Consider the following 72,089-nt stretch of genomic DNA (forward strand, 5'->3'; position numbering starts at 1 on the left):
TCTCACACTATAAATAGGGGTCGAAAAGCCATTGTAAGGGGGGACGAATAATTATATATTGTTACTCTGCCGGAATAACTAGAGAACAGTCGTGAACCAGGCATCATTCCGACCGAACCACATAAAAATTTCTTGTGTGTAGCTTGTCATTTGTTTTGTTCGTTTCTTTCATTTGTATTTGTGTTTATTCTCTTAGTATGGGTTGACGAAACACGGTCGGCCGATTTCGAACGTCAACAGTACCTGAACTTGAGAACCATTGTGGTTAGCCCCCAAGGCCTAAAGACACTTTCCCAAAACCCAAAGATATCCCCATGCAAGACTCTTTCGCGCCCTCTCTTTAGGGTAGCCTTATTCTAGTCGAATTCTATTTTTCTCCAAGGCGGTCCTTTGGGGCCCCGAAGAGCATCCTTGGACCCTTATGGGTGACAACTTCCCTAAGCAAGTCCTTTGGTCGTCCAGTCAACGCATGGGTCATCCTGAGCAATCCTCATCCCTCACGAAATGTGAAGAGCTAAGAAGGAATTATGGCGCGATGAAGTGTTGACAGGAGGAGAGTTTAAAGATACCCCTTCGCATGGTTCTTCCAAAGATATACACAAGTTTGCATGTGAAGGAGAACAGGGATGGCAATTTCTGATGATGCTTCTCAACTAGAGAAAATTGTTGAGAAAACCCCCAAACAAGTCCTTGGGAAGGTAACGCCAGCTCAAGGCCAACCTAATGAAGCCGTTGCTCTCTTGAGACAGGGACTCCCATAGTCGAAGAGGTTACCCCTGCTTCATCTAAAGGGATATCCAATATTCTATCAGCCCTTTCATTTTTTATGGTGCAAGTGCAGCGCTCCTGCTTATTCAATGCTCGTCGAAGAGTCTAATAATGCACTGAGGTGGCATGCAGTTGGCTTCAGGCGTAAAATAAAGTGTGTAATACCCGGGAATAATTTGAGGATAAAAATGATATTTGATAAAGGGCATAAATGGAATTTTGAAAAAATAAGACTATAGGGTACACTAACACAGTTTTAGACGATCGAATTAGTCAGAGAGAGGACCCCGAACCCTAGATAGCCAAGAAAAATGGTGTAGTATCGACGAGTGATTTAAATTATGATTTTTAGTGATAAAAGAAATGAGATCAAGAACAGTTTTCGGTACAGCAAAAATATAGCTGTCAATTAGGTCGTATTACCGAATTGTTATAGACGATGTCTGAGAAATCAACGGAGTGTGTCTAGAACTAATATTTAATGTATAGAACAACCCTTAAGTGGTTTCAGGTTGAATCGAGTGGATTTGAGGTCAAAACAATCAATCGGGCTTAAGTGCAATTTTCTGAATTTGCCCGAGAGAGGTCAAAACGATAATTTTTCGAAAGTTTCAAGGGAGAAATGAGAAGTACTAATATTTTGGGTCTTAGTGGTATAGTTGGATAATTAAGGGGCTTGAGGATAAGGGCCAAAATGCAAAAGAAAGTTTCTGAGGGGCTAAAGTACAATTTTTGAAAATATGCTCTGGCAGATCTGGCCGCGATTTTGGGCCAAAAAATTCGGAGATTTGTAGTGTTCTTCGACAGGGCATGGCCAAGGTCGCGTAAGGGCGAAGCTATGGCCTCTGATTGGTCGGAAAAATGGACAAATTTGGCTATAAATAGCCGAGTTTTGGTGAGGGTTTGTATCACAAATTTTACTTCGAATTTCTCACTTTTGGGAGCGAATTAGAGGTCGGGGATAAGGGGCTTTTGTTTCCCAGGTTGTGAGGAGCAATTCTGGAGATTTTGAGAATTTTTGGAGTAGTGTAGGGAGTATTTTGGCATATATATATATACATTCGGTCGTATATATATATATATACATATTGCGTGAAGTATCAAATCGGGTTGTAAAGTGATCGATCGAATGATCTATTAAGGGGCTTTTGGTCGCAAGGTTATGGGTAGAAAATATGAAAAGTTTCGTGTCAATCGGAGTTCGAATCGAAGGCCAATTTGATTCGCCGGAGTTCGGTGGCGGGATAGCTTCGGCCGACTATTTTTAGCCAAATCGGAAGGCTTCCGGTGGTTTTTTCCGAACAAGATAGGTACCATTGGGATCGACTAAGGGAGAGGAACAACTTGGTGTCGTCGATTCAATTTGCCGGTGTGCCGTCGCCAGAGAAGATGACCGGAGGTATTTTTTATATTTTTTTAAATACTGAAAATATAGAAAATTCGATAAAAAATAGAATTAAAGGAATTAAAATTATGGAAAAATATCCAGAAATTCAAGGAAAAGGAATAGTTTATTTTGATGAATTTTTATCTTGGAAATTTCTTGAGGAGATAATTAATTTGGATTTTTGAAAGGAAAGGTAAATAGAAAATAAATAGGAGGAATTTTTATAAAATTATGAGAAAGTTACAGAAGGATAAAAAATTTATTTTATGAATTTTGATGATTTTTCTTGAAGTATATTCAAAGGAAATCAATGAGAAATAAATTTTCTCAAGGAAAAGTAATTATGAAATTTGAGAAAGTAGGAGAAAAATCTGGAAAATTTCCAGAAAATTCTATAGGCTTATAAATATTTTTTTATGAATTTTTGTGGAGAAAAATTTAGAAAAAATGCTTGAAGTATAGGAAGAAATTAGAGAAAAATAATGAGAAAATTGGGAAAATAAATATTAATTTCCCTTTGAATGCATGTGATGTCTAGGGTATCGTTGAGGCTCGAATTTGAACTATAGAGCGCCTGGCACGAGAATCGAGGTCGATCGGGCACGCATTTTTCGAGGAATCTTGAATTTAGCCCAAGGTGAGTGGTTCTACCCGAAAAGACTTATAGTAACATGTGAATGGCTTACTATGAGTGTTCATCCCTATGGCTTGGTTTATTGTGATGGTCTGTCCAAACGGTTACTTACACATGCATTGAATTTTGTACGATTGCATACATTGAACTGTTGATTTTAAGTTATGCATGTTATGATTTTTCAGCATTGGCATGTTGCGTTGTCCATGTGGGACGTGGGTTGTTAACCTATGACGTAGCTCTCGAGTGTCAGCACTTGGAATGCGTGCCAAGGGTTAATGCTATGTGACCCACTTGGGACGGGGTTGAGACGGACTTCACCCTGATTGTTGGCTCAAGTGGCGGGGCTGAGAGTGGACACCACCCCAGATTCCTTTGAGCAATAGCATCAAGGCTGAGGTGTCGTGGATTTCAGGGATAGTGCTGATGTGACACTCTTGGGGCTAGGGTTGCGTTGGATTTTGGAATGCTTTTGAGTAGGAGCGTAAAGCCTAACAATGACAATGGGGTGATTCTCGGGTTCATATGTCGAGGTTGTCTCTCTTAAGCAGGATTGGTTTGCCAATGGGTCGGTGTGGTCGTGTCGCCTTTAGAGAGATTGCATTTTTCCCCGGTTAGGGCTAAGTGCTATGTGGGATTCTCTTAGGCTGGGGCGTTCGGTTTTATATATGATTTTGCATATCTGCATGAAAATATTTTTGAACTCTTACTTAGATGACTCAGCATCTAATTTAGACTATGTTCCTGGAATATTCAAACGTTCAGGTGAAAACAGTGGCGCCAAGGGAAAGAATGTCACCGAGATGTAGCTGTTATGTTCAGTTTTCGTAGGTTTTGTCTATGATTACGATGTTCAGAGATGATGTAATATTTTGATATTTTCATGTGAAATATCGATTTAGTTATTGTAAAAGGAATTGTCAGTTATATATATTATTGAGGTTTTGATCTTGCTTCCGCTGATGTGATTGATAATACCTGTCTTAGTCTATTAAATTTTGATATGCTGAGAAGGTACGATCGAGATTGTCAGGAAATGACTATGATGAGGGTATGTATGTCGAGAGGCTTATGTTGTATGATATTGAAAAAAAAAAATCCGAAATCTCGAGGTAATGCTCGTTCTGAGAAAATGGAACGTTACAAAGTGCAAAAAATCACAGCAACTATCACCAATCATTGATTTAAGTGCATAATTGCAGCCTGCTAGGTTGACAGCAACTATCACCAATATAAATTCAAATATGACAGGAATTTTTTTTTTTTTTTAACCTAAGCATTGTGAGATTATAAGAAATCATCCATTCCAAATAGGTTGCATCAGTTGATTCAGTTCTGTTTTATGAAACATGTTATTATTAACAACAAGATTGAAGAGAGCCATAGCTCCAATTTCCTGATAAGAGAAACACGACTCAAGAACCAAGAACAAGAAATTACCTTTAGCTGGGATGAAGCGTCGACAAGACCCCAAACCTCTCGAGATCTGCCACCGTGGAAGGTGTCTCCGGTGAAGCCTCGACGAGAGATGACAGCACGGAGGCAAAGGTAGTCGAAGAGATCTGGTCAGCTCGGAGATAGTCCAAGACGACAACTTCGAGGCCTCACTAGTCACTGGTGATCTCCTTGGACCGCTTGGACCCTACAAGATGACAACTTCAAGAGGAGGAATGGATGTCGGTCTAGTGTGATCGGGGTTGGGTAGTGGATAGAGAGGAAGAATGGAAGATTAGGTTAGGATTTTTATGTTTTATAGTTTATAATTTATTTTTTTATTATTATTCTACTCAAGCAGTTCGATTTTTTACTGAACTGCTTTTGTTCAAGCCGCAAATTACACAATTTGAGGCTTTCTCAAATTGTGCCAAATCACACCCCTAAAAATATTGTACGATGCAATGTAATCGATTTTCATGATTTGATGATTTTTTTGAACACCCTTAATACTCCAACATCTCCTCAATGAGGGGAACTTGCACAGGACATTCTCTCAAGCATCTATATGTGGGATTCTTATGGAATTTTGGTCGCGGACGTAATATAAATAAGGTTGAATTGTAAAAAGAAAATTATAACATTTATGATATCTTCGTTGTGGATGTAGGAGAAACCAATTTGAATTGCGTAAACAAAATTCTAATATTATATTATGAAAATAGACACGACACGTCAAAGTAAAGAAAACTCTTAACATTTTTCTTACCATCGGGCTTTTCTTTGTTGAAGATGATTCGCTCTTCTCGATGACACCTCATGGATCCAACATCGAAACCAAAAGCGACATTATATATAATTGGGCTCTCGTTCACCAAAGATGATCTACTCTCCTCGGTGGCGCTATGTGGATCCAACCGCTAAACCAGAAGAGACATCATTATTGGGCTCTCATGCACTGGAGATGATCTGCTCCACTTAGTGACACCTTGCACATCCCAACTGCGAAATCAAAAGCGTGAACAAAACAAAAGCAAAATACTTTTTACGGGCAAATCCCCACGAGTGGACTGCATCTAAATGCATGCCAAATAAAAAGAGGCTCTTCCACCTAGTCAGGGACTGATCCAGGCAAGTGGGTTGGGCTGGGCTAGAAAAAATTGGGGGTGGGTTAGACTATTATTAAAAAATTAAAAAATTTACCTTACAAATTTAAATTTTCTTGTGGGTTGCCCTCAACTTCAGCTAAAGATAGCTCACTAATAAATCTACCTTTGCACCCAATGATGGTACACCCACCTAGTGCCGCACAACAATTCACTCTAGATTAAGATAAGACTCCCTGTTAATATAGGTAATCCCTAACTGCGATACCAAAAGTCCAAATGTAGGCTGGCTTTGCTAAGTCGGGTTACAAAAACTGCCCCCCATGGATATAGAGTTGGGGTTTTGAACCGTGTAATAAAATCATTCCCCCGCAAATGTAGGGTTTATTTGAATCGCATACTAAAATTATGGATGTAGGGTTTATCTGAAAGGATTTTTCTAAACTGCACCACCAAAATCACGGATGTAGGTGATGATCAAATCGCGTAAACAAAAGAATTTCTTGATTAATCTTGAGCACTCGATTATATATCTCTCTACTTTTTTATGGATTAATATAACTCTTATATTGTCTAAACTAAGCTTTGAACCAAACTAAACTATTGGTTTGGAATATATTCAAACAGTAGTTCGTTGTATTCTTTCAAACTGGATTGTGCACATCGCAAGTTAATATTCCATCGAAAGATGTGTATTCCCTTGGCTAATCATTTTGCAGATATTGTTTCTTACTTTCTTAGCATATGAACTCAACCTAGATAATCTTAGTTTTGTTTCTTTTGGCCTTTTGAATTAAGGCTTCATCCCCTTTTCCTTTTTGTACCCATTTTTTGAATTCCTTTTCTTCCATATTGCTGTAGGGTGGTATGACGTGACAGTTCTTCCAGCAAAAGAATGCAAATGGGCATTCAAGGATAGTGATGTTGCAGTTCTTTCTACCCCCGGGCCTGGAAAAGGTTTATCCTAACTTTTAATTGGACTACTTGGCTTGTTTACTCTGCATGTGAATAGCATCTTTTTACAGCTTAAATATCCTAATTAGCTTGAGTTGCATTAAGCTGTAGGATCCAAAGGAAGCAACACTTCTTACAAGGATGATGATGGTGAGCCTGAAGTCAGTGGACGTGTGGCTGGAACTATGAGGAGATACGTGCCTATTGGAACTCGTGATCCCCTTTGGGTGATCATTTTTATGTTGGGGACTCTTATGATCTGAACAGGTTGATTAGAAATTCCTCAAAATTGTTTGATCTTAGTTTCAATTTTTGTACTAAATAAATCCTTGTCTTTATTTTAATAAACTCATGATTTTCTGTTGATGATTATTCCTTTCTTGTTTGCTTATCCTTTTAAACAATGAATTGTCAGCAAGGTAGATAATGATCATATTCTTGAAGGTTATAGGATAAATTTGAGAAGTGTAATGAACAAGAAATATAACTAGAGAGCAGTTCAATTTCCTCTGCTTTTTAGCAAAAACAACGTTTGGCTTATATAGCCATTACAAGAGAAGTCTAAAAGACAAGTAAATAAAGCATTACATTCTCAAGATAATTTAATTCAATTAAAAGACTTTTGGATCTTCCAGAATGTTGAACTTGGGCTTGACGAAATCTTTAAGCAATTTTGGTTTTAGAGTTCCAACAATGCCTCCCCTAAACCAAACTTGCTCTTCATTCCTAGACTTGCTGCAACTTTTGAGAAAGCTGGCCCTCAAAGTGGTTTAGTGAAAATGTTAGCCTTTTGTTCACTGGTCCTGCAATACTTAACAACAACAACACCTTCATTCACAAGCTCCCTCAAGAAATGGTACCAAATCCGAATATGTTTTGTTTTTCCATGAAGAACTGGATCTTTCGAAATTGAAATAGATGAACTGTTGTCATAGAACAAGGTTGTTGGACCTTTTTGACCATGCTTGAGATTCTCCAAAATACCACGTAACCAGAGTAGATGACATCCTGCGAAAGAAGCAGCAATATATTCTGCTTCTGTGATAGAGAGTGCAACCATTGGTTGTTTCTTTGAACACCATGCTATTGCTCCACTCCCTAGATCAAAAACATAACCTGAAGTGCTTTTGCTATCATCAATACTTCCTGCTAAGTCACTGTCAGTATAGCCAACAAGGTTAACAGGCACATTTGCTTGATAGAAAATACCATAGTTAAGAGGTTTTTTTCACATATCTCAGGATTCTTTTTGCTGCCTCCCAATGATTAGAGAATGGTTTCTCCATAAACCTGCTAACCAAACTTACAGCATACATAATATCGAGCCTTGTAGCTGTTAAGTACATCAAGTTCCCAACCAAACTTCGAAACATAGTTGAATTAACCAGCTTTCCCTTACCATATTTGCTCAATTTCAATCCTGTGATACAAGGAGTTGAAATAGGATTTGCATTTTCCATTCTGAATTTTTTTAAAACCTCTTTTGCATAACTCTCTTGGGTGATAAAAATTCCATGTTTGGATATATGAACTTCAATTCCAAGGAAATGATGTAATTCACCTAGATCAATCATTTCAAATTCATTCTTCATTGAGAGCTTAAAATCATTCAGCAGCTTTAAATCATTACCAGTGAAAATAAGGTCGTCAACATAAAGACTTACAAATATGAAGCCTCCATATGGACTGATTTTGATATAGAGAGTGTGTTCCAATGGACATTTTTGAAAACCATTCTTCTCGAAGTAAGAATTGATGCAGCTGTACCAAGCTCTTGGTGACTGCTTCAGCCTGTATAATGCTTTTCTCAACTTGTAGACTTTATCTTCTTCTCCTTTTTTTACAAAACCAGGAGGCTGTTCAAGGTAGACTTCTTCCTTTAGCACACCATTTAGGAATGCTGATTTTACGTCCATTTATAAAATCCTCCAATTGTTTTGAGTTGCAAGGGAGATCATTAATCGAACTATATCAAGCCTTGACATAGGAGCAAAAACTTCTGTAAAATCTTCTCCTTCTTTTTTGCTTGTATCCCTTTGCTACAAGCCTTGCTTTATGTTTGTTGATGGAGCCATCTGCATTCATTTTTGTTTTGTATAGCCATTTAACACCAATGGGTTTTTTATGTGGAGGAAGATTTGTAAGCTCCCAAGTTTCATTTTTTTCAATAGCTGTTATTTTCTCCTTTATGGCTCTTTTCCATACTTCTTCCTTATTTGCATTATCAAAAGAGATTGGATCTTCTCCTGCATAGAAAGCAAAAAATACAGAATTATCATATTCAACAGGCTCTGTTGAATCTAAAAGTTCTTGTACACTTCTCATTCTTCTTGGAGGACTTGGAGAAGATGTATGTGAAGATTCTGATGAAAATTTTGATGGAGTCCTTGGTGAATAAGAAGGATTTTCTTCTTCTGAATCTTTTTCTGTGGTTGAAGGAATGTCCAGCTCAATTGCTTTATCTTTTGTATCTTCAAAGCTTGAATTTTCATCAATACGAACATCACAACTTATCACAACCTTTTTGGTCTTTGGATTATACAGCTTGTATGCTTTGCTTCTCTCACTGTATCCAATGAATATGCATTTTTCAGACTTATCATCAAACTTGTTTCTTTTTGCCTGTGGAATGAGTGAGCAACACTTCCAAACACCTTTAAATGTTGAATATCAGGCTTTCTTCCATACCAGGCCTCATGTGGTGTGCAATCTTTCAAATACTTTGTTGGAGACCGATTAATAAGATAACCTGCACAAGAAACAGCCTCTGCCCAAAATTTATTTGGTAAGTTTTTTCTTTTAAGCATACATCTCATACTTTCAACAATAGTTCTATTTTTTCTTTCACTTACACCATTCTACTGTGGTGTAAAGATGGCTGTCAACTCATGCCTTATTCCTTGTTCTCTGAAATATTTTTCTGCTTCATTTGAAATATACTCGCCACCACGGTCCGTTCTCAAGGTTTTGATACGAAGGCCAGTATAGTTCTCAACTTCTGTTTTAAAATCTTTAAAAACTTGAAATGCCTGTGACTTTTCTTTGAGAAAGTAAATCCACACCTTTCTTGTAAGTCATCAATAAAAGTGATGAAGAAATTGCTGCCACCAAGAGATTCAGTTGGCATTTTTCCACAAAGGTCAGAATGGACAAGTTCTAAAGGCCTTTTAGCTCTCCAACTTGATTGTTGTGGGAATGGATCTCCGTGTTGCTTTCCAAGTTGACATGCTTCACAAATCTCTTCAACTTGGTCAATTTTAGGCAGCCCTCTAACCATCTCCTTTGTTGATAATAGCTTCAAACTTCCATAATTCAAGTGCCCAAACCTTTCATGCCATAGCTTGGGAACATTTTTTCCAGCAGCAGCAAAACAAGATAAATTTGTGGTCTCAAGTTTGAGAGGAAACAAGTTATTTGAGGCCACAACAATTTTTGCAATAACTTGATTTCCTTTTAATATAGTGCAAGCATTATCATGCATATGCAAATTATATCCTTTCTTCATAAGATGACCGGCACTAAGCAAGTTACTTTTCAAACCTGAAACAAAATAAACCTCAAACATTTTCTCAACATTTCCAAATTTTGTTTTAAAAGAAATCTCACCAACAGCTACAATTTTATGAGTACTAGCATCACCAATCATTACTTCACCGTGATCAATTTTAGATAAACTAGAAAATAATTTTTTGTTACCTGTCATATGTTTGCTAGCACCACTGTCAAGGTACCACACTTCATCCGTGCCGTCATGAGAAGCAAGCAACAGAGTCTCTTCATTCTTGCTTTGATGAAAGAAACATGTTTCATGTTTCTTGTCATTAGCTTGTTTATGCCAGCAATCTGTAATTTTATGTCCAGGCTTGTGGCAGTAATCACATTCAACATAGTGACTTTTCTTGTCATCTACTTGTTTGTGCCAGCAATCGACAACTTTGTGTCCAGGTTTATGACAATAGTTACACTCAATATATCCGCGTCCTCGGCCTCTTTGATAACCACGATCTCCCCTTCCTCTTTGTTGAAATTTTTCATTATTGTCATTCTGATTACTATCATTATGCTGATTATTTCTTCCTCGTCCACGAGAACTCAAATCACCACGTCCTCTGAAATTTTTGCCTTTGTCTCGATTTGATGATTCACGACCTCTTGTAGTTGTAACGTGAGATTTAAGAGCTTGGTCGGTTGTTTCGATGGGGGATACAACAAGTTAATCTTTACTTCATGGGCTTTCAAGACTCCTTGCAAATCTTCCAAAGTTAAGCTTTTGAGATCTCTTGTCTGTTCAATGACAGTAACCAAGCTAAAATATTTTTCTGGAAGAGAACGAAGAACCTTTTGAATAATCCTGAGATCATCCAAAACTTCACCATTTGAGGCCATTTGATTCACAATAGAACCAACTATTGTAAAATACTCTGCAACACTTTCATTTTCTTTCATCTCTAGTTTTTCAAACTCTGATCTCAAAATCTGAAGCCGTACATTTTTTACTTGTTCATCGCCTTTGTAAGCCTTTTGCAGATCTCCCAAGCCTGTTTTGATGTTTTTGCTTTGCAAATTCTCTCGTACACCATTTTTTCTATTGCGAGATTAATTTGATTCAGAGCATTTGTATCCTTCTTTCGGTACTCCATCAAAACTTTCTTTTCAGCATCACTCAGTACTTCTTCATTCTCAGGTTCAACAAAACCTTTATCAACTATATTCCACAAGTCAAATGCTTTCAGCCAAACTTCAAATCTGTCGCTCCAATAGTCATAATCTTCTCCATTGAAGTTATGTGGAAATGGAGTGGCTATATTTCTTGTTGCCATTTTTTTTTTGAAAGCTTTGATACCAATTGAAGGTTATAGGATAAATTTGAGAAGTGTAATGAACAAGAAATATAACTAGAGAGCAGTTCAATTTCCTCTGCTTTTTAGCAAAAACAACGTTTGGCTTATATAGCCATTACAAGAGAAGTCTAAAAGACAAGTAAATAAAGCATTACATTCTCAAGATAATTTAATTCAATTAAAAAACTTTTGGATCTTCCAGAATGTTGAACTTGGGCTTGACGAAATCTTTAAGCAATTTTGGTTTTAGAGTTCCAACAATTCTGAGGAAAGTTCAGGCCAGAGGTATCTGGTTTCTAACTGTACTTGGTTCTCTTGCAACTATTCAAAGGGAATATGTTGCTCTGCATGCATTTCAACGCCTCAATCTCCAGGTTGGAGCTGGAATTGAGTTTTTGAGGTATGGTCCCCATTAAATTTCTGTAGCATGTAATTAATAAACCATGGACATTCTGTTACAGACGAAAACAGCTATCCTGCAGCCTAGTCCAGTAGTCCTGAGCACTTCCCAAAATATGATGAACAGCATCCTGCTACACCTGAAAGTTTTACACCGAACTTTGTTGATTATCTAAGTAGGACCTTCAACATACCCCAGTTAGCAGCAATCCAGTAGGCTGCTATGCATACTGCTGCTGGTACAAGTAGTGTTACGAAAAAAAAGGAAGATCCTTGGTCATTTACTCTAGTTCAAGGGCCTCCAGGCACAGGTAAGACACACACAGTATGGGGAATGCTAAATATCATCCATCTTGTTCAATATCAGCACTATTATTCATCACTGCTTAAGAAACTAGCTCTTGATAGCTATAAGAAAACAAGTGAGAGCAACTTCAACAATGTCGCCACTGGATCCATTGATGAAGTTCTACAGAGCATGGATCAAAATCTTCTTTGCACCCTTCCAAAACAGAGTCCAAAACCTAGAATGCTGGTTTGTGCTCCTTCAAATGCTGCAGCAGATGAATTGCTTACGCGTGTTCTTGACCGCGGGTTTATTGACGGTGAAATGAAAGTTTATAGGCCTGATGTGGCCCGAGTTGGTGTTGATTCACAAACACGTGCTGCTCAGGCTGTTTCTGTTGAGTGTAGAACTGAACAGCTTTTAGTCAAGAGTCTGTGATGAAATTTATGGATGGATGCACCAGTTAAGAGCCCGTGAAGCTCAGTTATCTCAGCAGATGGCTTGTCTACGAAGAGAACTCAATCTTGCTGCTGCTGCTGCTTGTTGTGCCCAGGGTCAGTTGGGGTTGACCCAGGCAACCTTGTGACTCGGGACCAGAACCGAGATAGCTTGTTGCAAAAGCTGGCAGCTGTTGTTGAGAACAGGGATAAAATTTTGGTGGAAATATCCTGTCTTCCCATTTTAGAAGGTAAGTTTCGAGTAGGTGGAAACTTTAATTTGAATGAATCTCGTGCTAATCTGGAAGCAAGTTTTGCCAACGAGGCTGAAATTGTCTTCACCACTGTGTCAAGCAGTGGACGCAAGCTGTTCTCTCCTCTTACTCATGGTTTTGACTTGGTTGTAATTGATGAGGCAGTACAAGCCAGTGAAGTAGCCATTCTTCCTCCTCTCTGTCTTGGTGTAAGGACGGTGCGTTCTTGTAGGGGATCCCCAGCAACTTCCTGCAACTGTTATCAGCAAGGCAGCTGGAACATTATTATACAACAGAAGCCTTTTTGAGAGGTTCCAGCAAGCCGGCTGCCCTACGATCCTGTTATCCGTTCAGTATAGGATGCATCCTCAAATCAGGGATTTCCCTTCTAGGTATTTCTACCAGGGCCGCCTAACTGACAGCGAAAGTGTCGCTCGGTTACCGGACGAAATATGTTATATGGACCCTTTATGGCGGCCTTACGTGTTCTATGACATTACCCATGGTCGAGAGTCCCGACGAGGTGGATCTGTTTCGTATCAGAACGTACATGAGGCTGGGTTCTGTCTTCGTTTGTGGGAACATCTTCAGAAAACTTTGAAATCACTGGGTATGGGAAAAGTCTCTGTTGGCATAATCACCCCATACAAACTGCAACTGAAATGCCTTCAACGCGAGTTTGAGGACGTTTTAAATTCAGAAGGGAAATATATTTATATCAATACGGTGGATACTTTCCAAGGCCAAGAACGAGATGTCATCATAATGTCTTGTGTCCGTGCTTCAAATCATGGCGTGGGCTTTGTGGCCGATATCCGCCGCATGAATGTTGCTCTCACTCGTGCTAGACGAGCTCTTTGGGTAAGTGGATTTTCTGTGTTTAGTCATTGTTCGTAGAAGAGAGCCTCCTCATATAATACTCATCTTGCACATAATTTTTTTCATGGACTTGTTTTCCTGTGGCCAAACAGGTTGTGGGGAATGCCAACACTCTGGTGCAATCTGATGATTGGTCTGCACTGATTGCTGATGCCAAATCAAGAAACTGCTACAAGAATATGGTTTCTCTACCGAAGGATTTCCTGATTCCTAGGACTCGTGCTCATGCGCAATTGCCTGGTAAAGTCTCCTCTAATCCGAGGGGTTTTAGATCTGGTGTAAGACACAGATCATTCGATATGCAGACGGAACCCAGATCCCGAACACCTTCAGAAGATGATGAGAAGCCAAATGCATCAGTAATATGCAAGAATGGAAAGTACCGTCACTGAAAGCCACCAATGTGTAATTCCTTGGATTATTTTAATCAGTTGGGCAACAAATCCCGAGTTGCCTGGTAATTTGCAAGGTGGAGAGAGACTTATAGCAACTGGTTGATAACTAAAATTTATCTTCTGCGCCTTGGATGAGTTCCCGGAATATCACCGGAGTTGAGTTGAGCTCCTCATTCCAAACCTGAACTTTTGTGCAGTCAATGTGGTTGAAAATCATTCCTAGGTCTGGAAGCTTGTGGAACTTCTTTATCTTCTCATTGTGATCACTGTAGTGTAAAACAATAAACTCGGACGACTTTCCTGCTGAAGTCGGGCAGAATATATATCCCAGCAGATTGGAAGAGATCGGGAAAACCATGGGGGTTCCTAATGCAAATAACCCAAGAATTAATGTGTAGACTCCACAAGAATTAATCTGGTGCTGCATTTCCTGCCCGGACAAGATCATAGTGTCTGATGCTTGGCCAAAAGCTTCGACTGATGTTTTTGATTCTCTCTTCCCAAAATATACAGCTGTTGACTGATTTGAAGCTGTCCTGCTCAAAAAGTATAGTATGTATATGTATATTACAGCCACAACCAGCCACCACCGGCCACCTCCCACCACCACCGGCGACAATGTCGGACCTAGGTAAACTTGCTTCCTTTTTTCCCACTATAATCCTCCATTTTATGTTCTGTTTGTTTCACGTATGAACGTGGCCATCCTCCTCCTTCATGTTGCTTCACTGTTCCGACGTCGCCTTTGCCCCTTCAGAAATCCTTCTTAAGCGTTTAAGTAGTGCCCCTTGGGAAATCCACAGAATACCTATGCAAACACATGGATTTGCTGCAGCCTCACCAACCCTGGTCAAGATTATAAATTTTTTTTCAAGAATATATATAGATAAAAATTAGCAGAAATAAGAAAGATGATACATACACCTTTGATACTGAGAGAAGCTCCAAGCTCTGCAATAGGGTTCAATATCAGTTTGGACAGAGCATTAATAAATCTGAAAATTATCGGTGAAATACATCAAATTTATTCCTCTTTCCCCTCATGAAGAAGACGATGGCAATCTTTCCAATCTAGAGATTCATTGGTCCCATGAAAGATTTATTAATTTTTTTTGTCCTTCTCCCTGCATTCCCAGAGTCCAAGCATAAACCTAAACATTTATGAATAAGAAATAAACCAGGAAAAAAGTTCACACTTATAGCCCAATTAATATTTAACAATATATTAGCCAAAAGAAGATGAAAGTATGATAGATAGCAACCACCTATTACCAACTGACCATTCTTCTCATTCAATTAGTCCGCATTCATTCTTAGCAAAAAAAAAAAATGTCAGCATTCATAGAGATGAGAAAACTTAACTTGTATTCAATGTTATTTAGGGCTTAGGATGTTCTCTGTTTTTTGGTTTGGGCCTTATTGAGTGCATGTATATACGGTAATGATGGTGCAAGATGTGCAAATTAGGTAAATTTAAGCTACCACAGTTGGCATTGTCTCGGTTGCACGGGCTTATGGCCCAACATCATTATTTTCCTTTAATTTTACTATTGGTTTAGTGCTACTAGGTTTTTTTCTTTCAATTGTATTTTGAAAGATTTTCATTTTGGTTTCGATGTGAGTTTTTGAATTAAGTAGATTAAATTCTTGATTTGAAATTCAATACACTGATGAATTTGTTTCTTAGGTCAATTTCCGTATATTGGCGAAGAGAATGTAGTAGTTTCCGACGATAAGATTGAAGTAGGGGCGGACAATGAATGCACATCAAATGCCAGTGAGATCGTGCCTATAGTTGGGATGAAGTTTAGGCACCATAATGAGATTTTTGAATTTTACAAAACATATGCTTATAGTGTGGGTTTCTCTATCAGAAAAAGAAATTCAAAAAAGGGTGATGATTGGTCATTAAAATATGTGACATTTGCTTATAACTGAGAAGGCCAAAGAACTAGTGATACAAGCAGCTCTTTGAAACCTTAACTAACCATTAAAACAGGGTATTTAGCTAGGCTAACAGTTGCGACAAATGTGACAGGAACATGGCGTGTTACCAAAGTCATTCTAGAGCATAATCACAAAACAAGTTCTTCAAAATCTATGTTGTATCGATGTAATCAACAATTGAGTGACCAGGTGAAACGAGAGCTTGAAGTAAATGACTAGCTAGTATTATGATGTACAAAAGTTACAACTCAGCTATCATTGAATCGAGAGGATACGAGAATGTATCATTTGTTGAAAATGACTATAGACTACATTGATAAGCTTAGGCGATTAAGATTTAAGAAGGGAGATGCAGTTGCTATATAAGCCTATTTTTCAAAAATGCAAACACAGTGTCCTGTTTTTTCTTTAGTGTGGATTTAGAAGATGAGTGTCGATTGAAGAATGTATTCTAGGCCGATAATAGGTATAGACAAGCATATAAGGAATTCAACGATGTTGTCACATTCGATACCACGTATTTGACGAATAAGTATGACATGCCGTTTTTCCCTTTTGTTGGTGTGAATCATTCGGGTAGTCAATGTTGCTTGGATGTGGTTTAGTATCTAGTGAGGATACTAAGAATTTTGTTTGGTTGTTTAGGACTTGGCTTGAATGCATGGAAGGTTAAGTGCTCATTGGTATAATAAGTGATCAGAATAGGGCTATGCAAAATGCCATTCAAATTGTTTTTTCGAACATGAGGCATAGATGGTGTTTGTGGCATATACTGAAGAAGTTGCTTAAAAAATTTAGAGGCCACACTCATAAGGGTTCAATACTCTCGGTTGTGCACGAAATGGTCTACGAATCATGAAGTCTGGAAGAATTTGAACGGGATTGGAGTTCATTGATTGATATGTATACATTGTATGATAATGATTAGTTGTCTAGGCTTTTCGGAGAAAGAGGCCATTGGGTATCTTGTTTTTTGAGAACAAGTTTCTGGGTTGGAATGTCAACAACGCAGTGGAGTGAGAGTATGAATGTGTTTTTTGACGGATATGTTAACTCAAAAACCTCGTTGAAGCTATTTGTTCAACAATATGAGCGGGTTTTGAAGTATAAAGTTGAAAATGAGTTCCAAGCAAATTTTAAGTCATATTCACAGATAGTACCATGCTTAATCAGGTGTTATATGGAGAAAACAATTCCAAGAAATTTACACAATCTCAAAATTTAAAAAATTTCAAGAAAAGCTCACTGAAAAAGTACATTGCGATAGTATCTCTATCAAGGTCGGCTGTTTTGGAACTAGATACAAAGTCCAAGAAGATATCATATTCAACGAAACAACGAAGAGAAAGAGTTTTACAATTATGTTTGATGGAGAGAAGTGTCATATTGTTTGAAGCGGTCACTTATTCAAGTTTTGAGGGATACTTTGCAGACATGCTTTCTCAGTATTAATCCGAAACGGTGTGAAATTGATTCCCGACAATTATATCTTAAGGAGATGGAGGAGAGATGTGTGTAGAACATACATAAGGATCAGGATCAATTATAATAGTTGGGTTAGCACTCCTGAGCATGTAAGATATGATCAATTGCAAAGTTTATTTGCTAAGGTGGCAAATTTGGTAGTAAATGATGATGAACGCACCTGCGAGTTAATGGAGTTGCTCGAAAATCAAATGGATGACCTAACTATATCAAGACTGAGAACAAATTGTGACAATAAGCTCCTTTCTCAAGGCAGTGTTCAAATCGCCTCTGATTGTGGTGAAGTTGTAAGGACATTATCTGGTTTTATTTTGGATCTACAGTGCACGAAAACAAAAGGAGCTCCTAGAAAACTTCACCAAAAGGGGCTAGTGAAAATGAGTACCAAGAAACGCAAGATATGTTTACAACTCTATTTTAGTTATCTATTATCTACTGATAGTATCAAATGTTCGCATATAATAGCTGATACTATTTTTTTGCACATGTCACTTCGTAGTCAAGTAAAGGAAAGCGCTCAATGAAAAATAATGCACAACCTGGTCAAGCCTTAATATAAGCAATGCAAGAAGCAGTAAATCCCATGCTAACCCCACTCACTTACTCACAATAGTTGATGATGCATGATTTTTAGATCGTATACTTTTACATTATACTTTGTCATTTTTTGTAGTTAAACTAAAAAAATTTATCCTCTTTACAGGGTGTTCACTATCAACCTTGGAATGCAACTTATGGAGTAAATTGGGTGCCGACTTATAGAATGGGTCAACCATTTATGCCAACCTATGTGCCACATCGACGTCTCGAGGGAGATGAGTTGGGGATAGAGCTAATGAACACCAATTTGCTCAAAAAGAGGCTGTCTTGACCAAATTCTGTTAGAAGAGGAAGAAAAGCGGTTTGTGGTTTAATCATATTTATTGTTTTTGCTCTTGTATTGTGGTTAAGATCGCTAATCTATGCTAGATTATCTTAATTCTTAATTAATTTTGCAAATTTGGGGAAAAATTCATATGGCCTAGATGTGCCCGTTAGCAATTTAAGATGTTCTTATGACGACAGTTCATGGCCAATGTTTGAGTTGCTTGCCTTTTTCGATTTGTGCTATTTGCCATGCGTTCCTAAATTAGTATTCAACACTGGCATTTTGAATGACCATGGAACGAACTATAATCTGCTTTGTTCTACTATTTCTTTTTGGTAGTCTTCCTGTAAAAGTGATGGGGTTACTGTTTTATGGGCATTCTGTAATTACTGTTTAGGTCCACTTGAGATTTGGTAGGACTAATCTCTTATTCGGCTTGCTACCCTGCAATTTCAGTGGGGAATTTTACGCAGAATTAGTGGATTGAGTATGTTTATTCTTTTCCATGGTCTGGGAAAACTAATCAAAATTTCCCCTTCATGTGGGAATGTGAGACAGGTACTCCTTCGAGGCCCAAAGAATGCACCGCACATGGTTAAAATTGTTCTAGGAAAAGATGTTTTAATTATTGTTAATATATATGCACCACACATATTTGCTTTACAAAGAAGAATTACCTATTAGCAGATTTCTCCCTTACAAACATTCATTGGACCTTAAATTACAAAACCCAAATGGGAAAGAACTCCAGTTACACTTCATTGCTCTCACCGTTCAATCTTGTGCAAAGGGAAAAGTGCATAATCAAATCAAATATATTCATTATGTATAAATTGGGAGGCATGTGGAATAAGAGAAAAAAATTGAGCAAGTAAATGAACAAAAGGATTTATGTATTTCTGTAACAGAAAATGATATGGATTCACGTTACCACTTGCTATACTTAATACTAATTTATAGGCTAGCAAACTAAACAACTATGACTTATCTATTAACAACTAATAGAAGAAACTATCTTATTTGACTAACAGTTTTGAATAAGTCATAGAAGCTATCTTGTTTGACTGATGTAATTTGATTTTGAACTGTGCAATGCCTGATCATTTTGTTGGACTGCTTCAATCTGATTTTGAATTTGATTCAACCAATTGTGCTGTTGATTCATAAGGTATCTTCTATCTTGTTGGACTATCTTTTGGTTTGAATTTACTGATTCCAAGTCTTCTTGACCACTCAAACTCTCTCCACTGATTTTGAAATTATTGTGAGAACTCACAACCTTATCACTACAAAATTTTTGAAATTTCTTATTTCACCTGTGGCTCTCATACTTGTTGCTTACATGTGATGCATCGTTAATAGAATTAACATAGGATGAATTTAGTAAACCCTTGAGCCCCGAGTTCAACACACAAGTGAATAACATCAAAGAAGGAAAAGAGTTATTTTGAGTTTCTTTCTTTCTTCGGGTTATGAAACTCTTCTTTTTCCGAGCAAGAAGCCAGAAAAAATTATAGCTAGAAGTGAACCAACCTGGACTAACCCAGAAAGCCACAAATACTAATCCAACATAAAAGAATCCCTATTGATGGGCAACTCCAAACCAAACCACAATCAACACAAAAATGAAAACCCAGTTGACAAATTGAAGCTACTACACAAGCAGAGGCACTCAAAAACGTGAACGAACACTGTATCCCAACCTGCCACTGTCTTCAAGAACAACCTCAGCAGATTAGAAAGACAGATAGATAGATAGATCGATGAGAACAAGGCGGCAAGAGGAACGGCGGTGCTCTTCTTCTGCGGGGAGAGAGAGAGAGAGAGAGCAAGAGAGCGAGGCAGTGGCGTTAAGTGGGGGGCACGAGGAACGGCGACTGAAAATCGACGACTCCAGTTGCAAGAACGGCGAGATAACACAAGAGCGCCAGTGGTCGCGAGAAATTTCCGGTCAAATTGCCCGGGGGGGAGTTGGCCGATTTCCATTTAGATCCAATTTATCGCGATAAATTGTTACAACTTAAATCCAAAATATCGAAAATTTATCGCGATATTCCCCACCTGTAAACCAATCTGTAAACGCCGATCTGTATAAATAGCATAACTCACCTCAGTATACTTTGCCCCTTCGTCACAACCCCAAGCTTGTTCCTCTATCAGGTTTCCAGCTCATTTTAGCTTTGCTATGCTCTTACTTTACTACTATGCGCCTGATGTTCTCTCTCTCTCTCTCTCTCTCTCTCTTTGATTTTTCTGTTTAAACTGATTACAAAATCAAAACCTGTCCATGCTAGCTAGAAGGTTTTTTTTTAATCAACCAAGTAATATATTGAACTCGTAATAATTAATTCATAGCTAATATATGGCAAGTTTTAGTCTGTATATATTAAAAATATAAATATAAACACAAGCTGAAGTGTTGTTGAATTGTTACCATACCAACTCAAAACATCAACGTCCTGGCAGACTTCCAAAGCTATGAGCTTCGGTTTGAGGAAATCCGCTTCAAATGGCTGGTGCCGGAATCCTCCAATTTCTGAAGATCAACAGCAGGAAAAGGTGTGGAATATATCATCTTCTTCACTAGCATCATCATCACTAGGTCTGCAGCTCTATATATGTTAAAGCTTGAAGTTTGGACATGAAAAGTTATTCCTGGTGTTTGCAGGTTGAGGAAGTGAGAAGATTGGTAGGGCCTTTGCCCGAAAAGTTGTCTATTTATTGTTCAAATGCATCCATTTCAAGTTACTTAAGGGCGCAGAATTGGGACACCAAGAAGGCAACTAAAATGCTGGAGCAGAGCTTGAAATGGAGATTGGAATACAAACCAGAAGAAATTAGATGGGTAAGGGTAACCATTTATCTCACTTTTATCTCGACTTGGAACCCATTAATCTATTGCTTGCTGCTCTCTATATTCTGATGCTTCACTTGGCTAAGGTTGTTTCTTTGTGAGTGAGAAGGTCATAGGTTTGAGTTGTGCCTCTCGTCCACTGAACACTCTTTTATGATCTTTTGTAAAGATAGGGATTACAATTCATTTGCAGGATCAAGTTGCGAGTGAGGCTGAAACTGGAAACATGTACAGGGCACCCTATACAGACAAGCATGGCAGAGCAGTTCTTGTCATGAGACCAAGTTGCCAGGTTCCATCTACCATCTAATCCTCCGACTGTTGAAAATAAATTCATCACAGGGCCACAAATGTATTTTTAAATGTGTAATGCTATCTTAAAATTTAGCTAATTAAAAGTGATTTATAAAGTTTAATCTTTGAGTTATTGGGTATTAAATTATCATGGAATTAATATGAAGAGATAGAAGTTGTATTTCTAAATTGATGAGGGGTCAATTTAGAAATATATATAAAAAATTATTAACGGCTAAAAGCAGTTATCATATGGGTCATGGTCCCCAATTTATGTGCGTAAGTTTCTTTTCTCTGTATCCCCATCAACAGAGAAAATTTGTCTAAAAACTGCATATCAAATTGGAAGATCAAAACCTGTTCAATCAACCACTTGGCCAATGAATTCAGGTATACTTCCACTGTTCTCATTCTTCATCTTCTCTTTAAACTAAGATGGAAATCAAAACTATTTTACATCATTATATTTTTGGATATAATGGTTTCAGTAATTGTTCAACACCGACTTCTGCCCAGAAACTTGTCCCATTTCATCCACTCTTTTATATTTATGCCGATGTTTGTCAAATATTACATTTGACGGCTAAACATCTTCGACTGGATGTTTCATTGCAGAACTCGAAGTCGACAATAGAATCACAAATTAGGTACCTTGTGTATTGCATGGAGAATGCTATCATGAATTTGGCACCAAGCCAGGAAGCGATGGCGTGGCTGATCGATTTCCGTGGCTGCAGTTTGTCAAATATCTCTGTCAGGATTGCAAGGGAAACAGCCCATATTTTGCAATACTATTATCCAGGCAGGCTGAGCTATGTCATTCTATACAACCCACCCAAGTTCTTTGAATCTTTCTGGAGGGTAAGCCTTAAATGAATTATACTATGTGGGTGTGGACTGTATTAATTCTAACTCGCCACTTGAGTAGAATTTATTATGCTATTTAATCTGACGAGTTTTGAATTAATTTTTGGTTACTTGAGGCCACTCTTCTCTTTTATCTGGGCTTGAGACTGGCTATAAATAGCCCACAAGTGAAATTTGAGTGAAAATTTAATAGCTTTTGGGAATGTTTGACCATCTTGCTTCTGGTTCATACATAAGAGCCATTGCCTTTCTCAGTGAGTTCTTCTACTTGCTTCCAGCTTTACAGACAGCATTGTGTTACTGCAGGTGGTGAAGCGCTTCGTAGACCCACGGATGGCTAACAAAGTGAAGTTCGTATACTCCGAAAATCAGAGTTCCGTGAAAATAATGGAGGATCTATTTGACATGGACAAGCTGGACTCTGCATTTGGTGGCAGAGGCGGCGAATTAGGGTTCGACATCAATAGACTCGTCGAGAGAATGAAAGAAGACGACAAGAAGACGCGATCCTTTTGGGCGGATGAGCCCGTGCCAGCTCCAACTGAACAATAATAAATATACATATATATATATATATATAAAAGTCTAAGCAGCCCAGCACAACTAAATATTAATATAGCCCACCCCCATGGCCCACCCGACATCCGCCCTTGCTTTTGGGGAAACCTCAACGCTTGTGAAGCCGACAAATGCTCATCTTGATTGACCAGAAGTCTGCCCGGGTTGTAACTTGGCGACGGCTAACATTTGACAGTGCTACTACCGGCGTGAACTAGCTAGCAAGAAAGCAAGCGTGAAGCATTGCCATGTGGCATATTAAGCAACATATAAAGCCAACTACATGAACTTTCAGTTCGTTGGTCATTGTATTGCTGTGTGAAATATTGGCAGCAAGCCAAGCTATCGTTTGAAACTGTTTTTTTCAGATTCCAAAGATCTTGCTTTCTAAGGAAAGTACGATGTAAAAGTCCTGATGGTAGTAGATGTCTGGTTGTTCCCATTTCAATGGAGTTTCCAAATTGCCTTAATAAAAAATAGTACACATCAGAAGAATATGCTTCCCAGCTGGGTTATTTATGTTGTAGTTACTAGTATTAATCTCATTCAGTATTGCTAATTTATGTGACATTTTTATTGAACAATAAAAAAATACATAATAAATATTAATACTTAATACTTTTTCATTGTTCAATGAAAATATGCCACCTAAACTGGAGATAGATAAATAGTATTATTCAATCTCATTAAATGGTATCTAGTCTATCTCTAGTTAAAATTTAATTTAAAAAATTATTAAATGGTATATCTAGAAAGCTCTTTTTTCTCTTAAATTGAACTATCAGGAGATCTTCTTACATCATATTCATAGAAATCGAGAGAAAGCAAGACAAAATTTTAATTAATGATAAATCTTTCAAGAAATAATATTTTAGATATAAAAATAAAAATTAATATTATTTATTATTTTATTAGTTTCATTATAGTAATGTATTTCCTAAGTTTCTTTAATTTCTTAATTTCTTTTATTTTTTAGAATTCTAATTAGATAGGAATTACCTTTATAATCTTAATTAAATTATACTAAAGAATTCTAGTTAGAATAAATTTTCATTTATTAGTTATCTATAAATAATCTTTTAATGAAATATTAAAAATCAGATTTCAATAAATAATATTGAATATTGTTATTGATTTTGAGTATTGGGATTACTCTTCTTTCTTTAGTTTGATTTCAGGATTAATTTTCACTTTTTGAACTAAGATAAAATTTGAATTTTATGAAAAAAAAAAATTGTTTAATGAAATTTCTTAAAATTTAGATGGAAAATGAATTCCATCCCTATTTTTCATCACTATCAAACTCACCCTTAATGTTATGGCAATTGCCATTATTATATATTTTTTGGTTATTGTAAATATTTGTAAATTTATCTTTAAATAGGGACTAAAATTCTTATAGTTAAAATAAAATAATCTTCCAAATTTGTTTAGAAAGAAAAGAAATTGATGTAAAAGAGAGCAACTTTCTTGTAATTTTTAACCACACAAGGGGTGAAATAGTAAACCTGCAAAAGATGCAAAAGATCGTGGAAGTAGAGAAGCGTGCAACTATCCCACTCCAACTCGAGCTTAGATCTGTTGTCCCAAAAGCATATCCCCTTTTCTGTTCATCCAATCAAATATTGTCACATCATCCATTTTTAAATAATAATTTTTTAAAAAAATTATAAAATTAAACTAAAAAATTATAAATGACATATATATTAATTATATATAATTTTTTAGTTTAATTTTATAATTTTTTTTAAAAATTATTATTTAAAAATGAATGATGTGGCAACATTTGATTGGGTGAACAGAAAAAAGGACGTGCTTTTGGAATAGCAGATCTGGGCTCCTCCAACTGCCCCCATCTCTCTCTCTACCCAAATGCAATCAATCAATCAATCAATTTTAGTTAAAATTATTTATTTTTTTCATTTATAGATACATTGGAAGCTGAGAGCTTGATGTATTCAACACCAAATCAAACCTTCATTTCATTGGCTTGGAAATTATTAAATCTGAATGCAGGTTGCAACTATGCGCTTGGGCTTCATCGAAATATTTTACCCAAAAAAGTAGATATTTTTTATTGTATTGTAAATAATAATTGTACTTGTTGTCTTGTCTCTTATGTAAGGTTGTTTTTGTTTTGACAAACATATAGTGCCGCGCTTGAAGCGGTCCAAATCTGGCACCTTACACCAGCAAATCAAAGCAAAGCGGACCCACGAACGTCCTCTTCCTGTGAATAATAGAATAGATTCGATAGCTTATGGCCCAAACCCCTGGCTTCTATAGCTCTCTATTATCTATCTTACACGAAAACACTTTATAAGTGTCATTTTTTTATTTTTAAAACGTTTTATATTCTTATTTTGGACCTTATTTGTGTCTATTTTTTTAGAAAAACATCCATTTCCACGTTTCCGTTTCCTATCGAAAACGTTTCCTATTTTTATTTCTGTGCAACATAGCCCACTACTATTACTATTACTCGACAATGAGCTATCTTCGAGTGACAAACATGAGAACCTGCACATTATGTGGGACTTGCATCTTCATGCGCACCCTCGCCGTCACCATCTTAGGTTCCAAAAGATAAAGTTCCTCACCAAGAGTCTCGCAGCTCAATCCCAAGATTATAATAAATGAGATAAATCACAAAACCTTACAACGAAATTAAAACACAGGGACCTGATACTGTCTAATATAGCAACTAAAGTCCAAAACTCCTTAAGTTCCAAATTATGTACAGTCTCAACCGCTAGACTATATCCGTGGGCGCACCGTCACCATCTTATTTTTGCCTACATGGAGAATCACACAAACCTTTTTGCATGCTTAACCTTATTAGACTGTACATTAATAAGTCAGGTCAATTTTTATTAATAAAATTTTAAAAATTATATGCATTTTAATAAAGATTCTTTTTTTTTTTTTTGTGGTTGCGATAACAAAATTTATTATAAAGTACAAAATAAAGACTAATAGTGTAATTAACTTTATTATAAAGTAAATTTAATATGAATTTAATAACCTATTAAATTTACTTCAATGACCTATTAATAATCTAGTGTCATTGAAGGCATCGAAATCACCTCAAATAAATTTTCTTAACTCCTAGACTTGCAAAATTATATATTAACCTTAAGAAGTGTTCTTTTCTACAACCTCAAGTGTGATTCTTAGGCTGAATTATCTCTGCCCAAGGTGTAACCATTGACACTTTGAAAGTTTGAGCTATTAGAGTGGCATAATGTTAGAGATTCCTAGTTTCCATGACCTGACTACCTTTTATAAGAAATTCATTAAAGAATTTAATACTACCATGGCTGTAATTTCTAATTACAAATTATTTAAAGAAAGAAGAGTCATTGTGGACTAGTTCAACCAATAAAGCCTTCAAGGAGACCGTGATTTTCGAATCATAAAACAGTAGTCTTACCCATTACTACTTAGCCATAAGATCAACCGTCGATTTATTTGAGACACCAAGAAGCAACTCCATCATCCACCCATTTAAAACTGAAGATATGCTGCAAAATAAATCTTTAGAATATATGACCTGAACACTGGGAATAAGAGGAGGCCCAAACTGCAGTTCCACTAAATTTGGTCATTTGGGCATGATTTGTACATGTGAGTCCAACATTAGTATTGTCTAATTTTTTCAGATTCACAAAAGACCAAATTTCACAATGTATCACAAAATTTTACCACAAAAGGGAAAAAATAGGCTTTATTATTGATACATCCAAAATATATGAAACAGCTTCCAGCATTATAATCTAGCGCCGGGAACTGTGTCTAATTGTGCAAGAGGACATGCTTATGCAGAACAGCCTTTCATCTTGAATATGATTGCTGATGTATGTGTAGATCGGAAATACAACAATATGTAAGCCTCTGCAAGATTATAAAAGATTGTGAGGCAAGACAAATATGAACAAGGAAATTTAGAAACAGAAGATCGGTACATTACCTGTACCAGGCAGAAGGCATCACTGAAACATCTCGTCTAACCTTTGCCTGTATGCAGCCAAATTCTGCATTTGTGGAGGGGAAAAAAGTTAAGTGTCCCAACTTTTTATCAGAAGAAATGTTGAATTGTTAATCATCATTTGATCTAAAAGTTTAAGTTGTTAAATAGAGGGTAAAATTTTTTTCACTCTCAACATGCCCCCCCCCCCCCCCCCCCCCCCACATATAGCCAAACTTCACTGCATAAATAGTCTAAACATGTAGAACAATTTAAATATTGAGTTAGGAATGAGATTAGAACTTAGTACGTGTGTTTGCTTTAATATTATGTTGAATTGTTAATTATCATCTAATCTAAAAGCTTAAGCTGTTAGAGGGTTATCTTTATCTTTTATATTATTGTTTCTACTCTCAAAAGAAAAAAACAATGAAGTCTAGAAATCTCTAGCACAACCCCTCCAAAAAGAAAATAAATAAATTAAAAAACTGGACATGGTCTTCATTCCACCATCTGATCGACCTAAAGTTGAACAACAAAGACAAAACATTTTATAGTTGATATTATCAGAAATAGATGTCCTGGTGCTGGGTATCTCAGACCTCTTTTTTTTTCAAACAAGAAATGGGTGTTTTACACTAGCTAACAAACATCAAGAAAACAGTGCAAGTTTAGAAATGAGGGGTTGTTGCCTAAGGCCATTTGAGCAAGCAACATTAGGCTCCTTATCATTTTGAAGGATATCATTTATTAGCTACTGCTCATCATCCCCATCAACTGCACCCTATCCTAACCGAATTGGGGTTGTTGAGATATAAGTAAAGTTATTTGTATCAGTTTAGAGAAGTTTTTTCTCTCAAAAGAAGGAAAATAATTTCATCTCTTCTCTAATAATGGAGAAGCACATCCATGAAAAATAGCTTAAACCAACAATTGATTGTTCTCTAACGATTAAGATTTCTCTACTAATAAATGGAGGGAAGAAAGTCATGTATGGAAATTATGAGATAGGACCCTCTTAACTGCTATTGGAAAAACAGATGAACCACAGTCTGTTTTCTCCGATACATTATTGGACTCAACAAGTGGTAGAATATTAACTTGTACACATATTCAGGAAAAGCATATAGATGGTGAAAAGTAGCAGGATTCTTGGTCTTAAAAAGAAAAAAAAAAGAAAACCAAGTAGCATATTTTCTGCTGGCATAGAAAACTGCATGAAAGATTTTATTTTTCCTATGGAAGTATGTGATTCCTAGGCAAGACTGAAGTCACCAACAAATTTAAGCCACTTCAGAAAGAAGATTTGAAATGTGTTAACCGGTTGTTCATAAGCAAAGCACAACTATTTTTTTCCCTCAAAGCAGATCCCTTCTTTTTCCACATCAAGAAGGATAATGAAAAAGGAAGTTTAGAATCCTACAGCGTCAACCATAGTGGTCTCAAAATGATTTATGAAATGAGATTCACAGGAACCAACTAGATCATTGAGGCAATTCCACTATGACCACACAGGCATTGTCATTTTATGAGAATAAAAGGAAATTGCAAAGGATGTTGTAATCAACAGCAGATTCAAATAGAAAACTACAGCAAAGTTACTTACCTTTGTGTAAGCATAAACCCCTGCCTCAGTAGGTGCAACAGGACTTCCCCTTCTCACAAACTTTCCCTCTTTGAATATATAAAGCATAGGTATTCCAGTTGATAATTCCAAGCTAATAACCTGATGGAAATTAGACATGAATTTTGTCAGTTAAAGACCATCCAAAAACTAACACAAAGCCAGGTTACACCACACTAAATCTAAAGTCTCACCTCCTGGGATGTTAATTTGTCAAGATACATAATAATGGATCTTAATGAATTTCCATGGGCGGCAATCATTACATTCTTGCCTGCTAGAAGTTGGGGTTCAATCTGTGATAATAATATTCCATATATCAATTGCTAGGCAGGAAATCTAAACAAAAAAAGCAATAGCACACAAATGCTTACATATTCTTTGAAGTATGCAACAGCTCTCTGAGCACACATTTCCAAACTCTCACCATTGGGTGGAGGTATGTCATAACTACGGCGCCACTCATGAACTTGTTCCTTTCCATATCTATCCGCAGTTTCCTGCTTGTTAAGACCTTGCAGTTCCCCATACCTAAACACAAGAATAGTTCATATCTCAGATGCAAGGAAATGTATTCCGGTGACATGGAACAGGGGCAAACAACAACATATTAAAGCTTTTATTCTACTATGTGGGGACATGAACCAGAAGTAACAATAACGAAAAAAGGGCAGATGGAAATACATTCTTTCATTCAACTGCCAAGCTGTGACAACTGGAATACATTGTTTTTTCGTTTCATCACTGAAAATTTGACTCCATGACTTTGCCTGCTCACTCTCGTCATGCATAATGATAGGAACCTGCAAGTAGGTCGACATAGTGGATAAGAATAACATTCTAGAAAACAGGTGCAGTTTTCCCAACATACTGAAATAGCAGCCATGCCCATCTTGAGCTGCTGACCTCATAAGCTGGGTTTTATGTAGCGCTAGTGTCACAAAGGGATGCCCTTTCCCAATGAAAAGGAAAAAAGTTTCCTACAATATTAAAGTAACAGATTCTCTAAACTAAAAATAACTAGAATATTAGAACATCAAGTGCAGATCAATTTAGTGAATGCATCCCAAATGGATCCAAACTATCATTTACTTCTCTTTCACTTGGCATCATTTGATATATCAACTGAAATAGGTTATCAACCATTCAAGATTTGAATTTCCAACAAAAGAAAAAAAACAGAAGAAGAAGAAGAAAAAGAAGAAAAGAAGAGGGGTTTCAATGCCAACAAGATTCTCCAATAGTACCTTCTTGCGTCGGTGCTGCGTCATAGCAAGCATAGCAGTCATTTGTGCACGAATTAGTGCAGATGTATAGATTATGTCGACAGGTATGTTGCTGATTCTTTTACCAGCTTCAGTTGCCTCTTCCACACCCTTTTTGGTTAATGGCACATCTACACAACCTGTAAACAAGTTCTTTTCATTCCACAAGGACTCACCATGTCGAATAAGGATCAAAGCTGCTTCACCTGAAAGTAAAACAGGCACATCAATTTGACACATTCACAGAATCAAGGACTCCTTCATCTCTTTACAAGGATAAAAAATTTGGGAACAGTTCAAACAACCTGGCTAACCCTAGGTTGAAAAACATTTACTTCGTAAGATGTGAAACTCAATGTACTAATTGTCATGTGATCAGGCACAAGCAAACAACACGGACATGCATACTACTATTCTCTATTTAAAGTCAAATTGCAATAAGAGTATATTTACTTGATTTCTTTCTGGAATCAACAGTCTTGTTATTTGATGGGGTTAAAACTGGGTCGAACACTGAAGTCTGAGAAGTTGAGGCTTGAGAAACAACGATACTCCTCCCTCTAGAGCAATAACTCCATCTTCTCGACAGCCCAATGTCAGCTCTGAAACCTTTGGGGACCAATCTTAGGGTAGGATTTCCATTCTCTTGCTGAACACCGAAGTTAGTGAAACATCCATGGGACTGTAGAGTTCTAACTGCTTGGAAGAGCGCAGTGCTGGCCATTCTGGAGATCACAAACGCTAGAAGTGAATATTAATACAATAAAATTAGATAAGTGGATAGTTTGCATTTTGAAACAATGCGAAGTTCTAGTCTTTTAAGGATAGTGGTGCGTAATTCATCTAAAAGGACTACACAAGTTCTTTTCTTTAAAAAGAAAAAAACAAATTCAACTCCTAAATAATTAGGGTGGGTTTCATATAATGTGAAATTGAAAACGAAACCCACACAAGACTTTTAAGTGCAGAAAGAAAGTTTAATCAAATATGCAAGCCAACAAGGCTATGCAATCTAAAGCATGTTTTTACTCCACAACATCCACATAATTTCTGTAAGAAATATGTAGAAAAAAGAAATGATGGGAAACAATAGTCATAGAAATCAAGTACCACCAATCAATTTCAATTAAATCCCTTTCAAGAATTGGAGATTAACAAAATGAAAGAAATAGATCCAACTCCAAGAGAACAACTCTTGCAGCATACTCACATCATACGAATACATACCGCATTATCAGAAACAAGAAACTGAAGCCACATTCGTAAACCAAAGCAAGAATCAAGAAAACAAACAGAAAAGAGAACAAATCTTACAGACACGAATAGGAGAGACGGAGGGAGAAAGGAATTGGCAGCCTGATGCAGGGGGAGAGTGATCTTACCGTACTTATAGGCCAGAGGAAGAGATGCCCCAAAGGCGAAGAAACCGAGGCGGAGATGGAAACGAGGTAGAAGAAGTCCTTTTTTGGTTTCTTCTTAAACCCTGGCGAGAGCTTATTACGATGGGAGTTAACGGAGATGGAGATGAAAGAAACGGACGTCTCTCTCAACAATGGACAAAATCAAGAAACAGAGAGAATACAGAGAGGGGTTTGCGGCATAGAAGGTATCGACGGCTTCCAATCTCTCTCTCTCTCTCTCTCTCTCTCTCTCCTTCTCTCTGTGATTTCGCTCGCCGTTGGCGTCTCTCTGTCTCTTTACACTTTCACTTTGTCCCAGGTCTCTTTCTCCTACCCATATGCCCACGTTTTTATATTCGAAAATGTCACAAGCCAACGAAATTTTGACATTTTGCGTTACATTTGTTATTAATGGATAATTAATTATGTATTCTATGGTATATTATTTACTTTTGTCTAAAGATATGTGTTCGTATATTACACAATTTTAACTTAAAATGATAAATTATTTTGACTAAAAAAAGTCAGACAATTAAAAATGTGTAATTCTTTTACTTGTTTCACGAATAATTAACAAAATAATAATAATAATAATTTCTTTATGACTACAATTTCATTTTGTTAATTTTTGTTTTCATTTTGTAAACAAAAGCCAATTTTTCTTTCTTATTGCTTCTTGAAGGTAATTTTGTCCTTTTCACAAAAAAAATAAAAGCTAGTGCCAAACATGGCCTTACTAAGGGTAGGAAGCAAATTGACCCTTTTTTGCTAAGCGTAAATTTCATGTATTATTTGAATGGAAAGATGAAGGATCGATCCAACTATGATAATTACAAAAATTAAAAAAAAAAATAGTTGGGTCCCATTTTTTATAATAATTTTATTATTACGAGGATGTGATTTTTGAAATGACAATGGCCTTGACTACATTGAATAGCCAGCAAATAATGCAGCAGCTCTTCGTAGTCGCCAATTAACACACCCAGACCCACCACCTAACCAACACCACTTCTCTTGTGGGATGGCGGGGGCGTGTTTGGTATGACCTGCTTTCTTGCCGCTGCACAACGTGTGTTTGCCCTCTTTCCCTTCCCACCTACCAAACGAGTCCTACACCAACCCAATCTAACACCCCCCCCCCCCCCCCCCCCCACCCCCCAATTCTAATAAAATATAGGAAGAATAATTTTAATACTATGTAAGTATGAACTACATAAAATACAAATAATAATACAAAAATCATAATGTTGATGTAATTGGGGTGCGTGTTCGCGAGAATATGCTGTTGGATTGTTCCTCTCCAATTTCAACCCTCCGTCCATCAGAATACTTAATCTACGCACACTGCTTTAACCTTTGGGTATGGTTTTCCATTTTCCCTGATGAATTACCAATCACTACTATTGTTCTCTTTCACTCTCTTTTTCTTTTATTTGCTTTAGATTCTGGGTCAAGACAGTTATAGTGTGGACATGTCGAAGTTGAATCATCCATACAAATCTACTTTTAAGATCCAATTGATATAATTGACTTCCAAACACTTATGTAAAAAAAAAAAAAATGATTTGGAGATATTGTTTTAACGTTCAAAATCATGTTTTGTACAATAAAGACTATCCTAAACATTTCTCGAATTATTTTATTTTTGTAATTTATGAAGCATGTCAGAAATATTTTACAATTATATAAACTTTCAAAAACACGTTTCTCACAACCCAATATGATTATAACCAACAACTATATATATAATATTCTTATCATTTTTAGTCTTCGCACCTCCTTTTCTTAAGTCCTAATTTTCATTCCCAAATCTCGAAGATCGCCTTGTTAGAAACTTTTCGTTGTCGTCATTCATTTTCATTGTCAATGTCAATTGCTTCTTGCTCGATGCTCATATTGCCGTAGATCAAGCCTTGATCCTCTAGCAATCGCTCTTACTCATCGTCATCATCGATTACTTCTTATTCAATACTCATGTCGTTGTCACCAAGCCTCGTCCTTTCACAATTGTTCCCTCGCACCTCACCTTTGTTCCCTCTCATCATCGCCTATTTATTTGACGATTTCTTTGAGTAGAGATTAGGCATACAATTTCAGGTATTGAGAGAGCCCTTGGCGAAGTGAATGTAAGGGTGGATAGGGATAATTTGGAGCTGCCATACTAGCTGGCCATGTGACCATGTTGGGGTGGTGGTTCTACTTGTGGAACAGGGAGCCGAATGGATGGCAGTTTTGGGGGTATTGTTAAGTTTGAAATATTTTATCATGTTTAAATTATTTTTATATTAAAATTATATTTATAAAAAAAATATCTATATTTTTCTCATTCCAAAACGTATTCCATCGCTAGGGGTGAGTATAATTTCGATTAAACCGAAGTAATCGAACTGAACCGACAAGTTCGATCAGTTCGGTTCAATTATTTTTTTTCAAAATTTCAGTTCAGTTAAATTTTTTGAAAAGTTCAATTTTTAGTGTTTGGTTCAGTTTTTTGCATGAAATAACCAAAATAATCGAAGCAAACTGAACTTACAAAAAAGACACAATTTTGGGTTTACAATAAAAGCAAAGTGAAAATATCCACTTGAGCCAAGTGACAAACAGAGACGCAAAGGAGAAAAGACCTAGATTAGAAGGCAGAATGACCGAATTGATCCTTCCATTCACTCTACCCTCTCCCTTCCATCGTCTTTGACGCTCTGGTATGATGGCACCATCGCCCCCCTCTGATACCAACGTCAACACCGCAGCACTCGAGGCAGAGACTCTCACTCACCTAGAACTGGAAGGCTGGACTAAGACAAATGTGAGACGTCGAGAGAGACCCTTTGAGTCCATCGTCATCAGTGTTGCCACCACCTTCAACGCATTTCTCTTTGCCATCAACAGTCGACCACCCCCCGCCTTTCCTTTCGTCGATCGTCGTCCCCTTAGTCGGACCCAGACCGTCGCCTTTCCCTTCGCCAATCGTCGTCCCTTCATCTCCTTATTTTTTCATTTCCTTGTGCTTGGACAATCGACCCATACCAACGATAATCGACCATCAGACAGAGATTAGTATTGACATTAAGTTAGGGTTTTAATTTTTCAATTTTTTTTACTTTCAGTGAGGTTAGTTTATTGATATTTCTTCGTTTGCATTATGAGTTTTTCGTTTGTATTTCCTTTTTTTGCACAAATTGATTTGTATTCTCTCAATCTTTAAACGATTTTGCATTTTTCTGTATCAATAGATATTGTTCTTGTATTTCATTTCTACAAATCGATTTGTTTCTATATTGATTTTGCATAATCGGTTATCGATTTGATTAACTCAGTTTAGCGTTCGATTAGTTCGGTTAGTTAGAATTAATCGGTTAGTTCGATTCGATTATTACATACGATTCGATTTAGTTCAATTAGTATTTTCTAATCAACTCAATTCAATTATAATTGACTACACACCCCTATGGACCATCTCCTTGCCACCTATCTTTTTATTAGGGGTGTGCTAAGTCCGATTTGGTCGATTTTTGACATTTTCAATACGCCAAATTGCTTGTGCAATTTTTCTGTCAAACCAGACCGTGCGGTCTGGTTTGGTCCATCAAAATCGCACTAAACCGCACTGCATTTTGCGGTATAGTTTCCGCGATTTATTTAAAACATCCAAAATATTAATCTGTCCATTTTCGTGGTGCAATTTTTATGATTTAATAAATTGTTTCATCAACCATTTAACCCATAAATCAAAATAAATAAAAAATTATATATGAACAATCTGTTTAATATTCATACAATCTGTTTTCTGTAAACAGATTTTATAAATAAACAATATGTAAACTTGATTGTTTATACAAACAATCTGTTTGATTGTTTCAAATTGTTCACAGTATGTTTATATATAAACAAAACAAATAATCTATTTACAAGATTTGTTTTTTTTTTTAAATAAATTATTTCATAATTTTGTTATTATTACAAAATACTTGAACGGTTCGATTTTAAATTAAACCGAAAAATCTTCAAACTACAAACCACACAGTTTGAGAATTTCTCAAACTGTACCAGACCGCTTTCCTCAAAAAATCGCACTGTGCGGTTCAATCTGGTCAGTTTCCGCAATTTGCCAATTTTTTTAAACACCCCTACTTTTTATCTTTCAATTTTTTCAAAAGCAACTACCCATATGATTACGTATTTATTGACTTATGTTAACGATCTTTTATTTAAATAGAGTGAAATAATTATTTATTATTCATTATTTTTAATAATCTAAACAGCTCTATTAGTTAATAAAATGTTTCATAACAAAAATATAATTATTACCACTAATAAGAATGTTTTGAGGCAATCCCATTGTTTAGGAGCTACTAATATATAATAATTAAAGAAAAAAGAAGGCACACACCTTCTAATAACAAGAAACGGGCCGCAATAGATAATCTTAAGAGTCCAGTAACAATAGTAAACTATAACAAACTATCGTGCATTTAAACACAACAATCCAAAGAAATAGAATACGTGCTAAAGGAAGCCCAGCAAAGCTCAACCTTCAGAACCAGAAAAGGATCTTAATCTTCCTCGGACACCAGTTCATATTGCTGGAGCACTTGCTTGCACTCAGACAAGGGCTCGTCCCTCATAAAGCCCAATGCATTGGCAAACCGATCTTTTGACGCCATCCCATTGTTAGATGTAAGGATCACAAGTGCACGGTCACGCCCCGGATCAGCTGTTGCACAGTCATTCTGGGGGCTGCTAACAAGCATGCAATCACAGAGCTCGTCCTGATGGTCTTCTTTGACCAAGATCTTGTACGTTCCAGTTGAGTCGGTAGTTCCATAATCTGTGTGCTTGACTTCCTGTGTGATTCTGTCTCTGCATTCCAGTTTGACCTCGGCACCTATTTAAGTGCGCGTGAGTGTGGTAAAATAAACTAATTCTCTATTATTCTAATCCTCCAGAAGTTATCATTATGATTGTGTTAGCATAAAGAAATGAGGACTCAAATGCGACACCTAAGATAGCACACCAAGAAGCCAACAAAAACATGCCCGCAAACAATCCTATCAGCCCACAGAACACGAATCAGAGTGGTGCATTTTTACTGGAAATTAATCAGCAATCATGTATGCTACATGATGAACTTGAACAACAGGATGGTTTTTTCACATAAGGCTGGCTATCTACTATTATGACCAACTGTCGAGCCAAGGATTTTAAATGACAAATCTGCTTCCTTCGTTTTCCAGGACTTAAATACATCTACATCCTCGGGTTTGGCTTGAATTCATCCCATCCTTGCAATCTAGAAATCACGTACTGCTAACTTAACAGAACATAATTGGGTAGAATGACATTTTGCCTTCAGAAATAGGCCATATAGAATATACACGCATAAAATGCAGTCATTTAACATAGAATATGCACATATATAACTGAACCCATTTTAACACAATGAATAATATGATATTCTCCCCTCTCTAAGCATATCGGCACCATTCCCTCAAGCATGCTTAACCAAGAGTTCTTTATCCACATTGAGCCCAAGAGATATCCAGCTGGTATTGTTTCCTTCCTTACTCTCCTCGATATATATACTAGATTCTATAGAATCCTTTCTTGGACCTGATATTGGACTCTTGGGATATTACATTCTCCCCCCCTTGAGCACATGACATTCTCGTCATGAGACCTTACAACTAGTCTCAAATCTTCTCCCTTTGAGGGTTGTCATCCTAAAAACCTGTCAGGAGCCCCTCTTTGTTCAGGCCCTCGCGCCCCGGCGCAACTACCCGCCCTCATCAGACCTCCTTCCCCAAGAGTCAGCTCTGATACCACCTGTAACATCCCGCACCGAGCGATAGAAAGAACTGAATCAATTTACCCTGATGGGCCTACACGAACTTCCCAAACGTCACCCATCCTTGAGCTACCCTATCTCAAACACGCTTAACCCGAGAGTTCTTTATCCACATTCAACCCAAAAGGTATCCAACTGGTGTTGTTTCCTTCCTTACTATTCTTGATATATATACTAGTTTCTCTAGAGTCCCTTCTTGGACCTGACTTTGGGCTCTCGGGGTATTACATTCTCCCCCCTTTAAGCACATGACGTCCTCGTCATGTAACCTTATAACTGATCCCAGATCTTCTCCCTTTGGGGACTACCATCCTAGAAGTTTGCCAAGAATCACTCCTTGTTCAGGCCTTCATGCCCTAGTGCGACGCCCCACCCTCATCAGATCTCCTTCTCCAAAGGTCAATTCTGATACCACCTGTAACATCCCACAAGCGATAGAAAAACTGGATCAACTTACTCTGATAGGCCCACGCGAACTTCCCAAGAGTCACCCATCATTAAGCTACCAAATCTCAAGCACGCTTAACCCGAGAGTTCTTTATCCACTCAGCCTAAAAGGTATCTAACTGGTGTTGTTTCTTTCTTTATTATCCTCGATATATATACTAGCTTCTCTAAAGTCCCTTCTTGGACCTGACCTTGGGCTCTCGGGGTATTACATCCCCCTCCCCCTCCTCTCTCTCTCTCTCTCTCTCACCTGCCCACCCACCTAAAAACATAACCCACCGCCCACCATTGTCATACAAATCACCACCTCAATTACCCTTGCCCCATCCTCATATTTGACCACTCACACTTTATCATCATCCTTCCACCTCATTGTTTCATAATGAGCGTGTGTAAGAAAATTAGTCTTAAACTAATACAACAATCTACATGTTCAAGATCTATGCACATAAATCCATGCACCTACAAGAATTATATCCAATCACTTGCATTCACATGCATATATAGCATGTTTAAAGATATACTACTGATATTAATGGCCAATATCCATTCCTTCACTAATGCATAGAGATAATGCATAGAGAACAAAACATGTTGTGGGTATAGCTGGTTGTGGGCCTTGTGGAACAGTTTAAGTGGTATTAAATTATAAATTAACTCATCCGAAAGCTTAATCTTGTAGAAAGAAAAGCAACTTTATCCTTTATATTATTATTTTTACTCTCAACATGCCCCTCTCATGTGTGATTAGAATTAGACTTCACTAGATAACTAAGCCAACACGCACAACCTTCTACATTGGGTTGGTGCTGAGGTTAGAATTGAGGACCTTTGTCTATTTTGATATCATATTAAATTGTTAACAGAAAACTGTCTAAAAACCTAAGCTTGTAGAAAAAGCAGTAACTTGTGAAAGAATGTTAAATGGAAGCACTTGCGAAGCGAGTGAATAAACAATGGAATTTCTGAACAACATAAGGAGAAGAAAATCAAAGAATACATGACAGAAAACTCTTACATATGACAGAATATAATGGCACAACAAATGGCATAGCTATGGATAAAGATGGCTAGAAGTCTAGGATTCATGTAGTCACCTAATGAGATTGAGACTTGTGATTGTTGTTGTTATATATATATATATATATATTTTTATGAACCAAGTGTCCAGCTTTCGCCCGCTGTGTCTTGGAGGAGACGACCTTCCCCCTGATTCGGTCTCCGAATAAATCGAATGCGATCGCAAGGTTATACACTTACAACAGACACGCAATCAGTTTTTACCAAATGGGACATTTTTTACTCCCCTTATGAATCAAACCCCCGCCACTCCTGGGAGCTTTACCACTTGCGTAATGCCCAGGGGAAAGTTTTCAATTTGATATTATTACTTTTCCTCTCAACAAATGACAACATTGAAGTTGGGGAGATATTTGGGAGAAAATTTGGTTCATCAAAGGTACGGTAAGTTTTCAATTTGCTCAAAGAGTTAAACAAGATAATAAAAAAGGTAGTTATTTTGCTAGAAATAATTTTGTCATTCTTTTTCACTTTCATTTGCCTTCAAAAATCCTAGATCAAATCAAAGCATAAAGTCCTTGAATGTCATTAGCTGATAAATTGTAACACTGCAAGGTTAGGATCAGAGCAGAAGAGAAAAACAATGAAATATTGTAATGTCAAAACCAACAGGTTGCATAATAAAATTTTCAGATTCACCAAAATTGTTCGCCGACATATCTAGGGCTAGATCTGCAAGATCTTTCGGCAAAATAAATTATAGGTACTTGGAACAAAAAATAAATAGATAAAAGAACTATAAACAATGTGTCAAAACATAGAGATCTGCACATACATACATTCAAATGTGTAAATGCGTGTGTACGTGCAAATTTTATGCGTGCACACAAACTGATAAGTACAGAATCAGAGGAAAACAAGAAGATGAGAGAGTAGTGACCGGAAGCCGGTATTACCAGAAATGGGGGTAGTGGCCGGGGTCTCGAAGCCAGTACGGCATGTGTCGCAGTACACCCGACCCTGCAAGACGAAAGGATTCACCACCGGCCGGGTGGCGCTAACCACCGTCGCCGACATGACGCACATCGCCACCGCCAGCATTATCATTTCATTTCTCGCCATTTTTGAGAGAGAGAGAGAGAAGAGTTACGAATACAAAGATTTGAAGTAGTAAAGCGAAGTGTGGTCCGTGGAAGGAGGAAAATGGAGAAGAAAAGACAGGGCGAGGGAGGGTTGAATTTGGTGCTTCTCAGCGCACCATTAACGCTTTTATAAGCAGAGTCGGTCTACTGAGCTGTTGCCACGTCGAGTAGAGGGATTTCGTGGTTTGAATTGGAAAGTGATGAGGCGATTGTAGGAAGGATGGGCTGTACAGGAAAGTTGCTCGAACCGGTGCTTCGAAGCTGGCAGCGTCGGTGGTCTCACATGGGTTATCTGCAGGAGTAGTAATCATATGCGGTCGAGCCTACCTATGCTTTGTTCATCTCAGGATAGTGTAGGCCCTGTAGCGGTGTTGAAATGTCGTTTGGGAAATGCTAGACGCAAGCTGGATGACAACTCCCTTCACAACTCAAATTTATCACGATAATTTGATCTCAAAATATTACGATAAATTTAACTCAAAAGTTTTCTACATATTTTGAAAAGAGGTTTGCTGAATTCAGTAAAGAGGGCAACTAACTTGATGCTGAGGTTCATCACAAATACATCTATGGGGGCCATGTTGCTGCATACATGAGGGTGCGTCTTGAAATTTGCTACTTGTTCATAATCTTGAGTGCTGTCATGGCTAACATCTCAGTTTGTTCTAAATGTGAAACATCACTAAGGGTTCGCTTGGCAAAGCGGTTTGACCGCTTATAAGTTATATTAACAACTTTTAAGTTATTAAGAAAAGTTGATAAGGTGTTTTGATACATCTCACCAGTGTTTAAGCTAAATAGCTTAAACGCCATTAGTATAGCGTTTTGCAAAAGCTATTGGGAGATAGCTTTTGCAAAAAGCTGTTTATTTAAAAGCTAGTTGACCAAGTAATTTACCATTTTACCCCATCTTTTCATTGATTTTCAGCCATACCCTTCATCTTCTACCTCTGCCTTCTGCCGCCTCCCGTCGCCTTCTTCTTCAGCACTTCCGGCTGCCATCGTCTGCCATTGCAGTCGCCCCTACCCGCTGCTTCCCGTCGACAGTCGCCCCCATCGGCAACGAAAGTCACCCTCGCCCCAACTGCTGCTCCTATCGTCGCAGGCCGTCCTTCGCCCCACCGTTGCTCCCATCGTCGCAGGCCACCGTCGACCATGGCAGGCCGTCCATCTCCCCATTGGCCGTTACCCGTCGCCGTCCTGCTTCGCCTCCCCATCCCCGTTGCTGTCTGTGCGATGTATATATATATATATATATGTGTGTGTGTATATATATATATATATAACGGCAAACATTTATATATATAATGATATTTTATATATATATATTATTGATATGTAATATGTATAATAATATTGTATTAATATAATTTTTAATAATTATATATAATTTACTAACATTTAATAATAAAATTTTACATCATGCAAATAACATGTCTATTTTTATTTTTTTATCAAATTATAATAGCTTATCAGCTATTTCAAATCAAACACATAATTATTAATTAATAGCTTAAAAGTACATTTATCCAAACACATTATCAGCTTAAACGCTACCTAGTTTAAACGCTATTATACAATTTAAACACTACCAAGCTTAAACGCTGTTAAAAAAAAGCCTAGCCAAACTAAGCCTAAATCATGAGAATGTTATTCCTTTTCAAGTTAGATTCTAGAGAATGTTTATTCAATTTTGATAATTTTCATAATAGCAACTAATATTTTTATATCTTTCGTGTTTGTTTTTTCTTTGTCGATATAACTTGAAGAAGCTAACCCATGAGAGGAGAGGAAGGCCAGGTTAAATGCTCTCAATTTAGCGGCTGGCAGTGACGATGATGATGAGGATGAAGACGACGAGTGAAAGAAGCAATAAAAAAATTTTCTATCGTTTCTGTTTTTGAGGTCTAGTTTATTATTTAGTACTTAAGCAGCTCAAGTTTTGCTTGTTTTTATGATTTGTATCAAGACATGACAGAATTGAGCAGACGGTTCATAGCATTACAGAACTGAGAATTTATTCGTATTATATAAACCTATTATGATTTACCTTCCAAGAAATGCAATATTTGTGTATTTTATTCGCATGGTCTATTCCTAATTATAGTTTATCATTTGTGGTTTCTACAACCGTGTGAAGTGGGCACCACGTGCATGTGTACCAGTTAAAAGGACGACCTTTTTATTTGTTTGTTTTTGGCAATCAGTGGTGTGTTCCAACTCTACTTAGATTCTTAAAACTACATATTTCTTGTCTACTTTCTTTGAAGTGGTAAAATTATAGGCTAAGGAAATTAGATTTTCACTCTTTTTATGGCACTCCTATGATGCTTTTAACACAAATCAATATGGAGCATATCCATTGCTGTGTCTAATAAGCTTGGAGGAACTTGTGATATTTCCAAAGTAATACAAGTGGTTTAGTTCATTAGTTGCCATACATATTTCTCGTGTCTCTCCTTCCTTCGAATGACTCGTGTAGCTCGAAAAAGTATTGAATGTAATATATTATTGGTAAGTAGTCTATTATAATTTCTAACTTGTATACGATCATTACTTGATCCTATTTTTACGGGATTAGGTAGCAACATGACTTGATCTTTCAATGGAAATTTGGGGCTAATGATTAGATGTTTAAGAATGGTTGTCTACTTTAATTCTGGCAAGTTTACTGATATTTGAACGTTTCAAACCCATCTTCAGATTAGTTACAATAAAAAAAAATGTGTATCAAACTAAGTTAATAGGCAAAGCATTCAATGTAAGCACTGGTGGCTACAGTTGATGAGTCAAGATCTGTTGTCTCAATTTAGTGTCTCATTTCTTGTTCAGTTAATGAAAATCAGTCACATCACCCAATAATAAATTTGATTTTATAATATTTTTTATAAAATTACTATTTGATAATGGGTGATGTGACTGATTTTCATTAGTTAGATAGAAAAAGGGACACCAAATTGGGACAGTAGATCTCGGCTCGCAGTTGGTAGGTAGTCTATTACATTTGGTAGGTAATCTATTACATTATTGGTAAGTAGTCTATTACATTTGCTTAGGATTATTTCAAAGCATACAGCTTTTTCAACTAGTTGCTTCTTCTCCTTTCAACCTTGGGTAAAATAGTTCAATTCAACCACCTCCTAACACCACTAACTGCAACCAAAGGTAAAGAAACTTCATGACCATTACCATGTTGGTCCCCTAGGATATGGCCACTCAAAAGAATGGGTAAATTGAGTGATTGAAATTTTTGTAATTTTAATAATAAAAATCCTTGATAAATAATTTTATGAAAATTAAGCTTGTATAAATATGTATAAGTGAGATTGTTTGATATTGTTATTATTGCAAGTCACACGATATAACACTACAAGAAAATGAATGGCAATGGATAACACACAATATATAGTGGTTCAGTATATTCCAAACACCTAATTCACTCTCCCAAGACCTAACCACTCTTAAAGTTCTATTAAATCCAACACCAAGGTTTTCCTTTAGCTCATCTTTGAAACTATTGCACACTTAGATTTTAAACGGTTCTAGACAACCAAAATAATTCACAACAATAGTTTAAATGGATACAAGTATTTGTCCACTCTTTGACACCAATGAAACAATTAAGATACACAAATGTACAAGGTAGTGATAAAAAATTATTGCATTAACCTTAGTTGATGGAGATATTTGGATTTGGCTTGAGTAACTTTTCTCCACTTTCCCTTGAGGCTCTTGGATGGATAGGCAATCAAGCTTGAGAGCCTTGGATTTGCTTGGAAATATGCTTGAGAGAGCTTGAGAGCTTTAGATATTCAAAAATACAAAAAACTCTTTCACTATTTCGAGCTCCAAGTATTTATGGATACTATTGGACGATCTACATAACGGTCAAATTTTTTGACCGTTGGGCTCACAAAGTTGACTTTTCTAAAGGGGAGTCGACTTCCATTTGAATGAGAGTCGACTTCCAAGACTGAAAGTCGACTTCTCTAAGCAAAAGTCAACTTCTCAAAAAATAGCTCTCAAATGGATCGACTCTATATAATTTATTCTCGGCTGGGTCGACTAAAGTTATACAAAAGTCAATTTTTGTCAAATCAAGAGTCGAGTTTCCAAGGCAAAAGTCGACTTCTTGGTCCAGATTTAGGAAAAATATTTTTTATGAATTTTATATTTATTTAAAAAATAATTTTAATGAAAAATAACAATTTTGATTATACATATACTATGAAAAAATATTTTATAAATTAATCAAAAATAATTAGGATTTACAATTTGTATATTATTAAAAAAAATATCATTTTTAATAATCATCAAAACTTAAATTAGAGGTTAAATTAAGCAAGTTGGCTCAACATTCAACCATGGCAACATGAGGACCCGTTAGACCTTTGCTTCGCCTCAACTGAAAGATAGGCATTTCTTGGCTGAACTTGGTCTTTCTCTATCCGGGCTCAATGGTCCTTTCCTTGGTGCATTATGTGACCGAACTCATGCCTTAGTCGATGTGTGGCAACTATGTAGTTAGGCGTAGATGTAGCACTAGTATGAATGGAGCATAGGGTTGGCGTCTGAAAAGAAAAATAAAGCATAAACTAGATAAATGAATTTAAAAAATTATGTATATATAAATAAATGAATGAATTTTTTGGAATTAACCAAGTTTAAATAAATAAACACCTTAAACCAACCATGAACTAACTAGGCCCAACCATAATCGTCGTCGACCACCGTTGGCCAAAGATTTCTATGATCAGAGCCTGCTATTAGAAACACCAAGTCAATGGGGGGTTAACATACACAAGTGGGCCAAATTAACAATTAAATTTTCATAGATCTAACTTTTAATTTTTGGCTTGTGATAATTATAACTCAAAATCTTTATTTATCTGTGATTGGATTTCCTAATTTGACTGTGATTATGACTTTGAATTTAAATGTGATAATAATGTTGTCAAATTTGATTTTATGTGAGACTTATCTCATCTAGAGAAATATTCTCATGCATCATCTTCTGATTAGGATATGATTTCTTGTGTTTATCCATAGATGATTTTAGGTCTATAAATAAGTGTTTAGGTCATATAAAATCAAACACAGATTGTGTGTGCCAATATCACTTTTGTACTACCAAGATTTGGTTAGTGATATTTTGTTCTTTCTAACCGTGATTTTTCCCGATTTGAGTTTTTTGTGTTAAATTATGTGTTCATGTGTGGTTGATTGGTTTGATTGTAGTTTGTTGTCGATCTAATTTCATAACAAACTGGTATCAGAGTCGTTGCATCAAACCATCAACATTTGGCAGATCTCATCCGTTGATCTGTATCATCACATCATCATCATCTTCTTCTTCATTTTCAAGCAACAACTGTCAGCATTGGCCACTGCCTTCGCCGACGCTACCAACGTAGCCACGCTGTCGCTATTCGAACCTCCCCCATCGATCGCCTTAACCATCATCGACATCGACTACCATGCCACACGTCACCGCTACTTCACTGTTACAGTCAACAGCCGCTGTTGGCCTCTATTTCCTCGTCGTCGACCATTGTCGGTCAGTTTTCCTTTGGCTGCCTCTGTTGCTTCATCGACCTCTGACTATCGGAGCCACCATCGCGACACATTGGTCTTCGTCTTCTTTGTCGACTTCTCTACCTTTAACTATCGCTAACTTTGATTAGCTCGCCATCGATGGCCCCCACTTTGGTCGACTGCAACCGACAACTGTCAACCTCCCTTCTCTGACCCTCACCTCCATCAAACGCTACCTATCCTACCTTTGTCTGCCATTAACAACCATTCCAAACTTCACCCAAATCTTGCCCACATCTAGTTCAGATCATGTTAGACCCAACTGACCCATCAAGACCCATTCCAGACCCAATAGCCAAATCAAATAAATCCAAATCTATTTTTTGCCCAAATTTGGTCCAGATTCAGTATTTTTAATTCATTTTTCAGTTGGGTTTATTATTTAAATTATTTGATATTATTTGAAAATATTTAATGGCTTCGTTGAAGTACGATATTCCTTTATTTGATCGAAATATCAAATTTTCGCTATGGCAAGTTAAGATGTGTGTAATTTTGGCACATGGATTTGGACGATACACTTTTGGGCTTTGAAAAATGCCACAATCATGGAATATTGAAGAAAAACGACATAAGGATCGTAAGGTCTTGTCTAAAATACATCTACATTAATCGAATCAAATTTTGAAAGATGTTTTGAAAGAAAAAATCGTTGTCACTTTATGGTTGAAAGTGGAATAGTTGTCTATGACGATGAGCTTAACCAATAAGTTGCATCCGAAAAAAAAATTATATTCTCATCAAATGGATGAAGGTACATCTATTGAGAGTCATTTAACAATTTTTAAAGAAATTGTTTCTGATTTGGAATCTATGAAGGTTAAGTATGATGATAAGGATTTGACTCTAATTTTGTTATGTTTTCTATCGGCCTCGTATTCAACTTTTAGAGACACCATACTCTATAGTCGAGATACTCTCACCTTAGATGAAGTTTATGATGTTTTACTCTCGAAAGAAAAAATTGATAAGCAATTATTGAGAACTTCTTAGAATTAGGTGAAGGGTCTATTGATTAGAGGAAGAACACATGATAGAAATTCTGGTGGTAGAGAGAAAAGTAGATCCAAATTTAGGAACAAAGAAAAAATTTGTAATTACTGTAGGAAAAAAAAAACACATAAAGAATGAGTGTTATAAATTATAGAAAACAAACTTAAGAAATAGAAAACTGACCAGAAAGGAAAACAACAAAAAATTTCAAGAGAAACCAATGTTGTTAAAAATAACAATACTAATGGGGAACTTATTGTGGTTACTAATGAGGTTACTAAATCTAGTGAAGATTGGAAGATGTACCAAACCGATTAGCCATAACCACCTCATCATCACTAATTAGTTAGAGCGAGCAGTGGTCATAGGGTTAATCTTTCCATTCAAATGCTTGCAAGGACCTTGCTTCACCACATACCTTAGTGATTAATGGTTAATTTTGTAAAAATTTTGTTATAATTATACCCTTCTTTTGATCTTAAAAATCGTTTAAATTAGATATTAATATATATTTTATGGTTATATGCAAGTTTAAATTGAAAAATGAATGAAATGAAATTTTAAAGTAAAATTTATTAATAATAATAATAATAATATATAAAATTATATATAATACATATACATCATTATATGCATGCATGTAATATATATATATATATAATATAATCTAATATATATATGTGTCATGTGTAATACATATATATAATATATAATTTATTAATAACATTAAATTATTTTTATTTTATTTTTTAGGCATGAAGAATTCAAGCCCATGAAGACTTAAAGTCCATGAAGAATTCAAGTCCATGAAGAAATCAAACCCATGAAGAAATCAAGCCCATGAAAAATTAAAGTCCATGAAGAATTCAAACCCATGAAGAATTAAGACCCAATTTGAGCAACCCATGGAAGATATTATTTGGAGAAGGCCCAAGGATTATTTTTAATCTTAATAAAGATTAAAAACCAATTTATAGAAATCTATTTTTATTTTTTATGTGAGTGCTTTATTAGGTATGTATTTTAGCTAAAATCCATTTAATATTAGGTGTGTATTATAGCTAAAATCCATTTAACTTTAAGTGTGTGAGTGCCCATTAGATATAATTATGTCTAGTTGAATAATTGAAATTGTGTGGTTTGTATTGCATCTTGTGGCCTATAAATAGATCACTTGATTGTATTTGTAAGGGTGATTATTATTCTTGAATAAAAGTTTAGTTGTTTCCTTATAATTCTTTCTTTGAGAATTGTTCTTGTTCTTTCTCATTTTCTTTAGTACTTTCTCTTATAATCTTACTTTTTTTTTTCTTCTTCTTTTAAATTCTTATGTCATTTATTGTCTTTTAATTATTCACCGCCTAAATGGCCGGTTAATTTATGCCTTTAAATTCCTGCAATTTTAATTCTTGTCTTTTAATTATTCACCGCCTAAATGGTCGGTTAGTTTTTACTATTTTAATTCCTTCCATTTAAATTCTGTTATTTAAATTACGTCATTTAAATTTATATCAATTAACTTTCAAATAAAAATGAGTAGTTAAATCTAATCTTGGGTTAAGGTAAGGACAGTGTCCAACGCCAATGATTCCCAAAGAAAGCTGCGCTTTAAATAAGTAACATTAATTTAAATTTCAGTATGAGTGTGTATTAATTATTAAAAAATCACTAGGTTTGGATTGGAGCGTAAGCCTAACTTAGAGCTTTCATGCCATGTATGAGAGTTACTAGAACTGGAAACGCTATCATACCTAAACTCAGATGATTAATTTAGTTGTTTTGTGTATTAATTGCAATTGGATTTATGGTGGTTGCTTAAATTAGAATCTCGCATATCATGTATGGGGATTGCTTAACCTAGAACTATCATCATCTCTAATTGCATTTAATAACAAACCCTCATATCTGAAATTAAATTAATGTTGCTAATCTTTTATGCTAAAATTTGGGAATCAACGGGTTGGTACTGAAATTGTCTTAACTCAAGCACTATCCAAATTCATATCTTTACGTTTAATGTTTATTTCAATTTCTGCCTTACTTTATTTTCTAGTATCTGTTGTCTAAAAAAAACTCATAAAAAAACCTTGTTGCCAATTTGTCCAAATGCGTGTGCGTGTGTGTGACATTTTTTTTCTTTTGCCATAAATAAATCTCTCAGTGGACGACCTGGATTCATCCAGAAAATATAAATTTAAATTTGGACTACAACTGTACTCGTACACTGGCGAGTATAAACCTCTCACTAAAATAAAAAAAAAATATAAAAGTTTTATTATGATTTGTTCTTATTATGTTTTAATTGCAGGGTGAGAGTGCAGCCAAATTTTGGCGCCGTTGCCGGGGAGATTAAGGCAAAAACAAAGAGAAAAAAAAAAAAAAAAAAAGAATAAGCATCTCTTGATAAAATCGGTAACTCTATTTCTCTTTTACTTTATTTTTGTTTGTGCATTGTATATGAGACTGAGATCAGGTAGAATTTTGAAACAGTATTTTCATATCATTTTGAGTCTTTACCTGCAATTGGATTGTCAACTTTACACTCATGTCTCAAAATTACTACAATCTGTCTGCACAAGATACTTATCATGATGAAAATTATCATTTTGAATCTGATTTGTCTAGACCTCTTAAGGATTATCTATACCCTCTTAGGCAAACCACTTTTGATTTGCAACCAGACACTACCCATTTGTTACCCACTTACCACGAAATTGAGGTTTGGTGTGCTGTGTGTGAGACTTCAGTTCATTTAACGGATGACTGCCCTATAATACCTGTTTTTAAGGAGGTATTGTATGGTCAATCCAGTTACACACACACACACAACTATGAGGGAATGTATTACCAGAACCATGAGGAAAACTACCATTCGGACTTTGATGCATATCACCTTAATTCACACTTTCATCCAAATTTCTCATGGAAAAATGATTTTGTAGCCCAACCACATGAGCACTTCCTTTCCCAGCCTCAATCATTTCAAACTAATGAAGGGTCTACATTCGATGCATATCAACCCCCTCATGGGAGTTCATTAGAAGATACCTTCAATCTATTTATGCAAGGCCAAATGGAAATTTTTACACAAATGTCCAAATGTCAAGAACATACCATTAGAGTTACAGAGGACATTAGGAACCAATTGACACAGCTAACACAGACTTTGAGCATGTCAGAGCCTGTCCATCCCAACTCACTCCAAATCCCATTAATAAAACCCATCATCAAAAGTGAAAGTCAGGAGCAGGACATAGGAGTGACTGTCTTAAGGAATGGAGAAATAATTGAGAAACTTGATGCCCCTAGGACAGTACACCATTTGGTGCAAGAAGAGAGAGTGGTTGATCACAGTGAGGTAGATGTCAATGAAGCCTTGGAGGAAGAAAAAGACCAAAATGATGTAAGAAAAGAAGAAATCTGGGAGGAAGAAGAGGATAAAATTCGAGAGCCAAAATGTGAAAAAATCATAAGTTTATCCACATTTACCCCTCAATTTCTATCTTTTAGGTTAGTCGATATTATTGAGGATCAAATTAAACCAAACACGTGTGAGATGTTTGTGCAAATTAATGTGCCATACGCGGATATAATAAAACCAACACCTCCGGACGATATATTTTCAAAATATATATGTGCATTCATGAGAAAAATCAATTTATATAATTTTGAAAATAACTTTAAAAATGGTGTAGTGAATGGGAGATATTATACGATTAGATGGGCAATCACTCATTTGATCCTTAATTGGAAGAAAAGAAAAAAAAATTCTAAAAAAAAATAAATAAAAATATAATAAAATAATTTTATATATATATATATACATATAAGTTGTTCATTTTCTTCATTACTTAACTAGTGTTTCTCTATGTGCAGTCTAAATAAAATTTCTCCATACGAGTTTATGTATTGAAGAACGCCAGGTATGCCTATCTTCTATCCTTTTATTGCCAATTGAGGAAAATACGCAATTTAAGTTGGGGGGTAAGGTGTCTACAAAATTTTACCTAAAAAAAAAAAATTAAAAATTAAAACAAAATTAATTAAAAAAAAATTGAATTGAGAGAGACAGAATTGACGCTGGTGGTAGCCATCTTTTCTTGGGCAGTGCAATCACACTGCCCTATAAAGAAAGAAGGCACACTGCCAAATGTTGAAAACAGAGGCGCCGAGCGTTGAAAAAAAAAAAAGGCACACTGCCAAATGTTGAAAAATGAGACGCTAAACGACGTCAAGTCTGACGGTGCAATTATGGCATGTCTCGAGTCGAGTGTAGAATAGTGATGCCCATTGTTCTATAAGAGACTCCATATCTGTATGAGGCAAGTCACCCCTCTTGAGCTCAATCTTCTCTCCTTTGTGTTATTCTCCGATCAGGTACTCTCATCCCTTTTGTAAAGTTTATAGTTCTTTACTTTCTTCTTAGTATAATTTTTTTTTTAAAAAAAAAAAATGGATCTTTATCTTTCAAAAATTCACAAGTACTATCCATCTCTCCCGCATAATGATTTGAAAAAAATTTATGCTGCTAGGTGTGAAAGACTTTGGCTGTTGATGCGTAATAACATCCCTGAAGATATTCGTTGGCTAATCGAAGCAAAAGTTCGATTAGCTGGTGAAACTTCACCTAGTTTTAAGCATTTTCCAGGCTTAGGGAAGAGTAGTTTTGCGAAGAAAAGAAGAGCGAAAGGAGTGAATGGTTGTTATAAATGTGCTCGATGGACCTGTAACACACGATGCAAATCTGTGGGGTTTACGTCCATAAATCGAGAAGATAAAATTAGTTTCATAAAGGATGGTTTGAGTAAGGAGTCTTTGGATGATATCCGATTGACTCTTGAGACGCATCCATGTGGAATAGTGCAAAGAGAACTTCTTGCTTTATGGACCTAGTTCAGAAGTGACCACCAACGCTATAGTCTTGAGAATCTGACTAAAAACGACCCTGTTTGCCAATCTATAAGAAAATTGGATGGGAAGCTTATCCCCGCTTCATAGAAAGTGTTTAAGCCGTTTCTGGACGTAAAACCAGAGGAAGATGTGAGCCACAATCACAACTACTTATACATACGCATGATTTTTGTTTGTATTTATTTCTTGTTGAATTGTTGTATAGCTACTTTTGATCGCCAAACTTCTTTTCAAGACATACAAAAGGAACAAACATGGAAGGCCAGTTAGTTCGTCGAATCAATACCATATGTGTACTTTGTGGCTCTCAACTTGGGAGCGATATTTGTTACACACTTGCAGCGAGCGAACTTGGTAAAAAATTAGGAGAGAAAAAAATTAATTTGGTATATGGAGGGGGAAGTCGTGGATTGAATGGTTATGTTTCACAAGCTGTACATCTTGGAAATTCATCTGTGGTAGGTATAATGCCAATCCCTTTAGCTGAACCATATATTTTCGGGATTACACGCGGTCAACTTATAGAAACGACTTCTATGTCTGAGCGCATGGCTTGTAAGATTTATCAGTCAGATGCCTTCATTGCTTTACCAGGAGGTTTTGGAACACTTGAAGAAATCTTTTGTATAATCTCCTGGGCCAAGAGTAATCTCCATACCAAACCTATTGGACTTTTAAATGTTAACCATTTTTTCGATGGGTTACTCTCTAGTCTTGATCAGGCTGTGGACCAACAGTTCATTTCTCGTTCAACAAGAAAGATTCTCATTTCTGCATCCACCATTGATAAGCTGCTAGAGAAATTACATGCTTATGTTCCACAGTACGATCCTCATGAGCCTCGGATAGACTGGTCTAAGGCAATTAGTAACAAGCGCCAAAGGGGTCCGATTAATTTAGATTTATCACTGTGAGAAATGCTCTTTATTAAGATGGCTGAGTAAGGAGTACTTTTTGTACTCTTGAGACGCATCTAGTTATTGTACACCTCGCAGAATTTTTCTTGGTTGTGTTCTTTAAAAAAAAAAAAAAAAACAAAACAAAACTGTGGAATGTTGTTAGCAAAGTCTTTGATAAGATGGCTGAGTAAGGAGTACTTTTTGTACTCTTGAGATGCATTTTGCTTATCTTATGACTTGCATGAAATTTTTATTTTGGTGCGAGAATATAAATATATATATATATGGTGTGCTCATTTGTTGTTTAAGTTTTAGTAGTTCACAGCAAATCTATGGACTTGTGGAGTTACAGGTATTCCTAACAACCCTGATTTATTACTGCAATTCAAGTTGGGGGGTGTAAGGTCTAGTCATGAATCATCTGGTTTATATTTAACTGTGAGTTTGTAATTACTAGTTTGTAGTCTTGTGGGAATTGATTGTCTTTATCTGCTCTTATAAAAAAAAAAAAATTATTATGTGTTTTAAATAATGCTATTCCTAAAGCTTTAAAGTTATGCACTGATAGCCGGTTAAGTTTGCAATACGAAACATGAATGCATTGATTTCTCATTTGAAAACGTTTATGCATGAGAATAAGTAATTTACATTCATCAGGGATTCAAAATTTAAAAATTGGTTATCGGTCATAAAATCAAAGGTAACAGTAATTAGCTGATTAGTACATTGTATGATCCCTCAACAGAAGTTGAGACTATTACCCAAGTGAGTGTTTGAGCCTAATAACCGTTAATTCTGAGTGAAATAACACTTACTCTAAATATGCTCTCTTGTTTATCTTATCTTTTCAATGACTTCAAAATATCAATTCGCTTTGAATGTCTAGTATGATAGCGGATGAATTTGACTGGTTTCAAACTATGAATTAGATGACTGAGAAGCATGATAGGGGGATCGATTTCTTTCATTTTGAGCCTATTTTTTTTCTTTAAATCAACCTCTTGTTAGCCCATTTGAGCCATTTGTAGTACAACTTCTTTCGTTACCCTCGTTTAACCCATAACCATATGAATTTTATCTAACCTGGTGTGATTTTGGGAATTAATCTGTCTTTCTATTTTCATATTTAAAGAGAAAAAGAGAAAAAAAAAAGAGAAAAAAAAAGAGAAAAAAAAAGAAGAAGAAAAAAAGAAAAAAAAAGGGGGGCAAATTCTCTTAGTTATTCAGCATAACTGTTTCAAAATGAATGCTAAAAAAAAAAAAAAAAAAATCCCGACACACCTTTTGCACACTCTACCTTTTCTTTGACAACCCGTATTAACCTTATAGCCCCATTACAACCCAGTCTGGTCCCTTTTGATGCTATAAATCATGTGATCTCAGAATTCGAGTTTGGAGTAGGGAATCAAGTTTAAATTCAGAAGTTACTCATCTAGAGCATTATTCCAATCATGAAGCTATGTCAATTTCCTTGTTCTTTCATGAAATACGTTCCTTGTATTTGGAATGGCACCGAGTTTTGAACTTGTTCTGCATTTACTCTTATAACGGTGCACCCCTTTGTGTGTACACCTGAGGAATCCTTTTTATTGGAGAGAAAATCCATAGTAAGATTTGAAGTCAAAACTTCGAGGGAGTAAGTCTGTGTGTTGGTTATCCTAATTTCCATTCCTGAGATTATATGACCTTTAACCAAAAATCTGATTTAGAATGCTAAATTATTTATTCAATTTTATGCATTTCGGTTTCGAATTTGAAATTTTTACATTCATACAGTTATTAAAGCTTGGCTTGTGTATAGTCTGATTGCTAAGGGACTAGCAATGTTTAAGTTGGGGGTATGATTAATGGTTAATTTTGTAAAAATTTTGTTATAATTATACCCTTCTTTTGATCTTAAAAATCGTTTAAATTAGATATTAATATATATTTTATGGTTATATGCAAGTTTAAATTGAAAAATGAATGAAATGAAATTTTAAAGTAAAATTTAATAATAATAATAATAATATATAAAATTATATATAATACATATACATCATTATATGCATGCATGTAATATATATATATATATAATATAATCTAATATATATGTGCCATGTGTAATACATATATATAATATATAATTTATTAATAACATTAAATTATTTTTATTTTATTTTTTAGGCATGAAGAATTCAAGCCCATGAAGACTTAAAGTCCATGAAGAATTCAAGTCCATGAAGAAATCAAACCCATGAAGAAATCAAGCCCATGAAAAATTAAAGTCCATGAAGAATTCAAACCCATGAAGAATTAAGGCCCAATTTGAGCAACCCATGGAAGATATTATTTGGAGAAGGCCCAAGGATTATTTTTAATCTTAATAAAGATTAAAAACCAATTTATAGAAATCTATTTTTATTTTTTATGTGAGTGCTTTATTAGGTATGTATTTTAGCTAAAATCCATTTAATATTAGGTGTGTATTATAGCTAAAATCCATTTAACTTTAAGTGTGTGAGTGCCCATTAGATATAATTATGTCTAGTTGAATAATTGAAATTGTGTGGTTTGTATTGCATCTTGTGGCCTATAAATAGATCACTTGATTGTATTTGTAAGGGTGATTATTATTCTTGAATAAAAGTTTAGTTGTTTCCTTATAATTCTCTCTTTGAGAATTGTTCTTGTTCTTTCTCATTTTCTTTAGTACTTTCTCTTATAATCTTACTTTTTTTTTTTTCTTCTTTTTTTAAATTCTTATGTCATTTATTGTCTTTTAATTATTCACCGCCTAAATGGCCGGTTAATTTATGCCTTTAAATTCCTGCAATTTTAATTCTTGTCTTTTAATTATTCACTGCCTAAATGGCCGGTTAGTTTATGTCTTTAAATTTTTGTAATTTTAATTCTTGTCTTTTAATTATCCACCGCCTAAATGGTCGGTTAGTTTTTACTATTTTAATTCCTTCCATTTAAATTCTGTTATTTAAATTACGTCATTTAAATTTATATCAATTAACTTTCAAATAAAAATGAGTAGTTAAATCTAATCTTGGGTTAAGGTAAGGACAGTGTCCAACGCCAATGATTCCCAAAGAAAGCTGCGCTTTAAATAAGTAACATTAATTTAAATTTTAGTATGAGTGTGTATTAATTATTAAAAAATCACTAGGTTTGGATTGGAGCGTAAGCCTAACTTAGAGCTTTCATGCCATGTATGAGAGTTACTAGAACTGGAAACGCTATCATACCTAAACTCAGATGATTAATTTAGTTGTTTTGTGTATTAATTGCAATTGGATTTATGGTGGTTGCTTAAATTAGAATCTCGCATATCATGTATGGGGATTGCTTAACCTAGAACTATCATCATCTCTAATTGCATTTAATAACAAACCCTCATATCTGAAATTAAATTAATGTTGCTAATCTTTTATGCTAAAATTTGGGAATCAACGGGTTGGTACTGAAATTGTCTTAACTCAAGCACTATCCAAATTCATATCTTTACGTTTAATGTTTATTTCAATTTCTGCCTTACTTTATTTTCTAGTATCTGTTGTCTAAAAAAAACTCATAAAAAAACCTTGTTGTCAATTTGTCCAAATGCGTGTGCGTGTGTGTGACATTCTTTTTCTTTTGTCATAAATAAATCTCTCAGTGGACGACCTGGATTCATCCAGAAAATATAAATTTAAATTTGGATTACAACTGTACTCGTACACTGGCGAGTATAAACCTCTCACTAAAATAAAATAAAAATATATAAAAGTTTTATTATGATTTGTTCTTATTATGTTTTAATTGCAGGGTGAGAGTGCAGCCACTTAGCCTTTTGCCTCATATCATGGAATTGTTCCCGCACCTTATTGGTTTGCCCGTGCACCGACGGAGAAAGCTGGGTAGGCTAGTTTGGACATTTACCTAGATGATGCCCAAACACACGACAGTGAGAACAATTAAAAGGAATCCACTGGTACTCCGCAGTTATACGGAGCAGCTTGTGCTCCCTTGTGCTCTCATCAATTCCCTGATCTAAATTAATATGTCTAGGAAAATCAAATAAGGCATCCATCTGAACACATATCTGAGCAAATTCAACTTGATTCCTATCCTCCATTGTGAAATCCGCATAGATAGGCTGACTTAGGGCACTGGCAACCATAGCAATACCCTTCTTGTTCCATTCTTTCAATGGAATATTGAAAATTCTGGTGTGGTTTAGTGTTTGTTTGAAGCTAGTTCGAAGATGGCCGAAAAAATCGAAGCAGAACGCCACATCGGACCTGCAACTGCCCTTTTGGGTCGTTTTTCGGTGGCCTTTCGGCCTGAAAGTTATGCCATTGGGATCGATTCTTCAAGGGCTTCAAGTCGATTTGGCCATTGGAGCCGTCGTCGACGGCCAGAAAGTTGAAGAAGATGGTGGCGCGTGGTTGCATGCGCCAACTTTCACGAGCAGCCACGCGCAGGGCACGTGTGATAGGAGCAATTCAGAAATTTTCTTCAAGTATTTTTCTTTAATTATTTTAGGAATTATTGTGTTGAAATATTTTGGAAAATGTCTACGGAGATAATTATTTTTGAATTATCGAAGTGAAAATGGGAGAAAAATAGAGGAAATTATAAAAAAAAAAATTAAAGAAAATGGATTTTAATGCTTCCTTAATTAAAATATGGTGTTTAGGAAGTGTTGTGGCTCGAGGTTGAGTGTAAGTTCAAGTGTTTGTGATTTGACACGCAAATCGAGGCATTGCATGAGGATCGAGGTATTTTGAATGCGTTCAAATGAGTGGTCTGACTCTAGTTTTACCCTTGTTTTGGAAATGTCTTGGTGAGAGTGTAGTGAGTTCAAGTAAGCGGTTTTATCAGAACTCGAGATGCTATGCTTATGCGTTTTATTCATGTATATATGGCATCATTTGCATATTGATCATATGGTATATTACATCAACTGTTTTTACTTGCAAAAGAGTTGGTGCATGGCGTGTGATTTTCATATCATCGGGATATTGGTTTTCATGTCGTTGTTGGGTCCGTGTGGGATGGGAGGGGGTCTTCTTGATAATGGGACAAGGTTAATCCAAGTGAACAAGTGACACGGTAGGGCACTCGAGAGATTAAGTATGTCGCGGCAAGGTCAACCCTAACGGTGTGTGGAATGGATTTTCCATGGGAGGTTGAGTATGTCAAGGAGATTTCTCAAGTTAGACGTGTTGCATGTTGTTGTGTCTGTATATGCAATGCTCGTATGTCTTTCATGCATTATGTAAACTATTTCATGCCATCACTTAGATATTTTATCATCTAATCCGGGTTATGCCCCTGGAACATTCAAACGTTCCAGCCAGGGACTGCTGCGAGGGCGAGGACGTGGCTAGTTGAGACCAACGGTGTTTAGCTTGCTAGTCATTGTATCATTTTGGAAGTCTTAGTATGTATTTTGGTTGTGTATGAACGGTAGTATGGTAATGTTATTATCATTTGGTAGTTTTGTAATAAGTGTTTCGGTGTAGAAACACCTTGTATGAACTCGTGGTAGGCCACGGTATTTGATGTTAATGTATCCGCTGCGTTATAATATGTCTCGTGTAGTTGTTAAGATTATTGATCTTGTTAGTTAAACGGGCAAGACTGGGGTTCTCGGGATTCATTGTCTGCATGTGAAGATTGTTCTTGAAATCACCATGCGTGATGAACTTGAAAAAAAAAAGATTCCCGGAAATACCCTTATAGTGACACGCCTGGTAAGGCGGGGTGTTACAATATAATGATGATATGCATATGTTCACGTGTAATCCATCGTTGCTCATGCATCGCATATGCTTGAGAGTACGGGTGGGCATCGCTGCTTTACCAAGGGTGCACCCATACACCTCAGTCTGGAAAGAGTTGGTCATAGAAAATGATAAGTGGCATATGAAGTATGGATGCCCGTCAGCTCAAACAAACCAAATGACAGGACATTATGCATTTACATTCATACATAAATATTATACTCTTACTTAGATGGCCGATCATCTAACTAGGCGACGCCCCTAGAATATTTAATGTTCCAGATGGAAGTCATAACAGAAACGAAGGAAATAAAGACATGTGATAGCACTCATTGAAGTGCGTAAATATATCGGTTATGCATATAACCTGTCATGTTATGTCCTGCTATGTTATCCATGATGTTGATTATGATATTTTTGGCATGTAATATCAAAGGATGATCATGATTATGTTTAAACACTAGTATGTTTGAGAATGATGTTATGATTTTGTTATGTATTCGAATCTACGATTTTGATGTTATAAGCTTGTTAAGTATTAGGTTACGATCTATCATGTTTCCGCTATTAGCTATGGTTTACCCCAATGAAGAGAATGAAAATATATATATATATGAGGTAGAATTGATAAAGTAACTATTAACTAATAAACGTCGGGGTAAGAAATGCTTCAAGAAGAACGGGGCGTTACATGCACCCATACACCTCGGCCTAGAAATGAAGCTGTAAAAATGGGAAGTAGCATTAAGGCACAATCTGTAATACCCGAGAAATTTGGATTAATTAAAAAGAAGCAATTTATTAGAGAAATGGGATTTCAGAGAAAATTGGTATCTGAATAGCCCAAAAAATTGACCAAATCGACTACCGGGAGTGCCTTGGAGCCGAGATGTCAAAGGAAAATGATGTGGCATTAACAAGCACCCCGAGATAGGATTTATGGTGCCGAAAGAAATTGGATTGGGAATAATTTTCGATACAGCAAAAATACAGCTGCCATTTAGGCTGCAATACCGAATTATTGTAGACGACTTCCCAGAAGTCAACGGAAGCTTGAAGAGGCTTTGGTTTTTCATAAGAAACAACCCTTCATTAGTTTCAGGAAGAAACGAAGAGGTTTAGAGCCAAAACGAAGATTCGAGCATAAGTGCAGTTTTTTGAAATTATTAGAGGGAGGCCAAAAATATATTTTTTCAAAATACTCAGGGGTCAAATTGATGTTTTAGGACTTGAGGGTCTTGAAAGCAATTATCAAAAGTTCAAGGGTTAGGTGGAAAAGGGCCAAAATGAGAATACCAAAAGTTGATGGGCCAAAATGTAATTTTTCGAAAAAGCTAGCATGGGCAAATTTGACTGGTCGGCCATGGCCAATTTTGGCCACGGGTTTGCACGAGGCTTGGTCGGGGGAGCATCTTTTGTAAAGAGCTTGCCCGATAAAAGCCATCGTGGTGGCCGAATTTTGAAGAAAAAGTGGCCGAAAGTTGGCCGAATTTTTGGTGCGCCTGCAAATGGCTTTTTGTGGTCAGTTGAGGCCGATTCGAGGCTCACCCAGGGGCGGGTGAGACTCCTAAGGTGGGGGGTCGAGTGTCCAAGGGTGTTTGAAGGTTCGTTATTGCCTATATATAGGCATTCGAAGCGGCCGAATTTTGGAAAAATGGGAGCTTCAAATCGAGGCTTGTATTAAACAAATTGGAGCTCCAAAATAAAGGGCTTTTGAAGCCCATGAGGTGTAGAGCATATCTGGAAACTTTGGAGCATTTTCATGGAGTTTTGATAAGGTTTCGAAGCTTACCAAAGTTTAGAGGCAGGCGGTCTGGCCGAGCCTTTGGCCGGCAAATTGGAGGCCTTACCGGCCTCCTTTCGAGCTCAAAGATATGCCAAGTGGATCAACTAAAGGAGAGGGAAAAGATGGCATCAAAAACCAGCATCGCCGGTATGGCCGGCGCCGGAGAAGATGATCGGCGCTTGGGCCACACGGGCTCATGCGCAAGCGTGTGAGGGCGCGTGGGGCCTCCTAAAATTCTGGAAAAAATCTTGTAAAATCCAGAAAATTATTTTACGAGGTTCCGTGCAAAAAGTTTTAAAGTTTGAGTTTCCAATGTCTCAATTTCTACACCAAAGAATCTCATTTTGCGTGAAAATGCACCATCCGAGTAAGTCCAGTATTTTTTCTTTGAAATTTATAGCATATTATGAATTGTTGTGAAGATAGATTTGAGGAAATAGTCTCGATGTAATTATTGAAATTTTTATAAGGAAAAATGAAGGAAAATGAAGGAAAATAGGAAATATAAGGAAATAAATGAAATATTGAGGATATTTAGTGATTAAATATTATTTTATGATTGAGGAGATCGAGATGATGTGATTGGTGCAACTTTTGAGAGTTGGCACAAAAATTGAAGCAAGACACACATATCGAGGTGATGCACGCTTGTCGAGAAAATACAAATTTATCTCTCAAAATGTGAGTAATTTTATCCTAAACATGGTTTTCTGAGTTTTCCTATCCTACATAATATAATTGTTTATTATGCATGATATTTATGAAAGATATGATTGCTTATATATGCATAATATTTACGAAAGATATGATTCATTTTGTCATATTACATGGAAAGTCGTGATAATTGCATGATACGATATTATTGTCACTTTGATATTTGTGCATGGAAATGGGATGTCGCCCCTAGAGTGTAGCCGTAATTCCCCAAGGGCGTTGAGGGAATAACGTTAGGCTTATCCTGCAGAGGTTCAGGATTTGCCTAGGATTCCTAGCCGGGCTTGCGGGCCAAGTAAGTTACACTAAGGGCAAATGTTGTTTATGTTATTGCATCATGCATTCGTATATATGTTTTGGACCCTCACTAGAAGTTTCATCTTCTAATGAGTTATGCCCCTCGAACATTTAACATTCTAGTTTAGACTTGCAGCTTAGGCAAGGAGCAGGTTAAGATGAGACGACACGTGATGGCGTGGCCGATGGATTCAGCGAGCCGACTCGGATACGTTTTAGCTGATGCTTTATTGATAATTAGTCTTGTTAGAATATTATGGAATCTCCATGTATTTATGTATTTCAATATTGAGGATATGATGTTAACTATGGTACGGATTCTTATGTTATAAATAAAGTGAATTGATTATGTACCATATCAGGTTTCGATTATTGCTTCCGCATCTTTAATATTTTGCTGGGGGTTTTGTTTGGAATTCGGTACTTAAGGTTAAGTTATGTACCGAGAAAGAAAGAAAAAAATAATTTATGTATATTTTAGGCCTCAGCATAGTGACACGCTCAGTAAGAGAAAAGCGGGGTGTTACACGATCGGCTCAAACCGAATTGAAATGGAGAATGACATTTTGCATCCATGCACGAAATATTCAAATTTGGGTTTTGCCCCTGAAATATTCAAACGTTCCAGATGTTGTTGTAGCATAAGCGATGATGAATGATGCATAAAATGACACTTAGCAAAGTGCATGATGAATTGAATGTATATTATGTAGCCCATGTATTTAAGTTCTGTTACTTTGAATTCTGAACGTTTTGAGGAATGATGATGTATAACCTTATTTATGATTAATGTTAAAGTTAAGGTTTAATTCTAGCTTTTGCATTTGATGTATATGATGATTCTCTTTTGAGATAGATGTATGAAAATTTTGGGATAGATATGAGGAATGATATGATTTAATATTAGTTTTGAAAGAAAAAATTTATTATCCCAGAATTATTTCAAGTTATAACACTGCCGAAAAAGTGGGGTGTTACAACACGCATCTTAACTTGCAATAGTGAGAATAAAGATATTCCCGATCCAATAATGGAATATCATACTTCAAGGTAGCAAATACAAAGATTAAATAACCCTAAATAATGTCAAACGATCGATAAACAAAATCCCAATAGAATACAAACCAGAATACTGGATCTAGGCAATAAATCTAGACAAAAACATATCTGAATCTAGATTGGCAAATTGGCTAATCAGATATGGCCTAATGGGTCAACCCTAGGCTAACCAAATCTGAAATGGGTCTAGACCCCTAGCGGTTCGAATCTAACCAGATCTGGATAAGGATATGGGTGTGCTGAAACAATGGTTTTTTATAATGGAGAAACCCAATTAGCAATGACGATTATGTTAATGGACAACAAGCAGTAAGGAAAGTTGATGACAGACAACCGAGGAGCAAGGCAACAAAGGCTAGCCAACGATTGCTGGTGGATGAGATAGCAGATCGGCAACAAAAAGCTTAATAGCAACCAACGATGTTTCAATTGACGAAAGGCAAACGGTCGACGAGGTGGAAGAAGACAACCGGATTTGAAGTGATAGTAAGGGTAAGGAAAGTCGATGGGTAAAGTGAGGTCGTCGGCGACGGAAGAGGAGGCAGACATGTGGCGACGATAGAGGCTGAACATGCTAGGCAACTTAAAACCAATTGATGTAGATGCTGACAACGACGATGATGATGATGATGCAAATCCAATAGTTGAGATATGTCAAACTTGATGGTTTGATTCAACGGCTTTGATACCAGTTTGTTATGAAATTGAATCGACATCAAATCAAAATTAAATCGATCAACCACACACGAACACAGAATTTAATGTAAAAAACTCAAATAAAAAAAAATCACAGACAGAAAGAACAAAATATCACTAACCAAATATTGGTAATACAAAAGTGATATAGTCGTAACTAATTTCAGAGCATTGGATATCTATTTATAAATTTAAAATCATCTATAGATGTACACAGGAAACTATATCCTAATCAAAAGATGATTTATAATGATATTTCTTTAGATAAGATAAATCTCACATAAAATCAAATTTGACAATATCATAATTACAGTTAAATTCAAAGTTATAATCACAATCAAATTAAGAGTGTCAATCTCAATCAAATTTAAATTTTGGATCACAATTCTAACACCTTTACCCAACATCTTGAAGGGATAGTCATTGACGCTCACTACTACAACCTCTTCTCCAGCATCTACTACGCCAACCGCTCAGCTCAATCAGCTTGCCATGGCTAACGGGCCTCTCACTTTTGTAGGAAATATTGCTACGCTCCCTCTGTCTCGCTTTGGACTGCTTCATGTCACAATTTCATTAGTACATCATTAATATGATTGAAGAGGGATATAGAAAAGGTGAAGAATTATTCGAAGGACCATAGATTTGATATGGGATATAATAGTGTTGTAGAAAATATACCCAAGGATGTAAACAATTGGAGGGTTAGAATCTATAGAATAAATGAAGTTCAATGAAAGAAAGATAAATGAAGAGAAAATTAAACCTAGTTGGGAACTCTGAAATATGATACAACATATAATATCCTTGCGTTACGTTTGGAAGAGGTGGATAGAATAAAAATGAATGTGGGTTCTAATTAATAGTATGAGAGAGACAATAGTAATGAATGTGGCTTCTTTAATGTAATTAATTAATAATCATATTAAAGAAGACAGTCTTGATGGGGTGCTGTGATGCCGACAAAGAGCAGTAGTGGTAGCAGCGAAGAAGACAACCTTCTATGATGCTGGAGACGTGAAGCCGAATCGGGAATATTGCGCAGTCGCCAGAGATGACCGGGCGAACGGAGCTAGGAAGATGAAGCAGCGACGACGGGCAAAGGATGCCAGAAATAGCAACAGCAACGGCAGAAACAACAACAACAACAACAACGACGGGAGATGAAGCTGCGACACCGAACGTCGTACACCGGAGATGGTTTGCAGACGAAAGACGCCGGGGATGCACACAAGCCGCTGGAGATGCAAGCCACAGATGCTGCCGAGGGAGAAGGAAAGTAAGACTTTGCTCTAAGGTATTGATGATGGGGCATTCAGTTTCATGGACAGATATGAAAATATCCCTTATAAGAATAAAATCTAAGTCAATAACCCAAATTTAATCAAAGGCCAAATCCAAAGTTATTAGGAAGACAAAATTAGCTCCAGCCCAAGCCCACATAAGACCGTTGGCTCACTAAACTTATTCAAATGATCAAATCCAACCATCTTTACAGCATAATAATCCTAACCTTTTACTGGTTTTTAATAAACCTATATAAAGGTACAATTTTTAAGAATCAGATATTTCATTAATTACACACTAATTGTATTACTATTACGTTATTTAGTCTTGAGTACAATGACTAACTTGCGTACTAAATGATCAACTGATAAACCTAACCCTGTTCTCCTTTTGCAAGTAAAGTAAATTCAAACAAGTTTGGGCTCGAGGATGGCTAGAAAAACTTAGAAACTTAAAAGAACTTGTTGAGAGCATGACCAGTGTGCAAATTGGGTGGTGATTGAGTCTAAAACCATTATCAACATAAAAAGAATCAAGCTCAAGTGTGGATCAAGATTTTAAGTTTTGAATGTTGCGTTTTGCATGGAAATTGTGGATAGGTCGTTCGTCGTACTTAAAATGGGGTTTAAGAGTGATAGGAGTGTGCAATCTTGCCATTGATAGCTTATCAAAGATTATTTATAATAATATATATAGACTCTATTTCCATTATAACTATGAGCAGCAAACTGTAAAATTTGTCTTAAGAATCTTGGTTCTATGGATAAGACAAGAGTTTGGCAAAACTCATTATGCATGTTATGATCCATAATATTAGTTTAATCTTTGTTTTTCTAAGAAAAAGGGAAGAGTTTGTTGAATTATAGTAATTTTTTATTTTATTTTATACAAGATTAAGTTGGAAGCTTCGAATCTGACTTGTGATCAGGTATTGGTTGGTTTCCGGGTTGACCCATCTTTCTAGAGCTTAATCGTGCATGTTTTAAGTGTTAATATATATCAAGTCTGTGTTGGAATAATTAAGGTTTTATAAAGAAGATCAAGTTATACCCATAGAACAGAGTTACAGAAATGTTCAAGATTTGAATGCCAATGGTTGACATAAAGCTCATAAATGAATTCCCATGCCCATAACGTATCTACTCGGTCACACATATGTTCAAAGCTTTGAATGTCAACGACCGACATGAATTAAGCTCTTAAGGGATAAATATTGATGCATAAATATTATATATATATATAAATATATAAATTTGGGATTCGAGGCAACTCGTCCCACCAAATCTTATGAAAAAATGGATTCAAGGTTCTCTAATCCTGTCTCATTTTTCATTGGACATGGAATATAAGGTGAGAGATTAAGATTCAGGATTAAAGATAAGATATTCTCCTGCTTGATTCATTGCCAATTCTAATAGAATAAAAGTAGATTTGAAAGATAAAATTAATTTTTATAAAAAAAAAAAAAATCAACCTTTTAGTCTATTCATTAGGTTAGACTCAATTAATTTAAATAATTATTAATTTAAGAGTGTGTTTAATTGCACATATTTACCATAAAAAATGTGCAATTATTATAATATTTTCTATGAAAACAATCAAACACTCTTAACTTTTTTATAAAAAAATGTGTATGATCCAAACATTTAAATTTTATTTCCATGGAATTCATTTTTCAAAGGGGTGTGGTGATTTTTGTTTTCTAAGCAATATTACCTAGAATTAAATTTTAGGTAATGTAATCAAACACACCCTAATTATGATATATATATATATATTGTTAGGATTTATGATTCAAAATGTATTTTTCGTATAATTGATATGTGTTGTTTGTATGCATTTTGTTATATATTTGGGTTTCATCTTATGTTTATTTAGCTAACATTTAAATGTATATATATTTGATCTGCTGATTATTTTGTGGGCCAAATAGCCATTGGGCCTAGATCTATTTTACGAGCCAAGCCCATATTCATGTGGCTCATGCGATTTGCCTCATCCCAGCCCGATTGCCTGCTGCTATATAAGGGCAATTTCATGCCCTAATTGCTATAGATCTGCTATTACTCTCATTTTGAAACCCTATATTCGGTGCACTCGAAATGAGACTCTCTCTCGCTTGTAAATCATTCTCTTATTCGATTGGCTTCGATTTGTTGGTAAGATCATACGATAAGATTGTATTGTTTTAAATCTCTGTTGTTGAATTGCCTGAGGCGTGAGAGATTTAATGTAACTGATAGATCAGATTCTTAACACGATCTTGAGATCGGTAGAACAGATTCTATATTTGTTCTTGTATTTATTTTCTGATTTTAGTTGATATATCTATAATACGTTTTTGTTCTTGTTGTGATCTTATAATCCAATTATAATCGAAAGCTATTTAGTGGATTGACTAGAGGCGGAGTTTCTGCCTTGAGTAGAATCTATTGATCCGAACATGTAAAGCTTTATATTCTTGTGTTCGTTTCTGTTTCTATTTTATTGCGTTTATTTTTGATTGGTTTGGCCGATCGTACAGGGTTATAATACATTAATATATATATATATATATATATATAGATAGATAGATAGATAGATAGATAGCCATTATTATGTTGAAGGCAAGTTGGATGAAGTGGGAATTATGTGGGGGCGCAAAACTCAGTATTCAAATAAAAAACACATTTGGTTACCCAACCAAACCTAGTAAGGGTCAGCCTAACTTAGCACGAATGGCTTCCATTAATGGCCAGCAAGGCACGTTGACCATCCACAAGTTGACTTCTCATCTGCTTCTCTATCCTTTGGGTTTTCCTTTTCTTTGTGCTTTTTCTTTTTTGTAATATTAGTAGCTTCCACGCCTGATTTCGTGGTCTATCCCCCACTTGTTATTATATTTGGTATTTTATTAAAATGGATTTTCTATGTTGTATCATTAGAGAAAGGGTATTAAAGTGCTCAAAAGGAGTGCCTTAGTCACAATATAACAAATCAAGGGCTAGTTCGGTTATGCGTCTTGATTTACAGTTTTTAAGTTATTTAGCTTTTAAGTGATATAAAACTTTTAAGTTAAATAATATTTAAGATAATAACGTGTTTGGATAAATATATTTTTAAGGTATTAGCTAATATTTATATGTTTGGTTTGAAATAATTGATAAGTTATTAGAATTTAATAAAAAGATAAAAATAGATATTTTGATTGTTTAATAATATGATAAAATTTTATCATTAAATATTGATAAATTATACATAATTATTAAAAAATATATTAATATAATATATATACCTTTTATTTTTTTCTTCAAATATATTACAGATTCATATATATATATATAATATATACACAATATATATATAAACTACTAGGACGATAGAGATGGCGACAATCACTGGATCAACGGTGATGGTGAGGAGTTGGGGAGATGGCAACGGTGACGATGAGATGCGAACGTCGACAGTGACAAGTTTGGGCGACATTGACGATGACGGATCAACGGTGATGGTGAGGAGTTGGGGAGATGGCAACGGTGACGATGAGATGCGAACGTCGACAGTGACAAGTTTGGGCGACATTGACGATGACGGACTAGGGCTACGGCGACGACTAAAGATGGGTCTGGCAGTGAGAGATGAGTTGATGCAGATGATGAAAATAGGGGTATGGTTAGAAATAGCTTGAAGTTATGAGGGTAAAATTGTCTTTTACTTAGTCAAATAAGCTAAGGCAGCGTTTTGAAAAAGTTAGAGATGTACAGCTTTTGAAAAAAAAAAGTAGTATAAGAGCTTTTAAGTTATTTAATTTTTAAATTTTTTGAACTATTTAAATATATAATAAAATAAATTTAATAGCTTATACGCTAAATGAATAACTTAAAAACCGTCCAACCGCGTAGCCAAACGAAGGATAAAGGGGAATACTTAAAGCTCATTGTATAACAAAAAGGTAACGTTACTTTGGTACCAAAGTTGACCGGGAATTTCAAAGCAGGTTCGCTATATATATATATATATATATTATCATGGGGTGGGATGTGAGATGAGATCTTCGTTAACAGAGAGCTGGAAGGAATTTGAAAATGGAGAAGGTTCAAATGGCAACAAGAAGAAGACTGCATCTTCTATGCATACTTCTCTCCATGTGTTGTATGTTCTCCGTTTCCCATGGAAGAGCCGCTCCCAACTTCAGAGTTCGAGCTGTGAACCTTGGCGGCTGGCTCGTTACCGAAGGATGGATCAAACCCTCCCTCTTCGACGGCATTCCCAACAAAGATTTCTTGGTAATTAAATCCATCCATCAATTCGTTTGCATTGATCACTAGTTCTTTGCTACTTGTAATTAATTAGTAGGCATTGAGTAGGACGTGATTTGAATTGCTCTGATCTCAGGATGGGACCGGGCTGCAGCTGAAATCGGTAACGGCGGGAAAATACCTCTGCGCTGAATCAGGCGGAGGAACAATCATCGTTGCCAACAGAACGGCAGCTTCCGGCTGGGAAACATTCAAAGTAATTAATCGCTTACCGATCCTTCAATTCTGCTTCTTCTTCTTCTTCTTCTTCTTCTTATGCTTATTTCAGATGAATGAATTGGTGTGATTTGCTGATTCGCTGCTCGTATACGTTTCGCATTAATTTCGGCTTGCAGCTATGGAGGATCAACGAGACCACGTTTCAGTTGAGAGTGTTCAACGAGCAGTTCGTCGGACTAGACACAGCTGGAAACGGCGTCGACGTAGTAGCGGTTGCGAAAACGCCCGGCGCATCGGAAACGTTTCAGATTGTGAGGAATTCTGCTGACTCCAGCCGCATTCGGATCAGAGCGCCCAACGGCTTCTTCCTTCAGGTTTAATTTCTGTCTGTTAATTAATTTACTGTTTGTTAAAATTAGTGAGGCGACGACACAATTTTAAAAAATAAGACCCAAAATTGTAGGCCGAACGGGTGAATTGTCCTTTCCATCTACCCTTAGCTCCAATTTGCCACTTAGTCCACCATTTCAGTAGAGATTTCGGCCTTTGTATCAACCTCCTTAAATATAGAATTCACTTCAATCTGTTAGCCAGCTAAATGTAAATGATAAAATCAAGAGCAATTGCATCATTTAATAAAATTTTAGTTGATATTTTGAATTTTGTGGCATCAACACGTGTTTTTAAGATTTTTAATAAAATGAACAGAGCTGTTTGGCGTTGAGAAGAGAACAATTGAAAAGGCTATCTTCTTAAGTTTTATTTTAATTTCCTTGCACTCATCAACCATGAAGAAGCTTATCCTCTAAGGCATTAGGAGGCATGGGAAATTGGGACATATTCGGACTTTGGATGTATTCTAGGGCAGTGCACAGGACCGTGCCTTTGACGTTAGCGCAGCTGTACTGGTTGTTCCATCAATGGGCAAACGAGAGAGAGAGAGAGAGAGAGAGAGACAGAGGAATCGGATTCATCCAGGCAGAGGTGATTGAAAATGAATTGGGTCTTTTTCCAATGAAAATGTTTACATCATATGGCTGCCAGGCTATGCTGCTAGATGAGCCTTTTAGTCTCTACATTTAATGCAGGCCCTTGATTTTTCAGGCACACTCACTGCTGGCCGTTTTAATCAAGCTGCACACTTGCACCCTTTTAAATGCCCTGTTGTAGATATTACTTCATAATCCAGACATTGGCCCACTCCGTCTTGCGTGCTAGTTTCCTTTTAAACCGTTAAAATTAAGAAAGGATTCAATTTGTGTAATATGAAGATAGTTGGCGTATCATAAGTTGGAATTGGCTATATAAATTATGAGTTTGATTTTTTATCTTATGCAATAAGATAAAGTTTTTATATATAATTTATTTTTTCTGTCAAAATCGATGACACGAGCGGTTGGGATTGCACAAGAACAATCATCTTAAGATAATATTTGTTAAAATGAATATGATAAAATTCTTTTAAGATAAGTTATTTATAAAGTTTAAGATAAGTTATTCAAAAGAAATGAAAAGATAAATTTATCTTAAAAATTTAAAATAAGAAGTTATGTAACTTGTTTTTAAGAAATTTAACAAATACAATAGAAAATACTTTTGACTGATATTTTTCATATCCTATCTTTTTCGATCTGTATTTTGATTAACAAATGCTACCTAAGAAAATTAAAATTTATAATTTATTCCTTATTAAACTTAGTTAAAATATCTAATATAGATTTTACTCAAAACTTCATATTTTTTTTCCTCCCTCAGGTTGGATGTCTTTGCTTTGGATTATTGCACTTTGAGGAATTGTATTAATTGCATTCTTTGTAGTATGTTGTACTCATAGAAAAGTAAATTTTTATGTTTGATGAAAAAATCATATTGAAAAGAAAAATCGGTTGAGAGCTAATTAAAACATAGAAAGTAATTGTGAGTGAGAAATCTAAGATAGGTTTGCCATAACCATGAATGATGTATTTGTAGGTGAAGACAGAGGACCTCGTGACAGCTGATTCGGATGGAAATGGTAGCTGGGGAGACGACGATGCCTCGGTTTTTATCACAACTATATCCGGGCGCATGCAAGGGGAGTTCCAAGTCACAAATGGGTACGGTCCAGCCATGGCAGCACAAGTTATGAGGGTAATTAATAATTACATGAATGCTTTTGTTCCTAATAATTACATTTGTTATGACTTAATTAACAGTATGCTACTGTAAATAAATCTCAGGAGCACTGGAGAACGTTCATTGTTGAAGATGACTTCAAGTTCATGGCCAGCAATGGGATCAATGCTGTGAGAATTCCAGTTGGGTGGTGGATAGCCAGTGATCCAACACCTCCAAGTCCTTATGTTGGAGGCTCCTTGGATGCCCTGGACAATGCCTTCTTCTGGGCCTCGTATGTTCATGTGCTAATTTTTCTTCTGCATCAGCCTAATTACTTAATGATCAATGATTGAAATTAATCAATATCAACTTCAACTTCAACTGCAGCAAGCACGGGATTAAGGTCATCATTGATCTACACGCAGCACCAGGCTCCCAGAATGGCTACGAGCACAGTTCTTCCAGAGACGGGTCTCAAGAATGGGGAACCTCTGATGAGAACATCCAACAGACTGTGGCTGTCATAGACTTCTTAACTGCAAGGTACATTTTAGGGTTCTTGAGTCAACAGATCAAGTATAAATATTATGAATTCTAGACACTAATGGTCTATTAGATATTCACATATTCGGATTTGATCTTGATGAGATTAAAATTTGTGATTATTATAAGATTTTTAAAGTTCTTAAGAATCCTCGTTGAATCAAAACACTTTGAATTTTAGAATTCACATGCATGACTTGACCCAAAGAATAAAGGCTTGTGATTGTTATAAGGTTTTTAAAGTAAAGCAAACACTCGAGCTCTAGAACTCCATGTCCCCGACTTAACCTTGTAAGATTAAGACTTTTAATTATCGTTATCATTGCCTATGGAATTCCACAGGTATGCGAAGAATGTGAGTCTGTATGCAGTGGAGCTGATCAATGAGCCTCTGGCGCCTAAAGCCACTCTGGATAGTCTGACCAAGTACTATGCTGCGGGCTACGAGGCTGTGAGGAAGCACTCCTCCACAGCTTACGTGATCATGTCGAACAGGCTGGGCGAGGTGGATCCAAAAGAGTTGTTTCCTCTGGCCAGTGGGTTGAAGGGATCGGTCATTGACGTTCACTACTACAACCTCTACTCCAGCATCTTCGACAACCTCAGCGTCCAGCAGAACATTGATTTCGTCCACACCAACCGCTCAGCACAGCTCAATCAGCTTACCACGGCTAATGGGCCTCTCACTTTTGTTGGTAATATATTGCTGCACTCCCTCTGTCTCTCACATTGGACTGCTTCGTGTAACAATTTTGGTTATTAGCATATGTGAGAAGAATTAATGAAATAGAAGCTGTTTATAGAAGAAGAAAACTTAGTGAAAATCTCGTAGATATGATTTGCTATATTATAGTTTCTGCAATAATAATAATAATAAGAACAATTGGAAATCTAGAAAAGATAGAAGAAGAGAAAAGAAGAAAGAAACTTTTAAGCATGATACCGCAAGTGCCTTTGGGAGACAGATATGAAATGAAAATAGATATCTTATATTTTAAGACAGACAATATTAATAGAATGAAATACAGAATAGATAGATAAAAATATACGACCATATATGAGTAAGAAAAATTGAAGAAGTTAATATAAGGAATCACGTACACCATCACCATGTAGAGAGAGAGAGAGAGAGTCTAAGAATGGTGAGAATTATATTGACAACAGGATAACGTAATGATTGAAATGCGTTTTGTTTCTTCTCTTGTGCAGGGGAATGGGTGGCAGAATGGCAAGTGAGTGGGGCAGCAAAAGAGGACTACCAAAGGTTTGCCCAGGCCCAGCTGGAGGTGTATGGACGGGCCAGTTTTGGGTGGGCTTATTGGACCCTGAAGAATGTGTACAACCACTGGAGCCTGGAATGGATGATCACCAATGGCTACATCAAGCTAACTTAGAATTTGCTGATTTCATTTCACAATAATAACAAGAGATAGATAAGCATTCCAATTTGCAGTGAAAACATGTTTTATTTAGTAGGGAATAGTCTGTTAATTGGCGTTATATCAACTGAGGGGACGACCAGTGATGCGTCGGGTCACTTCTTGTTGGGAGCACTATAATAATAAGGTTTCCAAAAGGCTTTGGAAACCCATCAAATAAAATGAAAGGGGAAGTGGGGGATGATGATGGCACCAAGCAA

The 72,089-nt window shown here is 36.2% G+C and overlaps 4 protein-coding genes and 1 pseudogene across 6 annotated transcripts; 3 read left to right on the top strand and 2 right to left on the bottom strand.

Annotated features, from left to right (window-relative positions):
- Window positions 1-626: 626 nt before the first annotated feature.
- On the top strand, window positions 627-14,370 carry LOC127807713 (helicase sen1-like; annotated as a pseudogene).
- Window positions 14,371-19,076: 4,706 nt separating this feature from the next.
- On the top strand, window positions 19,077-23,153 carry LOC127807961 (uncharacterized). Of its 2 annotated transcripts, none has more exons than XM_052346218.1 (6): window positions 19,077-19,242; window positions 20,541-20,633; window positions 20,743-20,919; window positions 21,122-21,220; window positions 21,838-22,083; window positions 22,396-23,153. In XM_052346218.1, the coding sequence occupies exons 2-6, from the start codon at window positions 20,553-20,555 to the stop codon at window positions 22,639-22,641; spliced, it is 849 nt and encodes a 282-aa protein (XP_052202178.1). In that variant the 5' UTR covers window positions 19,077-19,242; window positions 20,541-20,552; the 3' UTR covers window positions 22,642-23,153. The 2 variants fall into 2 exon arrangements, with proteins under 2 accessions (XP_052202178.1, XP_052202177.1); XM_052346217.1 differs by lacking the exon at window positions 19,077-19,242 and adding an exon at window positions 20,088-20,234.
- A 3,016-nt stretch (window positions 23,154-26,169) lies between these two features.
- On the bottom strand, window positions 26,170-31,225 carry LOC127807114 (2,3-bisphosphoglycerate-dependent phosphoglycerate mutase 1). Of its 2 annotated transcripts, none has more exons than XM_052344749.1 (9): window positions 30,886-31,225; window positions 29,957-30,228; window positions 29,486-29,709; window positions 28,923-29,041; window positions 28,613-28,769; window positions 28,433-28,534; window positions 28,221-28,340; window positions 26,618-26,681; window positions 26,170-26,541 (listed from the first exon to the last, which is right to left on the bottom strand). In XM_052344749.1, the coding sequence occupies exons 2-8, from the start codon at window positions 30,225-30,227 to the stop codon at window positions 26,637-26,639; spliced, it is 1,038 nt and encodes a 345-aa protein (XP_052200709.1). In that variant the 5' UTR covers window position 30,228; window positions 30,886-31,225; the 3' UTR covers window positions 26,170-26,541; window positions 26,618-26,636. The 2 variants fall into 2 exon arrangements, with proteins under 2 accessions (XP_052200709.1, XP_052200710.1); XM_052344750.1 differs by having other exon boundaries at window positions 30,818-31,225.
- A 4,075-nt stretch (window positions 31,226-35,300) lies between these two features.
- Window positions 35,301-39,397, bottom strand: LOC127808490 (major pollen allergen Lol p 11-like). Its single transcript, XM_052347055.1, has 2 exons — window positions 39,172-39,397; window positions 35,301-35,788 (listed from the first exon to the last, which is right to left on the bottom strand). Exons 1-2 carry the CDS (start codon window positions 39,335-39,337, stop codon window positions 35,457-35,459), a joined length of 498 nt encoding a protein of 165 aa, XP_052203015.1. The 5' UTR covers window positions 39,338-39,397; the 3' UTR covers window positions 35,301-35,456.
- A 27,920-nt stretch (window positions 39,398-67,317) lies between these two features.
- Window positions 67,318-71,898, top strand: LOC127807256 (probable glucan 1,3-beta-glucosidase A). Its single transcript, XM_052344954.1, has 8 exons — window positions 67,318-67,618; window positions 67,728-67,847; window positions 67,987-68,184; window positions 69,782-69,940; window positions 70,030-70,199; window positions 70,295-70,450; window positions 70,793-71,145; window positions 71,660-71,898. The coding sequence occupies exons 1-8, from the start codon at window positions 67,418-67,420 to the stop codon at window positions 71,842-71,844; spliced, it is 1,542 nt and encodes a 513-aa protein (XP_052200914.1). The 5' UTR covers window positions 67,318-67,417; the 3' UTR covers window positions 71,845-71,898.
- Window positions 71,899-72,089: the final 191 nt, after the last annotated feature.

The sequence above is a fragment of the Diospyros lotus genome, chromosome 8 (genome assembly GCF_014633365.1).
Source record: "Diospyros lotus cultivar Yz01 chromosome 8, ASM1463336v1, whole genome shotgun sequence".
In the NCBI taxonomy this organism is placed as follows: Eukaryota; Viridiplantae; Streptophyta; class Magnoliopsida; order Ericales; family Ebenaceae; genus Diospyros; species Diospyros lotus.

What these genes read in the sequence shown, in the direction of transcription:
- LOC127807256 (XM_052344954.1), top strand. Translation starts at nt 67,418, where the DNA reads ATGGAGAAGGTTCAAATGGCAACAAGAAGAAGACTGCATCTTCTATGC. An exon ending in TTCCCAACAAAGATTTCTTG is followed by an intron (nt 67,619 to 67,727) that starts GTAATTAAATCC and finishes CTCTGATCTCAG; the next exon opens with GATGGGACCGGGCTGCAGCT. An exon ending in ATAGACTTCTTAACTGCAAG is followed by an intron (nt 70,451 to 70,792) that starts GTACATTTTAGG and finishes GGAATTCCACAG; the next exon opens with GTATGCGAAGAATGTGAGTC.
- LOC127807961 (XM_052346218.1), top strand. Translation starts at nt 20,553, where the DNA reads ATGAGCTTCGGTTTGAGGAAATCCGCTTCAAATGGCTGGTGCCGGAAT. An exon ending in AACCAGAAGAAATTAGATGG is followed by an intron (nt 20,920 to 21,121) that starts GTAAGGGTAACC and finishes ATTCATTTGCAG; the next exon opens with GATCAAGTTGCGAGTGAGGC. An exon ending in TCTTTGAATCTTTCTGGAGG is followed by an intron (nt 22,084 to 22,395) that starts GTAAGCCTTAAA and finishes GTGTTACTGCAG; the next exon opens with GTGGTGAAGCGCTTCGTAGA.
- LOC127807114 (XM_052344749.1), bottom strand. Translation starts at nt 30,227, where the DNA reads ATGGCCAGCACTGCGCTCTTCCAAGCAGTTAGAACTCTACAGTCCCAT. An exon ending in TGGCAGTTGAATGAAAGAAT is followed by an intron (nt 28,770 to 28,922) that starts GTATTTCCATCT and finishes TCTTGTGTTTAG; the next exon opens with GTATGGGGAACTGCAAGGTC. An exon ending in ACAAATTAACATCCCAGGAG is followed by an intron (nt 28,341 to 28,432) that starts GTGAGACTTTAG and finishes AATTTCCATCAG; the next exon opens with GTTATTAGCTTGGAATTATC.
- LOC127808490 (XM_052347055.1), bottom strand. Translation starts at nt 39,337, where the DNA reads ATGGCGAGAAATGAAATGATAATGCTGGCGGTGGCGATGTGCGTCATG. An exon ending in GGCCACTACCCCCATTTCTG is followed by an intron (nt 35,789 to 39,171) that starts GTAATACCGGCT and finishes GCACTTAAATAG; the next exon opens with GTGCCGAGGTCAAACTGGAA.